Source organism: Rhinoderma darwinii, unplaced genomic scaffold (genome assembly GCF_050947455.1).
Source record: "Rhinoderma darwinii isolate aRhiDar2 unplaced genomic scaffold, aRhiDar2.hap1 Scaffold_4381, whole genome shotgun sequence".
Lineage (NCBI taxonomy): Eukaryota > Metazoa > Chordata > Amphibia > Anura > Rhinodermatidae > Rhinoderma > Rhinoderma darwinii.
In genome coordinates, this window is record NW_027463861.1 from 2513 (window position 1) to 74601 (window position 72089).

The window sequence follows — 72089 nt, forward strand, 5'->3', positions numbered from 1 at the left end:
GAGTGTTATGATGTTATTATGGGGTGTTTATGATGTTATTATGGAGTGTTTATGATGTTATTATGGAGTGTTTATGATGATTATTATGGGGTGTTTATAATGTTATTATGGAGTGTTTATGATGATTATTATGGAGTGTTTATGATGTTATTATGGGGTGTTTATGATGATTATTATGGAGTGTTATGATGATTATTATGGAGTGTTATGATGTTATTATGGAGTGTTATGATGTTATTATGGAGTGTTTATGATGTTATTATGGAGTGTTTATGATGATTATTATGGAGTGTTATGATGTAATTATGGAGTGTTTATGATGATTATTATGGAGTGTTATGATGTTATTATGGAGTGTTATGATGTTATTATGGAGTGTTATGATGTTATTATGGAGTGTTATGATGTTATTATGGAGTGTTATGATGTTATTATGGAGTGTTATGATGTTATTATGGAGTGTTTATGATGTTATTATGGGGTGTTTATGATGTTATTATGGGGTGTTTATGATGTTATTATGGAGTGTTATGATGTTATTATGGAGTATTTATGATGTTATTATGGAGTGTTATGATGTTATTATGGAGTGTTTATGATGTTATTATGGAGTGTTATGATGATTATTATGGAGTGTTTATGATGTTATTATGGAGTGTTTATGATGATTATTATGGAGTGTTATGATGTTATTATGGAGTGTTATGATGTTATTATGGAGTGTTTATGATGATTATTATGGAGTGTTATGATGTTATTATGGAGTGTTATGATGTTATTATGGAGTGTTATGATGTTATTATGGAGTGTTTATGATGTTATTATGGAGTGTTTATGATGTTATTATGGAGTGTTTATGATGTTATTATGGAGTGTTTATGATGTTATTATGGAGTGTTATGATGTTATTATGGAGTGTTATGATGTTATTATGGAGTGTTATGATGTTATTATGGAGTGTTTATGATGATTATTATGGAGTGTTATGATGTTATCATGGAGTGTTATGATGTTATTATGGAGTGTTATGATGTTATTATGGAGTGTTTATGATGATTATTATGGAGTGTTATGATGTTATCATGGAGTGTTATGATGTTATTATGGAGTGTTATGATGTTATTATGGAGTGTTTATGATGTTATTATGGAGTGTTATGATGTTATTATGGAGTGTTTATGATGATTATTATGGAGTGTTATGATGTTATTATGGAGTGTTATGATGTTATTATGGAGTGTTATGATGTTATCATGGAGTGTTATGATGTTATTATGGAGTGTTTATGATGTTATTATGGAGTGTTTATGATGATTATTATGGAGTGTTATGATGTTATCATGGAGTGTTATGATGTTATTATGGAGTGTTTATGATGTTATTATGGAGTGTTATGATGTTATTATGGAGTGTTTATGATGATTATTATGGAGTGTAAGGGCGGGTTCACACATGGCGGATTTTCACTTAAATTCCGCTGCGGACACTCCGCAGCGTTAATCCGCAGCGGAGCCGTTTCTCCATTGACTTTCACTTTAATTTCGCAGTGTTCGTTTACACGATGCGTACAATTCCGCTGCGGAGCATAGGCTGCGGAGCGGAATGTGGTGTCCGCAGCATGCTCTGTCTGTTGCGGAGCAGTGGCGGACTGGTTGCGGACTCATGGCGGAATTTCTCCATTGACTTCAATGGAGATTCTAAGTTCCGCAATGAAGTCCGCAGCTGTCATGCACATGTTATGTGTGGTGCGGAGCGTATTGGTTTTTTAACATGACATTTCTTCATTCTGGCTGGACCTATGTATTTCTAGGTCTACAGCCAGACTGAGGAAGTCAATGGGGCACCCGTAATGACGGGAGCGTTGCTAGGAGACGTCAGTAAATAGTCACTGTCCAGGGTGCTGAAAGAGTTAAGCGATCGGCAGTAACTGTTTCTGCACCCGGGACAGTGACTACCGATCCCAATATACATGTATCTGTAAAAAAACATATAAGTTCATACTTACCGAGAACTCCCTGTTTCTGTCTCCAGTCCGGCCTCCCAGGATGACGTTTCAGTGGAAGTGACGGCTGCAGCCAATCACAGGCCAAGCACAGGCTGCAGCGGTCACATGGACTGGCGCGTCATCCAGGGAGGTCGGGCTGGATGCCGAAGGAGGGACGCGTCATCAAGACAACGGGCGGTAAGTATGAATTTCTTTTACTTTCACTAGGGAAAGTGCTGTCCCTTCTCTCTATCCTGCACTGATAGGGAGAAGGGAAGCACTTTTCCTGCAGTCCGCAGCGGCCAGTCCGCATCAATTTTCTGCACATTTTGTGCAGATCCGCAGCCGTAATCCGCAACCCGGATTAGGTGCGGCATTGATGCGGACAGTTGCGGAGGAATTCCGCCATGTGTGGTCATGCCCTTATGATGTTATCATGGAGTGTTATGATGTTATTATGGAGTGTTATGATGATTATTATGGAGTGTTATGATGTTATTATGGAGTGTTATGATGATTATTATGGAGTGTTTATGATGTTATTATGGAGTGTTATGATGATTATTATGGAGTGTTATGATGTTATTATGGAGTGTTATGATGTTATCATGGAGTGTTATGATGTTATTATGGAGTGTTATGATGATTATTATGGAGTGTTATGATGTTATCATGGAGTGTTATGATGTTATTATGGAGTGTTATGATGATTATTATGGAGTGTTATGATGTTATTATGGAGTGTTATGATGTTATTATGGAGTGTTTATGATGTTATTATGGAGTGTTTATGATGTTATTATGGAGTGTTATGATGTTATTATGGAGTGTTTATGATGTTATTATGGAGTGTTATGATGATTATTATGGAGTGTTATGATGTTATTATGGAGTGTTATGATGTTATCATGGAGTGTTATGATGTTATTATGGAGTGTTATGATGATTATTATGGAGTGTTATGATGTTATTATGGAGTGTTATGATGTTATTATGGAGTGTTTATGATGTTATTATGGAGTGTTATGATGATTATTATGGAGTGTTATGATGTTATTATGGAGTGTTATGATGATTATTATGGAGTGTTTATGATGTTATTATGGAGTGTTATGATGTTATTATGGAGTGTTATGATGTTATTATGGAGTGTTTATGATGATTATTATGGAGTGTTATGATGTTATTATGGAGTGTTATGATGTTATTATGGAGTGTTATGATGTTATTATGGAGTGTTTATGATGTTATTATGGAGTGTTATGATGTTATTATGGGGTGTTTATGATGTTATTATGGAGTGTTATGATGTTATTATGGAGTGTTATGATGTTATTATGGAGTGTTATGATGTTATTATGGAGTGTTTATGATGTTATTATGGAGTGTTTATGATGTTATTATGGAGTGTTTATGATGTTATTATGGAGTGTTTATGATGTTATTATGGAGTGTTTATGATGTTATTATGGAGTGTTTATGATGATTATTATGGAGTGTTTATGATGTTATTATGGAGTGTTTATGATGTTATTATGGAGTGTTTATGATGTTTTATGGTTATGCTATTTTATCGCATAAAAAGGTGTGTGTTTAATAAATGGCTGCTGTGGCCTTTACACCAATTGCAAGTTGTGGTCTCTTATTGGTATTGGGAGGTGGGAGGTCATAGATAGCAAAAGGCATCAAACATACCTTAAGTCAAGAGGACGTCTCCTTAATGTCGTGTCCTTCACTCCGGAGGACGTCGCAGCCACTGATATTGTGAGGGATTTCCATGCTATGTAATAATGATGTCCTAGAAATGTGCAATTTATTATCATCTCTCTCCGCAGGGCACTAAAGATGGAAACGTCCAGTGCAGAAGAAAGGGAAACCCTGCACCCACCCCAGGTGAGGAAATGGGGTGTGAACCGGGATTAGTTGGGGAGGGCGTCCTTTGAACCCCAGTCGTCTACCCTCAGTCCTGTGTCCTTGTCTTATGGTTGTGGGTGGGGAGTGTTCATACCCTCGTCCATAGACATCATGTATAAGCAGTCAGTGCGCCCCCTGCAGGTCAACACTCAGGATTTTATTACAGACCGCCATATTGAGCTCATGTACAGGTAACGCAGAAAATATACATCACAAAAATTCCCTGCCCTGAATATTGACAGCCCCGACTATTTATATGTTTTATCTCAAAATCAAGATGTAAAGGATCTGCCAGGCACAGCATCTGTGTCAACGCCCATAGGTAATCAGTCTGCACCTACTTCTATGTCTGTGAGACTGACTCCGTCTTCCACCACTCAGGATGGCAGGCTTAGGAGTGGGAGAGCCTATCACAGCCTGGCCAGACGGAGCTAGCTCCCGCCCTCTGTCTATTTATACCTGCCTTTCCTGTTCCTCCTTTGCTTGTGATTCTTCTCGTTTGGTTTCCTGGCCCTGCTGCAGCTTCTTGTACTATTTGTCCCTGCTCCATACTGACCCTGGCTTACTGACTACTCTCCTGCTCTGCGTTTGGTACCTCGTACACTCCTGGTTTGACTCGGCTCGTTCACTTCTCTTGTTGCTCACGGTGTTTCCGTGGGCAACTGCCCCTTTTCCCTTAGCCTCTGTGTACCCTTGTCTGTTTGTCTGTCGTGCACTTATTGAGCGTAGGGACCGCCGCCCAGTTGTACCCCGTCGCCTAGGGCGGGTCGTTGCAAGTAGGCAGGGACTGAGTGGCGGGTAGATTAGGGCTCACCTGTCTGTTTCCCTACCTTCGTCATTACATAATCACAAGCCTTGAGATCCTGGCTCAGCAAATGCAGGGTCTCTCCCTACAGGTCCAGGCCCTGGCTCAGAGGGTCAACCAGCCTGATGCTACCATGGTAGTGCCCCTCACTTCACCTCTTGAACCCCACCTCAAGTTGCCTGACCGGTTCTCAGGGTACCGGAAGACTTTTCTCTCCTTTCGGGAGAGTTGTAGGCTCTATTTTCGCTTAAAGCCCCACTCCTCAGGTTCTGAGAGCCAGCGGGTGGGTATAATTATGTCCCGGCTCCAGGAAGGGCCCCAAGAATGGGCCTTCTCCTTGGCTCCTGACGCCCCTGAACTTTCCTCCGTTGATCTTTTCTTTTCTGCTCTCGGACTCATTTATGATGAGACTGACAGGACTGCCTTTGCCGAGAGTCAGCTGGTGACCTTACGTCAGGGTAAGAGACCTGTTGAGGAGTATTGTTCTGACTTTAGGAAGTGGTGCGTAGCTTTTCGGTGGAATGACCCTGCCTTAAAGTGCCAGTTTAGGTTGGGTCTGTCGAACGCCCTGAAAGACCTGCTAGTTAGCTATCCCTCTTCTGACTCCCTAGACCAGGTTATGGCTTTAGCGGTACGACTTGACCGACGTCTCAGGGAACGACGACTTGAACGTCTTGATGTTTTCTCCTCTGACTCCCCCATGATGCCTCCCGAGGTTCCGTTGCTTCGTTCTTCCACGGAAGACTCGGAGGTACCTATGCAACTCGGGGCCTCCGTGTCCCCCCAACAACGTAGAGAGTTCCGCAGGAAGAATGGTCTCTGCTTCTGTGGCGAAACCGGGTCAGTGGGGGTCGGTTTACGCCAAGAGAATGTGGGGGATAGATTACTTATCCCCATCTAGCACCGGGCGCCATCTAAGCTATGGCACCCGGATGGCGGGAGTGCGACAGTTTGCGGCAGGCTTAACCTTTATCTGGGTACAATGCCTGTAACCGTCACCCATTCCGCCACAGCTTCTACTGTGGGGATGACAAGCATCAAGTGAACAACTGTCCTAGGCATAAGAATAAGCAGCCGGAAAACTTCCGCGCCTAAGTGATCATCGGGGAGGTCACTTGGGCGCACAGGTATTTCCCGTAAATATGAAACTTAATAAAATCTTACTTCCCTTTCAAGTCTCTTTTGGTGGTAGGTCTGCCTCCGGTAGTGCCTTCGTGGACTTAGGGTCTTCTGGTAATATTATGTCTGTGAAATTTGCTGTCTCTAGCTATGCCTTTGATTGATTTGCCTAAACCTGGCCCGGTAGTGGGTATCGACTCCACTCCTCTTGCTAATGGTTATTTTACACAGCATACCCCTGTTTTTGAACTCCTTGTTGGCTCCATGCATTTGGAGCAATACTCTGTACTGTTGATGCAGGGATTATCGTCCGATTTGGTTTTAGGCCTTCCCTCGTTGCAGTTGCATAATCCCACGTTTGACTGGAATACTGGGGATCTTACCAAATGGGGTAATGAATGCTTGACGTCATGTTTTTCTGTTAATTCTATTTCTCCCCCTGAGGAGGTGAACACGCTACCTGAGTTTGTTCAGGACTTCGCTGATGTTTTCTCTAAGGAGGCCTCCGAAGTGTTACCTCCTCATAGAGAATACGATTGCGCAATCGATTTTGTACCAGGAGCTAAGCTCCCTAAGGGTAGGATTTTTAATCTCTCTTGTCCAGAATGTGAAGCCATGAGAGAGTATATCCAGGAATGCCTGGCCAAGGGTTACATTCGCCCCTCTACTTCTCCGGTAGGTGCTGGCTTCTTCTTCATAGGGAAGAAGGATGGTGGTCTTAGGCCATGCATTGACTACCGAAGCTTGAATAAGGTCACTGTAAGGAACCAGTATCCCCTTCCTTTGATTCCTGATCTCTTTAATCAGGTTCAGGGGGCCCAATGGTTCTCTAAGTTTGATTTACGGGGGGGCTTATAACCTTATCCGCATCAAAGAGGGGGATGAGTGGAAGACTGCGTTTAACACGCCCGAAGGTCATTTCGAATACCTCGTCATGCCCTTTGGGTTGTGTAATGCCCCTGCGGTCTTCCAGAATTTCATAAATGAGATTTTAAGAGATTACCTGGGTAATTTTCTTGTTGTGTACCTTGATGACATACTTGTGTTTTCCAAGGACTGGTCCTCCTACATTGAGCATGTCAGGAAGGTGCTCCAGGTCCTTCGGGAAAACAAACTGTTTGCGAAGACCGAAAAATGTGTGTTTGGGGTGCAGGAGATACGATTTTTGGGTCAAATCCTCACTCCTCATGAAGTATGCATGGACCCCGCCAAGGTCCAGGCTGTGGCGGAATGGGTCCAACCTGCCTCCCTGAAGGCGTTACAGTGCTTCCTGGGGTTCGCTAATTATTACAGGAGATTTATTGCTAACTTCTCGGTCATCGCTAAGCCTCTTACGGATCTCACTCGCAAAGGTGCTGATCTCCTCCACTGGCCTCCTGAGGCTGTCCAGGCTTTTGAGGTCCTTAAGAAGTGCTTTATCTCGTCCCCGGTGCTGGTTCAGCCGAACCAAATGGAGCCATTTATCGTGGAGGTTGACGCGTCCGAGGTGGGAGTGGGGGCTGTCTTGTCCCAGGGTACCAGGTCCCTCACCCATCTCCGTCCCTGTGCCTACTTCCCCAGGAAGTTTTCGCCCACTGAGAGTAACTATGATATTGGCAACCGCGAACTCTTAGCCATTAAATGGGCATTTGAAGAGTGGCACCACTTCCTGGAGGGGGCTAGGCACCAGGTAACGGTCCTTACCGACCACAAGAATCTGGTTTTCCTAGAATCTGCCCGGAGGCTAAACCCGAGACAAGTTCGATGGGCGTTATTTTTTACCAGATTCAACTTTTTGGTTACCTATAGGGCTGGGTCTAAAAATATTAAGGCCGATGCACTGTCGCGTAGCTTCATGGCCAGCCCTCCTTCGGAGGAAGATCCTGCTTGTATTTTGCCTCCAGGTATAATCATTTCCTCTATTGATTCTGATTTAGTCTCTGAAATTACGGCTGATCAAGGTTCAGCTCCCGGGAACCTTCCTGGGAACAAGCTGTTTGTTCCCCTGCAATTCCGGCTAAGGGTACTTAGGGAAAATCATGACTCCGCACTATCTGGTCATTCAGGCATCCTGGGTACCAAGCACCTCATTGCCGGAAACTATTGGTGGCCTGGGTTGCCTAAAGACGTTAAGGCCTACGTCGCCGCTTGTGAAGTTTGTGCTAGGTCCAAGACTCCCAGGTCCCGACCGGAGGGCTTACTACGTTCCTTGCCCATTCCCCAGAGACCTTGGACCCATATCTCCATGGATTTTATCACCGATTTGCCTCCATCTCAAGGCAAGTCGGTGGTGTGGGTTGTAGTAGACCGCTTCAGTAAGATGTGCCACTTTGTGCCCCTCAAGAAACTACCCAATGCTAAGACGTTAGCTAACTTGTTTGTCAAACACATCCTGCGTCTCCATGGTGTCCCTGTCAATATTGTTTCTGACAGAGGGGTACAATTTGTTTCATTGTTTTGGAGAGTTTTCTGTAAAAAGCTGGAGATTGATCTGTCCTTCTCCTCTGCCTTCCATCCTGAAACTAATGGCCAAACTGAGAGGACGAATCAGTCTCTAGAACAATATTTAAGGTGTTTTATCTCTGACTGTCAATATGATTGGGTCTCATTCATTCTCCTCGCCGAATTTTCCCTTAATAACCGGGTCAGTAACTCGTCAGGGGTCTCCCCCTTTTTCTGTAATTTTGGGTTTAATCCACGGTTCTCCTCCGTTTCACCTGGTAGTTCCAACAATCCCGAGGTAGAGGTCGGTCATCGGGAACTGTGCACAGTCTGGGCCCAGGTTCATAAGAAACTAGAGGCGTCCCAGAGCATACAAAAAACTCAGGCAGATAGAAGACGTTCTGCCAACCCCTTGTTTGTGATCGGGGATCTGGTGTGGCTATCATCAAAAAATTTGCGCCTTAAAGTCCCGTCCAAGAAGTTTGCTCCCCGGTTTATAGGGCCGTACAAGGTCATTGAAGTCCTCAATTGTGGCAAAACCGGGTCAGTGGGGGTCGGTTTACGCCAAGAGAATGTGGGCGATAGATTCAGGCGACACAGATTAACAGGGGACAAGCCACAGAGGCGCGTTTATTAACAGGGACAGACACACACAGAAACAATGCACCGCTGCTTCTCCCCTCTGGGCTGGATGTGACAGGCTACCTCACTATGGGGTCTCTCCACTGTACCTTTCATCCTTTGGGGTGTCTCCAGATCCTCCTTAGTTAGATGGGACTCCAGCACTTGCCCTCTATTACTGTCCCTAGGTCAGGTACCATCTCTGAGGTAGATAGCCCCTGCCTGCAGCTCACACTGCTATCTCATCTTCTCCTGGACAGGAACTAACTGGGAGCTCACACAGCACCACTATCTCCCTCACTCACCCCTCCCTCAGGAATCAGGCCATGTGCTTTCTGCTCTCGCCCCCTCCTTTTTCTTATTTACATTCAGACAAGTTCCCGCTTGCAGCCTGTGACTCACTCTCCTACAGTGTAAGATTAACCCTAGAGGGGAGGACAGTGAAGCAGCACTGAATACAATACAATACAAATCAACTGGTTATCAAACATAACGTAATGCAATATGAGGGGACATATCCCCATCTAGCACCGGGCGCAATCTAAGCTATGGCGCCCAGATGGCGGGAGTGCGACGGTTTGCGGCAGGCGTAACCTTTATTTGGGTACAATGCCTGTAACCGTCACCCGTTCCGCCACAGACCTCCCCCAGCTTAGATCCAGAATCAGTCCTGCTGACCCTCTGTCGGGTCAGTGATGAGATCTGGGCCCGGTACTGTCAGTCTTCGCCCATCAGTGTCCTGCTGCCGAGAGAGTCCATCAGCATTCCCGTGGTCCCGGCCCTTTTTATGAGAGATGGTAAAGTTATAGGATTGTAAGGCCAGGCTCCACCGTAGTAAACGCCCATTGTCCCCGGTGGTTCGGTTCAACCAACTGAGAGGACTGTGGTCTGTGACTATTGTGAACTCCCTCCCATAAACGTAGGGCTGGAGCTTCTTTAGAGCCCACACGACAGCCAGGCACTCCTTCTCAATGGTTGCGTATGCCCTCTCTCGGTCCAGCAGCTTCCGGGAGAGGTACGCGACTGGGTGTTCGTGGCCCGCCTGGTCCACTTGGCTCAGTACCGCTCCCAGCCCGACGTCTGAAGCTTCGGTTTGGACTATGAACCGCCGGTGGAAGTCAGGGGCTGCCAGGACAGGGGAGGTGGAGAGGGCAGTCTTAAGGCTCCCGAAGGCCGCCTCACAGTCAGGGGACCAGGGCATCAGTCGACTGAACCTTTTGGACGTCAAGTCGGTCAAGGGCTTGGCCAGGGTACTATACTGCGGGATGAATTTTCGGTAGTACCCTGTGACTCCCAGAAAGGCCCTAACCTGCTTCTGGTTGGCCGGCCGGGGCCATTAGAGAATGGCCTCCACCTTGGCCAGCTCGGGGCGGATCTGTCCGCTGCCCACTCGGTGAACCCAGGTAGGCGACTTCTGCCATCCCCATCTGGCACTTGTCGGGGCGGATGGTGAGGCCGGCATACAGGATGCGCTCCAGGATCTGCGCCACGTGCCCCAAGTGTTCCTCCCATGTCTCGCTAAAGATAGCGATATCGTCCAGGTAGGCCTGGGCAAACTCCTGACACCCCACGAGGATCCGGTCGACCACCCTCTGGAAGGATGCGGGGGCGTTCTTCATCCCGAACGGCATGCACGTAAATTCAAACAGGCCGAACGGGGTGATGAACGCCGAGCGCTCTTGGGCTTCCTTGGTTAGAGGAATCTGTCAGTAGCCCTTGCTGAGATCCAGAGTGGACACGAAGCGTGCCCCTCCCAGCCTATCGAGCAGCTCATCAATCCGGGGCATCGGATAGGCATCCGTAACGGTTACCTCGTTCAGCCGCCGGTAGTCTACACAGAACCTCGTGTTTTTGTCCTTCTTGGGGACCAACACAACGCCGGCGGCCCAAGGACTGTGAGATGGTACAATGACCCCCATCTCCAGCATTTCTTCTACTTCTTTTCTCATCGCGGTCAGCACTGACGGAGCTACTCGGAATGCGGGCTGCCTCAGGGTTCAGGCTCCTCCAGTGTCGACCTCGTGAGCGACTAGGGAGGTACGTCCAGGGGACGCGGTGAACAGGGCCTCCTGGGCTGCTAACACCTCCCCCATCTCCCTACTCTGCAAGCGCGATAGCTGGACTTCAAGCTGCACATCTGCCAGCCCTGTCTGGCGTCGGGCCTCTGTCAGTAGGTCAGGGATGCGGTCCACGTCAGGGTTGTCCATGGGCGGGCAGCATATCGCGACCGCTCCTACCTCCCTTACCACATAGGCCTTGAGCCGGTTTATGTGGTAGTTCCGTACCCGCTTTTCTGCCTTGTCGTGGGCTACTAGGTAGTTCATCGTCCCCTGTCGCACCACTACAGTGTACGGTCCAGCCCAATTGGCCTGCAACTTGTTGCCTCGTACTGGCGCGAGGACCAGTACCTTCTCCCCCACCCCCAGCTCTCGGGGTCGGGCGCTACGGTTGTACTCGTCCCGTTGACGGCTTCGAGCTACTTCCAATCGCTGATGTGCCAAATCCATCAGCCGTGCTAGGCGCTCCCGCATTTGGCTCACATAGTCTACTACCGGGATCTCCGGGCTTGCAAACTTCCCTTCCCAACCTTCCCGGACTAAGTCCAAGGGTCCCCGGACCCGGCTCGCGAACAGTAACTCGAATGGGGAGTGCCCGGTAGACTCCTTAGGCACCTCTCGATAGGCAAAGAGAAGCTGCTGCAAGGTGCGGTCCCAGTCTCTCCCCTCCGAGTGGACGTATCGGAGTAGCAACTGCTTGAGGGTACCGTTGAACCTTTCACACAGTCCGTTTGTTTGGGGGTGGTAGGCGGTGGTTCTTAGAGAAGTCACCCCGTGCCGATTCCAGAAGTCCTGCATGAGTTCTCCCTGGAATTGAGATCCCTGGTCTGTGAGTACCTCACGCGGGGACCCCTCCCGGCTGAAGATGTCCATGAGTCCCTGGGCGACGTGCTCGGCATCTATGGAGGACAGAGCCACTGCGTCCGGGTATCTGGTAGCGAAGTCTACCAGGATTAGCATGTAACGCTTTCCCCCTCGGCTGGGGGGATTAATGAGGCCAACCAGATCTATGGCCACCCGCTGGAAGGGCTCTCGGATGAGGGGCAGCTGCTTGAGCGGCACCTTTGCGCGGGGCCCCCGCCACCCGTTGGCAGACAGGGCACGAAGCTCGGTACCGCCGCACGTCCTCAGTCAGCCCTGGCCAAAAGAAAGCCTTCGAGAGCCGGGCCCTGGTGGACCTGGTCCCAGTGTGACCCGCCGCGGGTATATCGTGGGCCAGGGCTAACAGTCGTGCATGGTAGGCTTGGGGAACAAGCAGCTGTTTGGAGGCGGTCCAGGGAGACTCGGGCTTGGTCGGGGCTTCGACCCGGTACAACAGCCCGTTGTCCCACTCGAACCCTGCCTGGGCCCCTCCACTGGGTGGTCGATCGGCCAGGCTACGGGCAGAGGACAGGGAAGGATCCGTATGCTGGGCCTCCCTAAAAGTGACCCTATCCACCTCCCCCAGGTCTGTCAGGGGGTTCGTCGGGTCGGTCAGTTGTGAGGCGTCAGGGGCTTGGGTACTTACCACCGGCGGTTCGGGGAGCGGGGCTTCCGGGAGAGGAGCCTCGGTGGTTACACTGGTCGGTGGTGGAGGCCGGTAAAGTTTCTCCCGGGCTTGGCTGCGGGTCACGGCCCCAGCTAACCGTTCCCAAGGTCGTTCCCCAATAAGACATCGGCGGGGAGATCCGGCTTGAGCCCGACTTCGACCTCCCCTTTTCCGGGGCCCCAGTCCAGGTAGACTCTGGCGCGGGGAATGGACCGCTGCTGTCCGTCCACCAGGGCAATCCGGGCTAATCGCTGGGGAAGAACCTTAGACTGGGGAACCAGGTCCGCTCTTAACCAGGGTGAGGGATGCCCCCGAGTCACGGAGTCCCTGGACGGTGCGGCGTCCCAGCACCACGGGCTGTCGGTGGCCCTGCATGTTGGCAGGGACCTGGTTCATCACGAGGCTCGCAAGCTCTACGTGGTAGACCACCTCCTCCACCTCTGGTGCATCTAGGAGGTGGTCACACTCATCGGGGTCGCCCGCCTCTGGGCAAAAGGCGACCCGGGTTGGGGTTGGTCTGGGAAAGGGCACCGTTGATTGGGCCAGGGGGCAGTCCCGTCGGATGTGCCCCGGCTGGTGGCACCCATAACACTGGCGGGAGTCCGTAGGGCCGCGGACCCTTGGCGGGATCGGGGCGGCCGTAGGCTGGGGCTGGTGTCTCATCGAAGTTGGCCAGGGTGGTTCCGCTATTTTGGTAGGGGCTCGGAGCTCTCGGCGTTGGTCCTGGCGTGGTAGGCTTCTCCACTGGGGTCGGTGGGCCAAGAACTCGTCGGCCAGGGTGGCGGCATCTTCAGGGGTGCTGGGGTGGCGGTCCGCGACCCAGGCACGAACGGGGACCTCCATCCTGGAGAGGAGTTGCTCCAAAATTACGAGGTCCTCCAGGGCCTCCCGACTGAAAGCCTTCTTCCCCTCGGCCCACCTGGAGCAGCTTAAGCGGAGCTGGGCTGCCAGTTCCACATGGGTACCCTGGCCGGCGAGCGTCAAATTACGGAACCGCTCTCTGTAAGTCTCTGGGGTGATCGCATACCTCTTCAGCAGGGCGTCCCGGAGGCAACCGTAGTCCCGTCCGTCCTCTGGACCTAGGCTCCGGTAGACTTCAAGGGCCCTCCCTTGCAGGCTGGGCCCCACGTAGCGAGCCCATTCGGTGGTGGGGATGTCATGCACCTGTAGCTGTGTCTCCAGCATGGTTAGGTGCGCATCGATGTTCGTGGACGAAGGATCCAACTTGGGGAGGTCGTTGTATCGTAGTTGAGGTCTTCGGGGCCCGGCAGGGATTGGGGTTGTTGGTTCTGGGGGTCACTGCCCCAACGATGATCAGGCGCTCGGCCTCGGAGCTTTGAGGCCCCAGAGCGGTCAGCAGATCCCCCATCCGCAGGGCCTGGGCGTCCGAGATGGCTCTACGGCCGGTTCCCTGGCGACTGGCCGGTTCTTCGGGGCAGTAGTCAACGTCACCCTCGGCTATCTCTCCCATCTCGGCCGGGTTCGCCAGGTCCCAGGCCTGGAGCTTCTCAATCAGCCGATCCTTGATGTCGCGTGACGAGAAGGCAATGCGCCGGAACCGGCACAGCTCTTGGAGTGTAATTCGGAGGTAGCTGCCATAGGGGACAGCCTCTGCTCCGCCGGGAGGATCCATAGAGTCAGACTCCATGACTGGGGATTTAGGTGCCTGTGGTCCCCCTGTACTGCAGCACGTGTGGCAGTCCGCCCTTGAGGTCTGGCCGCGAAGCGCCGGATGGTACCAGGGTACCTATCCACTGCCGCTTCCCCTAGAACGGGCTGAATTTATCCCACCGCTGCCACCAAATGTGGCGAAACCGGGTCAGTGGGGGTCGGTTTACGCCAAGAGAATGTGGGCGATAGATTCAGGCGACATAGATTAACAGGGGACAAGCCACAGAGGCGCGTTTATTAACAGGGACAGACACACACAGAAACAATGCACCGCTGCTTCTCCCCTCTGGGCTGGATGTGACAGGCTACCTCACTATGGGGTCTCTCCACTGTACCTTTCATCCTTTGGGGTGTCTCCAGATCCTCCTTAGTTAGATGGGACTCCAGCACTTGCCCTCTATTACTGTCCCTAGGTCAGGTACCATCTCTGAGGTAGATAGCCCCTGCCTGCAGCTCACACTGCTATCTCATCTTCTCCTGGACAGGAACTAACTGGGAGCTCACACAGCACCACTATGTCCCTCACTCACCCCTCCCTCAGGAATCAGGCCATGTGCTTTCTGCTCTTGCCCCCTCCTTTTTCTTATTTACATTCAGACAAGTTCCCGCTTGCAGCCTGTGACTCACTCTCCTACAGTGTAAGATTAACCCTAGAGGGGAGGACAGTGAAGCAGCACTGAATACAATACAATACAAATCAACTGGTTATCAAACATAACGTAATGCAGTTTGAGGGGACATATCCCCATCTAGCACCGGGCGCCATCTAAGCTATGGCACCCGGATGGCGGGAGTGCGACGGTTTGCGGCAGGCTTAACCTTTATTTGGGTACAATGCCTGTAACCGTCACCCGTTCCGCCACATCAATCCTGTCTCCTTCCGACTGGAGTTGCCCCCATCTTTTCGAGTACACAACGTTTTTAATGCCTCCCTCCTTAAACGCTGCTCCCCGTCCTTGGCTCCCTCGATGAAACCTCCTGTCCCTGTTTTCACCCATGAAGGGGTAGAATTCGAGGTGGCCAAGATTGTGGACAGCAGGATGGTCCAAGGCTCCCTCCAGTACCTGGTCCATTGGAGAGGATACGGGCCTGAGGAGAGGACTTGGGTACCTGCCCGGGATGTTCACGCTGGGATATTGGTCAGGAGGTTCCACCTTCGTTTCCCCAATAAACCAGGTCCACTTAGAAAGGGTCCGGTGGCCCCTCATAAAAGGGGGGGTACTGTAAAGGATCTGCCAGGCACAGCTTCTGTGTCAACGCCCATAGGTAATCAGTCTGCACCTGCTTCTATGTCTGTGAGGCTTACTCCGTCTTCCACCACTCAGGATGACAGGCTTAGGAGTGGGAGAGCCTATCACGGCCTGGCCAGACAAAGCTAGCTCCCGCCCTCTGTCTATTTATACCTGCCTTTCCTGTTCCTCCTTGCTTGTGATTCTTCTCGTTTGGTTTTCTGGCCCTGCTTCAGCTACTTGAACTATTTGTCCCTGCTTCATATTGACCCTGGCTTACTGACTATTCTCCTGCTCTGTGTTTGGTACCTCGTACACTCCTGGTTTGACTCGGCTTGTTCACTACTCTCCTGCTCTGCGTTTGGTACCTCGTACACTCCTGGTTTGACTCGGCTCGTTCACTTCTCTTGTTGCTCACGGTGTTTCCGTGGGCAACTGCCCCTTTTCCCTTAGCCTCTGTGTACCCTTGTCTGTTTGTCTGTCGTGCACTTATTGAGCATAGGGACAGTCGCCCAGTTGTACCCCGTCGCCTAGGGCGGGTCGTTGCAAGTAGGCAGGGACTGAGTGGCGGGTAGATTAGGGCTCACTTGTCTGTTTACCTACCCCCGTCATTACACAAGAATGTGGTAAATGTCTACAGATAACGAGTCCAGCCTGACATGTCTGATAACAGAGAACAATAAATTGTATTCACCTGTCCTACTGTAATGACGGGGTAGGGAGACAGACAGGTGAGCCCTAATCTGCCCGCCACTCAGTCCCTGCCTACTTGCAACGACCCGTCCTAGGCGACGGCGTACAACTGGGCGACGGTCCCTACTCTCACTATGTGCACGACAGACAAACAGACAAGGGTACACAGAAGCTAAGGGAAATGGGGCAGTTGCCCACGGCAACACCGTGAACTACAAGAGTAGTGAACGAGCCGAGTCAAACCGGGAGTGTACGAGGTACCAAACGCAGAGCAGGTGCAGACTGGGTAACCACGGGCGTCTACACAGAAGCTGTGTCTGGCAGATCCTTTACACCTACAGTAACACCCCAGCCTGACATGTCTGATAACAGAGAACAATAGATTGTATTCACCTATCCTACAGTCACCCCCCCCCAGCCTGACATGTCTGATAACAGAGAACAATAGATTGTATTCCCCTGTCCTACAGTTATCCTCCCCCAGCCTGACATGTCTGATAACAGAGAACAATAGATTGTAGACACCTATCCTACAGTCATCCTCCCCAGCCTGACAAGTCTGATAACAGAGAACAATAGATTGTATTCCCCCGTCCTACAGTCATCCTCCCCCAGCCTGACATGCCTGATAGCAGAGAACAATAGATTGTATTCCCCATCCTACAGTCATCCTCTACCAGCCTGACATGTCTGATAACAGAGAACAATAGATTGTATTCACCTGTCCTACAGTCATCCTCCCCCAGCCTGACATGTCTGATAACAGAGAACAATAGATTGTATTCACCTGTCCTACAGTCATCCTCCCCCAGCCTGACATGTCTGATAACAGAGAACAATAGATTGTATTCACCTGTCCTACAGTCATCCTCTCCCAGCCTGACATGTCTGATAACAGAGAACAATAGATTGTATTCTCCTGTCCTACAGTTATCCTCCCCAGCCCGACATGTCTGATAACAGAGAACAATAGATTGTATTCACCTGTCCTACAGTCATCCTCCCCCAGCCTGACATGTCTGATAACACAGAACAATAGATTGTATTCACCTGTCCTACAGTCATCCTCCCCCAGCCTGACATGTCTGATAACAGAGAACAATAGATTGTATTCACCTGTCCTACAGTCATCCTCCCCCAGCCTGACATGTCTGATAACAGAGAACAATAGATTGTATTCACCTGTCCTACAGTCATCCTCTCCCAGCCTGACATGTCTGATAACAGAGAACAATAGATTGTATTCTCCTGTCCTACAGTTATCCTCCCCCAGCCTATGTCTGATAACCGAGAACAATAGATTGTATTCACCTGTCCTACAGTCATCCTCCCCCAGCCTGACATGTCTGATAACACAGAACAATAGATTGTATTCACCTGTCCTACAGTCATCCTCCCCCAGCCTGACATGTCTGATAACAGAGAACAATAGATTGTATTCACCTGTCCTACAGTCATCCTCACCCAGCCTGACATGTCTGATAACAGAGAACAATAGTTTGTATTCACCTGTCCTACAGTCATCCTACCCCAGCCTGACATGTCTGATAACAGAGAACAATAGATTGTATTCACCTGTCCTACAGTCATCCTCCCCCCAGCCTGACATGTCTGATAACAGAGAACAATAGATTGTATTCACCTGTCCTACAGTCATTCTCCCCCAGCCTGACTTGTCTGATAACAGAGAACAATAGATTGTATTCTCCTGTCCTACAGTCATCCTCCCCCAGCCTGACATGTCTGATAACAGAGAACAATAGATTGTATTCACCTGTCCTACAGTCATCCTCCCCCCAGCCTGACATGTCTGATAACAGAGAACAATAGATTGTATTCACCTGTCCTACAGTCATCCTCCCCCAGCCTGACATGTCTGATAACAGAGAACAATAGATTGTATTCACCTGTCCTACAGTCATCCTCCCCCAGCCTGACATGTCTGATAACAGAGAACAATAGATTGTATTCACCTGTCCTACAGTCATCCTCTCCCAGCCTGACATGTCTGATAACAGAGAACAATAGATTGTATTCTCCTGTCCTACAGTTATCCTCCCCAGCCCGACATGTCTGATAACAGAGAACAATAGATTGTAGTCACCTGTCCTACAGTCATCCTCCCCCAGCCTATGTCTGATAACCGAGAACAATAGATTGTATTCACCTGTCCTACAGTCATCCTCCCCCAGCCTGACATGTCTGATAACAGAGAACAATAGATTGTATTCACCTGTCCTACAGTCATCCTCCCCCCAGCCTGACATGTCTGATAACAGAGAACAATAGATTGTATTCACCTGTCCTACAGTCATCCTCCCCCAGCCTGACATGTCTGATAACAGAGAACAATAGATTATTCACCTGTCCTACAGTCATCCTCCCCCAGCCTGACATGTCTGATAACAGAGAACAATAGATTGTATTCACCTGTCCTACAGTCATCCTCTCCCAGCCTGACATGTCTGATAACAGAGAACAATAGATTGTATTCTCCTGTCCTACAGTTATCCTCCCCAGCCCGACATGTCTGATAACAGAGAACAATAGATTGTAGTCACCTGTCCTACAGTCATCCTCCCCCAGCCTATGTCTGATAACCGAGAACAATAGATTGTATTCACCTGTCCTACAGTCATCCTCCCCCAGCCTGACATGTCTGATAACAGAGAACAATAGATTGTATTCACCTGTCCTACAGTCATCCTCCCCCCAGCCTGACATGTCTGATAACAGAGAACAATAGATTGTATTCACCTGTCCTACAGTCATCCTCCCCCAGCCTGACATGTCTGATAACAGAGAACAATAGATTGTATTCACCTGTCCTACAGTCATCCTCCCCCAGCCTGACATGTCTGATAACAGAGAACAATAGATTGTATTCTCCTGTCCTACAGTTATCCTCCCCAGCCCGACATGTCTGATAACAGAGAACAATAGATTGTAGTCACCTGTCCTACAGTCATCCTCCCCCAGCCTATGTCTGATAACCGAGAACAATAGATTGTATTCACCTGTCCTACAGTCATCCTACCCCAGCCTGACATATCTGATAACAGAGAACAATAGATTGTATTCACCTGTCCTACAGTCATCCTCCCCCCAGCCTGACATGTCTGATAACAGAGAACAATAGATTGTATTCACCTGTCCTACAATCATTCTCCCCCAGCCTGACTTGTCTGATAACAGAGAACAATAGATTGTATTCTCCTGTCCTACAGTCATCCTCCCCCAGCCTGACATGTCTGATAACAGAGAGCAATAGATTGTATTCCCCCGTCCTACAGTCATCCTCCCCCAGCCTGACATGTCTGATAGCAGAGAACAATAGATTGTATTCCCCATCCTACAGTCATCCTCTACCAGCCTGACATGTCTGATAACAGAGAACAATAGATTGTATTCACCTGTCCTACAGTCATCCTCCCCCAGCCTGACATGTCTGATAACAGAGAACAATAGATTGTATTCACCTGTCCTACAGTCATCCTACCCCAGCCTGACATGTCTGATAACAGAGAACAATAGATTGTATTCACCTGTCCTACAGTCATCCTCTCCCAGCCTGACATGTCTGATAACAGAGAACAATAGATTGTATTCTCCTGTCCTACAGTTATCCTCCCCAGCCCGACATGTCTGATAACAGAGAACAATAGATTGTAGTCACCTGTCCTACAGTCATCCTCCCCCAGCCTATGTCTGATAACCGAGAACAATAGATTGTATTCACCTGTCCTACAGTCATCCTCCCCCAGCCTGACATGTCTGATAACAGAGAACAATAGATTGTATTCTCCTTTCCTACAGTTATCCTCCCCAGCCCGACATGTCTGATAACAGAGAACAATAGATTGTAGTCACCTGTCCTACAGTCATCCTCCCCCAGCCTATGTCTGATAACCGAGAACAATAGATTGTATTCACCTGTCCTACAGTCATCCTCCCCCAGCCTGACATGTCTGATAACACAGAACAATAGATTGTATTCACCTGTCCTACAGTCATCCTCTCCCAGCCTGACATGTCTGATAACAGAGAACAATAGATTGTATTCCCCATCCTACAGTCATCCTCTACCAGCCTGACATGTCTGATAACAGAGAACAATAGATTGTATTCACCTGTCCTACAGTCATCCTCCCCCAGCCTGACATGTCTGATAACAGAGAACAATAGATTGTATTCACCTGTCCTACAGTCATCCTCCCCCAGCCTGACATGTCTGATAACAGAGAACAATAGATTGTATTCACCTGTCCTACAGTCATCCTCTCCCAGCCTGACATGTCTGATAACAGAGAACAATAGATTGTATTCTCCTGTCCTACAGTCATCCTCACCCAGCCCGACATGTCTGATAACAGAGAACAATAGATTGTAGTCACCTGTCCTACAGTCATCCTACCCCAGCCTGACATGTCTGATAACAGAGAACAATAGATTGTATTCACCTGTCCTACAGTCATCCTCCCCCCAGCCTGACATGTCTGATAACAGAGAACAATAGATTGTATTCACCTGTCCTACAGTCATTCTCCCCCAGCCTGACTTGTCTGATAACAGAGAACAATAGATTGTATTCTCCTGTCCTACAGTCATCCTCCCCCAGCCTGACATGTCTGATAACAGAGAGCAATAGATTGTATTCACCTGTCCTACAGTCATTCTCCCCCAGTCTGACATGTCTGATAACAGAGAACAATAGATTATATTCACCTGTCCTACAGTCATCCTCTCCCAGCCTGACATGTCTGATAACAGAGAACAATAGATTATATTCACCTGTCCTACAGTCATCCTCTCCCAGCTTGACATGTCTGATAACAGAGAACAATAGATTGTATTCACCTGTCCTACAGTCATCCTCCCCCAGCCTGACATGTCTGATAACAGAGAACAATAGATTGTATTCACCTATCCTACAGTCACCCCCCCCCCCCAGCCTGACATGTCTGATAACAGAGAACAATAGATTGTATTCCCCTGTCCTACAGTTATCCTCCCCCAGCCTGACATGTCTGATAACAGAGAACAATAGATTGTAGACACCTATCCTACAGTCATCCTCCCCAGCCTGACATGTCTGATAACAGAGAACAATAGATTGTATTCCCCCGTCCTACAGTCATCCTCCCCCAGCCTGACATGTCTGATAGCAGAGAACAATAGATTGTATTCCCCATCCAACAGTCATCCTCTACCAGCCTGACATGTCTGATAACAGAGAACAATAGATTGTATTCACCTGTCCTACAGTCATCCTCCCCCAGCCTGACATGTCTGATAACAGAGAACAATAGATTGTATTCACCTGTCCTACAGTCATCCTCCCCCAGCCTGACATGTCTGATAACAGAGAACAATAGATTGTATTCACCTGTCCTACAGTCATCCTCTCCCAGCCTGACATGTCTGATAACAGAGAACAATAGATTGTATTCTCCTGTCCTACAGTTATCCTCCCCAGCCCGACATGTCTGATAACAAAGAACAATAGATTGTAGTCACCTGTCCTACAGTCATCCCCCCCAGCCTATGTCTGATAACCGAGAACAATAGATTCTATTCACCTGTCCTACAGTCATCCTCCCCCAGCCTGACATGTCTGATAACAGAGAACAATAGATTGTATTCACCTGTCCTACAGTCATCCTCCCCAGCCTGACATGTCTGATAACAGAGAACAATAGATTGTATTCACCTGTCCTACAGTCATCCTCCCCCAGCCTGACCTGTCTGATAACAGAGAACAATAGATTGTATTCACCTGTCCTACAGTCATCCTCCCCCAGCCTGACATGTCTGATAACAGAGAACAATAGATTGTATTCACCTGTCCTACAGTCATCCTCCCCAGCCTGACATGTCTGATAACAGAGAACAATAGATTGTATTCACCTGTCCTACAGTCATCCTCCCCCCAGCCTGACATGTCTGATAACAGAGAACAATAGATTGTATTCACCTGTCCTACAGTCATTCTCCCCCAGCCTGACATGTCTGATAACAGAGAACAATAGATTGTATTCTCCTGTCCTACAGTCATCCTCCCCCAGCCTGACATGTCTGATAACAGAGAGCAATAGATTGTATTCACCTGTCCTACAGTCATTCTCCCCCAGTCTGACATGTCTGATAACAGAGAACAATAGATTATATTCACCTGTCCTACAGTCATCCTCTCCCAGCCTGACATGTCTGATAACAGAGAACAATAGATTATATTCACCTGTCCTACAGTCATCCTCTCCCAGCTTGACATGTCTGATAACAGAGAACAATAGATTGTAGTCACCTGTCCTACAGTCATCCTACCCCAGCCTGACATGTCTGATAACAGAGAACAATAGATTGTATTCACCTGTCCTACAGTCATCCTCCCCCCAGCCTGACATGTCTGATAACAGAGAACAATAGATTGTATTCACCTGTCCTACAGTCATTCTCCCCCAGCCTGACTTGTCTGATAACAGAGAACAATAGATTGTATTCTCCTGTCCTACAGTCATCCTCCCCCAGCCTGACATGTCTGATAACAGAGAGCAATAGATTGTATTCACCTGTCCTACAGTCATTCTCCCCCAGTCTGACATGTCTGATAACAGAGAACAATAGATTATATTCACCTGTCCTACAGTCATCCTCTCCCAGCCTGACATGTCTGATAACAGAGAACAATAGATTATATTCACCTGTCCTACAGTCATCCTCTCCCAGCTTGACATGTCTGATAACAGAGAACAATAGATTGTATTCACCTGTCCTACAGTCATCCTCCCCCAGCCTGACATGTCTGATAACAGAGAACAATAGATTGTATTCACCTATCCTACAGTCACCCCCCCCCCCAGCCTGACATGTCTGATAACAGAGAACAATAGATTGTATTCCCCTGTCCTACAGTTATCCTCCCCCAGCCTGACATGTCTGATAACAGAGAACAATAGATTGTAGACACCTATCCTACAGTCATCCTCCCCAGCCTGACATGTCTGATAACAGAGAACAATAGATTGTATTCCCCCGTCCTACAGTCATCCTCCCCCAGCCTGACATGTCTGATAGCAGAGAACAATAGATTGTATTCCCCATCCAACAGTCATCCTCTACCAGCCTGACATGTCTGATAACAGAGAACAATAGATTGTATTCACCTGTCCTACAGTCATCCTCCCCCAGCCTGACATGTCTGATAACAGAGAACAATAGATTGTATTCACCTGTCCTACAGTCATCCTCCCCCAGCCTGACATGTCTGATAACAGAGAACAATAGATTGTATTCACCTGTCCTACAGTCATCCTCTCCCAGCCTGACATGTCTGATAACAGAGAACAATAGATTGTATTCTCCTGTCCTACAGTTATCCTCCCCAGCCCGACATGTCTGATAACAAAGAACAATAGATTGTAGTCACCTGTCCTACAGTCATCCCCCCCAGCCTATGTCTGATAACCGAGAACAATAGATTCTATTCACCTGTCCTACAGTCATCCTCCCCCAGCCTGACATGTCTGATAACAGAGAACAATAGATTGTATTCACCTGTCCTACAGTCATCCTCCCCAGCCTGACATGTCTGATAACAGAGAACAATAGATTGTATTCACCTGTCCTACAGTCATCCTCCCCCAGCCTGACCTGTCTGATAACAGAGAACAATAGATTGTATTCACCTGTCCTACAGTCATCCTCCCCCAGCCTGACATGTCTGATAACAGAGAACAATAGATTGTATTCACCTGTCCTACAGTCATCCTCCCCAGCCTGACATGTCTGATAACAGAGAACAATAGATTGTATTCACCTGTCCTACAGTCATCCTCCCCCCAGCCTGACATGTCTGATAACAGAGAACAATAGATTGTATTCACCTGTCCTACAGTCATTCTCCCCCAGCCTGACATGTCTGATAACAGAGAACAATAGATTGTATTCTCCTGTCCTACAGTCATCCTCCCCCAGCCTGACATGTCTGATAACAGAGAGCAATAGATTGTATTCACCTGTCCTACAGTCATTCTCCCCCAGTCTGACATGTCTGATAACAGAGAACAATAGATTATATTCACCTGTCCTACAGTCATCCTCTCCCAGCCTGACATGTCTGATAACAGAGAACAATAGATTATATTCACCTGTCCTACAGTCATCCTCTCCCAGCTTGACATGTCTGATAACAGAGAACAATAGATTGTATTCACCTGTCCTACAGTCATCCTCCCACAGCCTGACATGTCTGATAACAGAGAACAATATATTGTATTCACCTGTCCTACAGTCATCCTCCCCCCAGCCTGACATGTCTGATAACAGAGAACAATAGATTGTATTCACCTGTCCTACAGTCATCCTCCCCCCAGCCTGACATGTCTGATAACAGAGAACAATAGACTGTAGTCACCTGTCCTACAGTCATCCCCCCCAGCCTATGTCTGATAACCGAGAACAATAGATTCTATTCACCTGTCCTACAGTCATCCTCCCCCAGCCTGACATGTCTGATAACAGAGAACAATAGATTGTATTCACCTGTCCTACAGTCATCCTCCCCAGCCTGACATGTCTGATAACAGAGAACAATAGATTGTATTCACCTGTCCTACAGTCATCCTCCCCCAGCCTGACCTGTCTGATAACAGAGAACAATAGATTGTATTCACCTGTCCTACAGTCATCCTCCCCCAGCCTGACATGTCTGATAACAGAGAACAATAGATTGTATTCACCTGTCCTACAGTCATCCTCCCCAGCCTGACATGTCTGATAACAGAGAACAATAGATTATATTCACCTGTCCTACAGTCATCCTCTCCCAGCTTGACATGTCTGATAACAGAGAACAATAGATTGTATTCACCTGTCCTACAGTCACCCCCCCCAGCCTGACATGTCTGATAACAGAGAACAATAGATTGTATTCACCTGCTCTACAGTCATCCTCCCCCCAGCCTGACATGTCTGATAACAGAGAACAATAGATTGTATTCACCTGTCCTACAGTCATCCTCCCCCAGCCTGACATGTCTGATAACAGAGAACAATAGATTGTATTCACCTGTCCTACAGTCATCCTCTCCCAGCCTGACATGTCTGATAACAGAGAACAATAGATTGTATTCACCTGTCCTACAGTCATCCTCCCCCAGCCTGACATATCTGATAACAGAGAACAATAGATTGTATTCACCTGTCCTACAGTCATCCTCTCCCAGCCTGACATGTCTGATAACAGAGAACAATAGATTGTATTCACCTGTCCTACAGTCATCCTCCCCCAGCCTGACATATCTGATAACAGAGAACAATAGATTGTATTCACCTGTCCTACAGTCATCCTCTCCCAGCCTGACATGTCTGATAACAGAGAACAATAGATTGTATTCACCTGTCCTACAGTCATCCTCCCCCAGCCTGACATATCTGATAACACTTATGTAATTGGAGAGAAGACAGCCTGCCAGGTTTGTGTTGCATCTGCTCCTGTGGTCCTCGTGTTCTTATATTCTACATCTTCTGTTCTGTGTCTTATAGGGTCAGTATTGGGCCCCTGTGGTCCTCGTTTTTTTATATTCTACATCTTCTGTTCTGTGTCTTATAGGGTCAGTATTGGGCCCCTGTGGTCCTCGTGTTCTTATATTCTACATATTCTGTTCTGTGTCTTATAGGGTCAGTATTGGGCCGCTGTGGTCCTCGTGTTCTTATATTCTATATCTTCTGTTCTGTGTCTTATAGGGTCAGTATTGGGCCCCTGTGGTCCTCGTGTTCTTATATTCTACATCTTCTCTGTTCTGTGTCTTATAGGGTCAGTATTTGGCCACTGTGGTCCTCGTGTTCTTATATTCTACATCTTCTGTGTCTTATAGGGTCAGTATTGGGCCCCTGTGGTCCTCGTGTTCTTATATTCTACATCTTCTGTGTCTTATAGGGTCAGTATTGGGCCCCTATGGTCCTCGTTTTCTTATATTCTACATCTTCTGTGTCTTATAGGGTCAGTATTGGGGCCCTTTGGTCCTCGTTTTCTTATATTCTACATCTTCTGTTCTGTGTCTTATAGGGTCAGTATTGGGCCCCTGTGGTCCTCATGTTCTTCTATTCTACATCTTCTCTGTTCTGTGTCTTATAGGGTTAGTATTGGGCCCCTGTGGTCCTCGTGTTCTTATATTCTAAATCTTTTGTGTCTTATAGGGTCAGTATTGGGCCCCTGTGGCCCTCGTTTTCTTATATTCTACATCTTCTGTTCTGTGTCTTATAGGGTCAGTATTAGGGCCCTGTGGTCCTCGTGTTCTTATATTCTACATCTTCTGTGTCTTATAGGGTCAGTATTGGGCCCCTGTGGTCCTCGTTTTCTTATATTCTACATCTTCTGTTTTGTGTCTTATAGGGTCAGTATTGGGCCCCTGTGGTCCTCGTGTTCTTATATTCTACATCTTCTGTTCTGTGTCTTATAGGGTCAGTTTTGGGCCCCTGTGGTCCTCGTTTTCTTATATTCTACATCTTCTGTTTTGTGTCTTATAGGGTCAGTATTGGGCCCCTGTGGTCCTCGTGTTCTTATATTCTACATCTTCTGTTCTGTGTCTTATAGGGTCAGTATTGGGCCCCTGTGGTCCTCGTGTTCTTGTATTCTACATCTTCTCTGTTTTGTTTCTTATAGGGTCAATATTGGGCCCCTGTGGTCCTCGTGTTCTTGTATTCTACATCTTCTCTGTTCTGTGTCTTATAGGGTTAGTATTGGGCCCCTGTGCTCCTCGTGTTCTTACATTCTACATCTTCTATTCCGTGTCTTATAGGATTAGTATTGGGCCCATGTGGTCCTCGTGTTCTTATATTCTACATCTTCTGTTCACTATCTTATAGGGTCAGTTTTGGGCCCCTGTGGTCCTCGTTTTCTTATATTCTACATCTTCTGTTCTGTGTCTTATAGGGTCAGTATTTGGCCCCTGTGGTCCTCGTGTTCTTATATTCTACATCTTCTCTGTTGTGTGTCTTATAGGGTTAGTATTGGGCCCCTGTGGTCCTCGTGTTCTTATATTCTACATCTTCTGTGTCTTATAGGGTCAGTATTGGGCCCCTGTGGTCCTCGTGTTCTTATATTCTACATCTTCTCTGTTCTGTGTCTTATAGGGTTAGTATTGGGCCCCTGTGGTCCTCGTGTTCTTATATTCTACATCTTCTTTGTCTTATAGGGTCAGTATTGGACCCCGGTGGCCCTCGTGTTATTGTATTCTACATCTTCTCTGTTCTGTGTCTTATAGGGTTAGTATTGGGCCCCTGTGGTCCTCGTGTTCTTATATTCTACGTCTTCTGTGTCTTATAGGGTCAGTATTGGGCCCCTGTGGCCCTCGTGTTATTGTATTCTACATCTTCTGTTCTGTGTCTTATAGGGTCAGTATTGGGCCCCTGTGGTCCTCGTATTCTTATATTCTACATCTTCTCTGTTCTGTGTCTTATAGGGTTAGTATTGGGCCCCTGTGGTCCTCGTGTTCTTATATTCTACATCTTCTGTGTCTTATAGGGTCAGTATTGGGCCCCTGTGGTCCTCCTGTTCTTATATTCTACATCTTCTGTTCTGTGTCTTATAGGATCAGTATTGGGCCCCTGTGTTCCTCGTGTTCTTATATTCTACATCTTCTCTGTTCTGTGTCTTATAGGGTCAGTATTTGGCCCCTGTGGTCCTCGTGTTCTTATATTCTACATCTTCTGTGTCTTATAGGGTCTGTATTGGGCCCCTGTGGTCCTCGTATTCTTATATTCTACATCTTCTCTGTTCTGTGTCTTATAGGGTTAGTATTGGGCCCCTGTGGTCCTAGTGTTCTTATATTCTACATCTTCTGTTCTGTGTCTTATAGGGTCAGTATTGGGCCGCTGTGGTCCTCGTGTTCTTATATTCTACATCTTCTGTGTCTTATAGGGTCAGTATTGGGCCCCTGTGGTCCTCGTGTTCTTATATTCTACATCTTCTGTTCTGTGTCTTATAGGGTCAGTATTGGGCCCCTGTGGTCCTCGTATTCTTATATTCTACATCTTCTCTGTTCTGTGTCTTATAGGGTTAGTATTGGGCCCCTGTGGTCCTCGTGTTCTTATATTCTACATCTTCTGTGTCTTATAGGGTCAGTATTGGGCCCCTGTGGTCCTCGTGTTCTTATATTCTACATCTTCTGTGTCTTATAGGGTCAGTATTGGGCCCCTGTGGTCCTCGTGTTCTTATATTCTACATCTTCTGTGTCTTATAGGGTCAGTATTGGGCCCCTGTGGTCCTCGTGTTCTTATATTCTACATCTTCTGTGTCTTATAGGGTCAGTATTGGGCCCCTGTGGTCCTCGTGTTCTTATATTCTACATCTTCTGTTCTGTGTCTTATAGGGTCAGTATTGGGCCCCTGTGCTCCTCGTGTTCTTACATTCTACATATTCTGTTCTGTGTCTTATAGGGTCAGTTTTGGGCCCCTGTGGTCCTCGTTTTCTTATATTCTACATCTTCTGTTCTGTGTCTTATAGGGTCAGTATTGGGCCCCTGTGCTCCTCGTGTTCTTACATTCTACATCTTCTATTCCGTGTCTTATAGGGTCAGTATTGGGCCCCTGTGGTCCTCGTGTTCTTATATTCTACATCTTCTGTTCTGTGTCTTATAGGGTCAGTATTAGGCCCCTGTGGCCCTCGTTTTCTTATATTCTACATCTTCTGTTCTGTGTCTTATAGGGTCAGTATTGGGCCGCTGTGGTCCTCGTGTTCTTATATTCTACATCTTCTGTTCTGTGTCTTATAGGGTCAGTATTGGGCCCCTGTGGTCCTCGTGTTCTTATATTCTACATCTTCTGTTCTGTGTCTTATAGGGTCAGTATTGGGCCCCTGTGGTCCTCGTGTTCTTATATTCTACATCTTCTGTGTCTTATAGGGTCAGTATTGGGCCCCTGTGGTCCTCGTGTTCTTATATTCTACATCTTCTGTTCTGTGTCTTATAGGGTCAGTATTGGGCCCCTGTGGTCCTCGTGTTCTTATATTCTACATCTTCTGTTCTGTGTCTTATAGGGTCAGTATTGGGCCCCTGTGGTCCTCATGTTCTTATATTCTACATCTTCTGTTCTGTGTTTTGTAGGGTCAGTATTGGGCCCCTGTGGCCCTCGTGTTCTTATATTCTACATCTTCTGTTCTATGTTTTGTAGGGTCAGTATTGGGCCCCTGTGGCCCTCGTGTTCTTATATTCTACATCTTCTGTTCTGTGTCTTACAGGGTCAGACAAGTGTAAGGACCTGAAGACTCTGCTGACGTACCTGGGTGTCCCCTTTGTTCAGGTAATACCTTGTGCCATCAGCAGGAACGTACATCATGTATATTGTCGTCCTCCCCAATTCAGACGTCACATAGTCGTCACGTGATGACATCAGACACATGACGCTTCCACCACGCAGTTCTTATGGCTCCGCCCCTCCAGCGGTAACGCACTGACGCCATTAATACATGTGCTGCTCTTCTCTCATACTGTCCAGGCTCCCAGTGAAGCAGAAGCCACCTGTGCCCACCTGGTGGTGAAGGAGCTGGCGTGGGGGGCGGTGACCGAGGACATGGACGCTCTTCCATTCAACTGCCCCCGCCTCATCCGGAATCTGAAGGCGAAGAAGAAGACGTAGGTGACATGATCTGTGCATGTAGAGCATGGAGCGCTCACTCATTCTCCGCCATTACTACGGGCGGCAGTGATGTGGAGGAATTTGGGGGCTGCTGGGTAATGTCCTATTACATGCCCGCCATTCATGCTGCTCAGGCTCAGAGTGGGCAGTATACGGGAAGGGACAGGCGGGACAGCAGTGGACTATGAGTCCCAGGATTTTTTAAGGGGGCTTTCTAAGTGCGTTAATACTGCGTGGGGGTTCTTTGGGGGCATTATACTGTGGGGGCTGAGCTAGATGTGTATGGGCCGGGTTAGAGGCGTGGCTTAATAGGGAAACATTTGCCCTGGCGCGCTACGTGAGCCGCATCGGTTGTCCCTCTTGGCAATGCTTAAAAGTTGGGAGGTATGTGGTACATGGGGGATCAGTGCTGTGTGTGTGTGGGGTAGATAGGGAGTCGGTACTGTGTGTGGGGTACATGGGGGGTCGGTACTGTGTGTGGGGTACGTGGGGGGTCGGTACTGTGTGTGTGGGGTACATATTGGGGTCGGTACTGTGTGTGGCGTACATGGGGGGTCGGAACTATGTGTGGGGGCTACATGGGGGGTCGGTACTGTGTGTGGGGTACATGGGGTCGGTACTGTGTGTGGGGTACATGGGGTCGGTACTGTGTGTGGGGTACATGGGGTCGGTACTGTGTGTGGGGTACATGGGGTCGGTACTGTGTGTGGGGTACATGGAGTCGGTACTGTGTGTGGGGTACATGGAGTCGGTACTGTGTGTGGGGTACATGGGGTCGGTACTGTGTGTGGGGTACATGGGGTCGGTACTGTGTGTGGGGTACATGGGGTCGGTACTGTGTGTGTGTGTGGGGTACATTGAGTCGGTACTGTGTGTGGGGTACATGGAGTCGGTACTGTGTGTGGGGTACATGGGGTCGATACTGTGTGTGGGGTACATGGGGTCGGTACTGTGTGTGGGGTACATGGGGTCGGTACTGTGTGTGGGGTACATGGAGTCGGTACTGTGTGTGGGGTACATGGAGTCGGTACTGTGTGGGGTACATGGGGTCGGTACTGTGTGTGGGGTACATGGAGTCGGTACTGTGTGTGGGGTACATGGGGTCGGTACTGTGTGTGGGGTACATGGAGTCGGTACTGTGTGTGGGGTACATGGGGGGTCGGTACTGTGTGTGGGGTACGTGGGGGGTCGGTACTGTGTGTGTGGGGTACATATTGGGGTCGGTACTGTGTGTAGCGTACATGGGGGGTCGGAACTATGTGTGGGGGCTACATGGGGGGTCGGTACTGTGTGTGGGGTACATGGGGTCGGTACTGTGTGTGGGGTACATGGGGTCGGTACTGTGTGTGGGGTACATGGGGTCGGTACTGTGTGTGGGGTACATGGGGTCGGTACTGTGTGTGGGGTACATGGAGTCGGTACTGTGTGTGGGGTACATGGAGTCGGTACTGTGTGTGGGGTACATGGGGTCGGTACTGTGTGTGGGGTACATGGGGTCGGTACTGTGTGTGGGGTACATGGGGTCGGTACTGTGTGTGGGGTACATTGAGTCGGTACTGTGTGTGGGGTACATGGAGTCGGTACTGTGTGTGGGGTACATGGGGTCGGTACTGTGTGTGGGGTACATGGGGTCGGTACTGTGTGTGGGGTACATGGGGTCGGTACTGTGTGTGGGGTACATGGAGTCGGTACTGTGTGTGGGGTACATGGAGTCGGTACTGTGTGGGGTACATGGGGTCGGTACTGTGTGTGGGGTACATGGAGTCGGTACTGTGTGTGGGGTACATGGAGTCGGTACTGTGTGTGGGGTACATGGGGTCGGTACTGTGTGTGGGGTACATGGAGTCGGTACTGTGTGTGGGGTACATGGAGTCGGTACTGTGTGTGGGGTACATGGGGTCGGTACTGTGTGTGGGGTACATGGGGTCGGTACTGTGTGTGGGGTACATGGAGTCGGTACTGTGTGTGGGGTACATGGAGTCGGTACTGTGTGTGGGGTACATGGGGTCGGTACTGTGTGTGGGGTACATGGAGTCGGTACTGTGTGTGGGGTACATGGAGTCGGTACTGTGTGTGGGGTACATGGAGTCGGTACTGTGTGTGGGGTACATGGAGTCGGTACTGTGTGTGGGGTACATGGGGTCGGTACTGTGTGTGGGGTACATGGAGTCGGTACTGTGTGTGGGGTACATGGGGTCGGTACTGTGTGTGGGGTACATGGAGTCGGTACTGTGTGTGGGGTACATGGGGTCGGTACTGTGTGTGGGGTACATGGGGTCGGTACTGTGTGTGGGGTACATGGGGGGTCGGAACTATGTGTGGGGGCTACATGGGGGGTCGGTACTGTGTGTGGGGTACATGGGGTCGGTACTGTGTGTGGGGTACATGGGGTCGGTACTGTGTGTGGGGTACATGGAGTCGGTACTGTGTGTGGGGTACATGGGGTCGGTACTGTGTGTGGGGTACATGGGGTCGGTACTGTGTGTGGGGTACATGGGGTCGGTACTGTGTGTGGGGTACATGGAGTCGGTACTGTGTGTGGGGTACATGGAGTCGGTACTGTGTGTGGGGTACATGGGGTCGGTACTGTGTGTGGGGTTGTCTGTGTTCTGCTGGGACTGGGGTTTTACCTCAGTGATCATCTGTTGTATCGCGGCTTCATCTCCATCTCTGGTCTATATCCGGGACTCTGTCCCTGACCAGCTCGCTGATTAATGAATAGAATGTGATAACTGCAGTGAAGACTGACACAGGGGGGGGCAGTGGAAGAGCGGGGAGGAGGTAGCATACACACTGCAGATTTAGATGACTTTTCCGGTTTGTAGAAAGCTGGGTGATGTGTTCCGTGTGACGTTTAGTGGTTGTCACACTCGTCGTATCTTTCAGAAAAGCTCAAGAATATAATTTGCCGGAGATCCTGAAGCGTCTACATCTGAGCAGAGAGCAGGTGAGTGACAGCTTCCTACCGCCTGTGACCGCCACTACGGACGTGTGGACATGACCGCCGCTGGCCCCGGGTCTTGCCAATAACCTCGATGAGAATAAGACTCTGTTCACATCTGCGCCGGAGGCTTCATTAGCGGCTTTCGTCTCAGATTCTTTGTTTTTGTTGGTTAAACTTCAGCACGGTGCGCTATTATATCTGGCAAAATGACAGACACCATGACGGAGACCTGACGGCAGCCATTGAAGTTCATGAATTCCTTCAGGTGCCGTTTCTTTCCGCCATGCAATAGATCCCAAACTGCCAGTATCCTCCAATGACGGGTCAGAGGTACAGAACCAGGAACGCACGTGCGAGTGAACACTGAGGCGTGTCCAACCTCGGCAGCTCAGTCACCATCATGTAATGCCCTGGTCATGTCCGCTCCACTGGGGGGCGCTATCACATCGTCACTGCCTGATGGAGCTGACCCCGCCAACATACATCAGCATCTCCAAAAGTACTGACCTCCCTCAGCTCCACCGTACTGACCTCCCTCGTACTGACCTCCCTCAGCTCCAGCATACTGACCTCCCTCGTACTGACCTCCCTCGTACTGACCTCCCTCAGCTCCGCCGTACTGACCTCCCTCAGCTCCACCGTACTGACCTCCCTCGTACTGACCTCCCTCAGCTCCACCGTACTGACCTCCCTCGTACTGACCTCCCTCAGCTCCAGCATACTGACCTCCCTCGTACTGACCTCCCTCGTACTGACCTCCCTCAGCTCCGCCGTACTGACCTCCCTCAGCTCCACCGTACTGACCTCCCTCGTACTGACCTCCCTCAGCTCCAACGTACTGACCTCCCTCATCTCCGCCGTGCTGACCTCCCTCATCTCCGCCGTGCTGACCTCCCTCAGCTCCGCCGTGCTGACCTCCCTTGTACTGACCTCCCTCGCACTGACCTCCCTCAGCTCCACCGTACTGACCTCCCTCGTACTGACCTCCCTCGTACTGACCTCCCTCGTACTGACCTCCCTCGTACTGACCTCCCTCGTACTGACCTCCCTCGTACTGACCTCCCTCGTACTGACCTCCCTCAGCTCCGCCGTACTGACCTCCCTCAGCTCCGCCGTACTGACCTCCCTCATCTCCGCCGTACTGACCTCCCTCAGCTCAGCCATACTGACCTCCCTCGTACTGACCTCCCTCGTACTGACCTCCCTCAGCTCCACCGTACTGACCTCCCTCAGCTCCACCGTACTGACCTCCCTCAGCTCCGCCATACTGACCTCCCTCGTACTGACCTCCCTCGTACTGACCTCCCTCGTACTGACCTCCCTCGTACTGACCTCCCTCGTACTGACCTCCCTCGTACTGACCTCCCTCGTACTGACCTCCCTCAGCTACACCGTACTGACCTCCCTTGTACTGACCTCCCTTGTACTGACCTCCCTCATACTGACCTCCCTCAGCTCCGCCGTACTGACCTCCCTCAGCTCCGCCATACTGACCTCCCTCAGCTCTGCCGTACTTACCTTCCTCAGCTCAGCCATACTGACCTCCCTCGTACTGACCTCCCTCAGCTCCACCGTACTGACCTCCCTCAGCTCCGCCGTACTGACCTCCCTCTGCTCCGCCGTACTGACCTCCCTCAGCTCCGCCGTACTGACCTCCCTCAGCTCTGCCGTGCTGACCTCCCTTGTACTGACCTCCCTCGTACTGACCTCCCTCGTACTGACCTCCCTCACCCCCCCCCCCCATGCTGACCTTACTCAATAATAATTCCTCCCAACATACGTGTTCAGATCAGGGGCGCCTGCATGTTTATTATAGGGGAATAAGTGGCTACAAGAAACTCTCTCCTCCAGACACTTCTGGCGACGCTTATCTCCAAGGGGAGCAAATTATATGACCGGTTAAGATTCAACAGGACTTATCCTTGGTTCCCCTGACAGCAGATATTGGGGGACCTGGACCTGAGATTATCATTGGACCCCCAGCCTTACTAGAGAGATAGATAGACGGGGTAACGTCTCCAGACTCCTATGTGATGATATTATTCAGACAAGATGGCCGCCCATAGCCAAAATAAGTGTCAGGTGCTGTAGAAGACGTGGTGGGCACATATCCTGCATTCTGCTGCTTTCTCCCCCGTACAGTTCGTGGACCTGTGTATCCTCCTGGGATGTGATTACACCGGCAAAATCAGACATGTGGGGAAGAAGAAAGCCCTGACCCTGATCCAACAGAACCAGAACATGGAAGGAATTCTACAGGTTATCAAACCAAAGGTACTGACCGAGCCACCCCCACCCCCGTACTGACCTGAGCCACCCCATCCCCGTACTGACCGAGCTACCCCACCCCCGTACTGACCTGAACCACCCCATCCTCGTACTGACCGAGCCACCCCACCCCCGTACTGACCGAGCCACCCCACCCCGTACTGACCGAGCCACCCCACCCCAGTACTGACCGAGCCACCCCACTCCCGTACGGACCGAGCCACCCCACCCCCGTACTGACGGAGCCACCCCACCCCAGTACTGACCGAGCTACCCCACCCCGTACTGATCGAGCAACCCCACCCCCGTACTGACCGAGCCACGCCACCCCGTACTGACCGAGCCACCCCACCCCCGTACTGACCTGAGCCACCCCATCCCCGTACTGACCGAGCCACCCCACCCCCGTACTGACCGAGCCACCCCACCCTGTACTGACCGAGCCACGCCACACCGTACTGACCGAGCCACCCCACCCCGTACTGACCGAGCCACCCCACCCCGTACTGACCGAGCCACCCCACCCCTGTACTGACCGAGCCACCCCACCCCCGTACTGACCGAGCCACCCCACCCCCGTACTGACCGAGCCACCCCACCCCCGTACTGACCGAGCCACCCCACCCCCGTACTGACCTGAGCCACCCCACCCCCGTACTGACCGAGCCACCCCACCCCCGTACGGACCTTCCTCACCCCCCGTACTGACCTCCCTCACCGCCCCACCCCTGAACTGACCTCCCTCAACCACCTCCTCACATGTCTGTACCGATCCCCCTCCTCAGATGTCTGTACTGATCTCCTCCTCAGATGTCTGTACTGATCTCCTCCTCACATGTCTGTACTGATCTCCTCCTCACATGTCTGTACCGATCCCCCTCCTCACATGTCTGTACCGATCCCCCTCCTCACATGTCTGTACCGATCCCCCTCCTCACATGTCTGTACTGATCCCCCTCTTCACATGTCTGTACTGATCTCCCTCACATGTCTGTACCGTTCTCCTCCTCACATGTCTGTACCATTCTCCTCACATGTCTGTACCGTTCTCCTCCTCACATGTCTGTACCGTTCTCCTCACATGTCTGTACTGATCCCCCTCCTCACATGTCTGTACTGATCTCCCTCCTAACATGTCTGTACTGATCTCCCTCCTAACATGTCTGTACTGATCTCCTCCCTCACATGTCTGTACTGATCTCCCTCCTCACATGTCTGTATTGATCTCCCTCCTAACATGTCTGTACTGATCTCCCTCCTCACATGTCTGTACTGATCTCCATCCTAACGTCTGTACTGTTCTCCTGATATGTCTGTACTGATCTCCTCCCTCGCATGTCTGTACTGATCCCCTCCTCACATGTCTGTACTGATCCCCCTCCTCACATGTCTGTACTGATCTCCTCCTCACATGTCTGTACTGATCTCCTCCTCACATGTCTGTACTGATCTCCTCCTCACATGTCTGTACTGATCCCCTCCTCACATGTCTGTACTGATCTCCCTCCTAACATGTCTGTACTGATCTCCTCCTCACATGTCTGTGCTGATCTCCTCCTCACATGTCTGTACTAATCTCCCTCCTCACATGTCTGTACTGATCCCCCTCCTCACATGTCTGTACTGATCCCCTCCTCACATGTCTGTACTGATCTCCCTCCTAACATGTCTGTACTGATCTCCTCCTCACATGTCTGTGCTGATCTCCTCCTCACATGTCTGTACTAATCTCCCTCCTCACATGTCTGTACTGATCCCCCTCCTCACATGTCTGTACTGATCTCCTCCTCACATGTCTGTACTGATCCCCCTCCTCACATGTCTGTACTGATCTCCCTCCTCACATGTCTGTACTGATCCCCCTCCTCACATGTCTGTACTGATCCCCCTCCTCACATGTCAGTACCGATCCCCCTCCTCACATGTCTGTACCGATCCCCCTCCTCACATGTCTGTACCGATCTCCCTCCTAACATGTCTGTACTGATCTCCCTCCTAACATGTCTGTACTGATCTCCCTCCTAACATGTCTGTACTGATCTCCTCCCTCACATGTCTGTACTGATCTCCTTCCTCACATGTCTGTACTGATCTCCCTCCTCACATGTCTGTACTGATCCCCCTCCTCACATGTCTGTACTGATCCCCCTCCTCACATGTCTGTACCGATCCCCCTCCTCACATGTCTGTACCGATCCCCCTCCTCACATGTCTGTACCGATCTCCCTCCTAACATGTCTGTACTGATCTCCCTCCTAACATGTCTGTACTGATCTCCCTCCTAACATGTCTGTACTGATCTCCTCCCTCACATGTCTGTACTGATCTCCTTCCTCACATGTCTGTACTGATCTCCCTCCTCACATGTCTGTACTGATCCCCCTCCTCACATGTCTGTACTGATCCCCCTCCTCACATGTCTGTACCGATCCCCCTCCTCACATGTCTGTACCGATCCCCCTCCTCACATGTCTGTACCGATCTCCCTCCTAACATGTCTGTACCGATCTCCCTCCTAACATGTCTGTACTGATCTCCCTCCTAACATGTCTGTACTGATCTCCTCCCTCACATGTCTGTACTGATCTCCTTCCTCACATGTCTGTACTGATCTCCCTCCTCACATGTCTGTATTGATCTCCCTCCTAACATGTCTGTACTGATCTCCCTCCTCACATGTCTGTACTGATCTCCCTCCTAACGTCTGTACTGTTCTCCTGATATGTCTGTACTGATCTCCTCCCTCACATGTCTGTACTGATCCCCTCCTCACATGTCTGTACTGATCCCCCTCCTCACATGTCTGTACTGATCTCCTCCTCACATGTCTGTACTGATCTCCTCCTCACATGTCTGTACTGATCTCCTCCTCACATGTCTGTACTGATCCCCTCCTCACATGTCTGTACTGATCCCCCTCCTCACATGTCTGTACTGATCTCCTCACATGTCTGTACTGATCTCCTCCTCACATGTCTGTACTGATCCCCTCCTCACATGTCTGTACTGATCCCCCTCCTCACATGTCTGTACTGATCTCCTCCTCACATGTCTGTACTGATCTCCCTCCTCACATGTCTGTACTGATCCCCCTCCTCACATGTCTGTACTGATCCCCTCCTCACATGTCTGTACTGATCCCCTCCTCACATGTCTGTACTGATCCCCCTCCTCACATGTCTGTACTGATCTCCCTCCTAACATGTCTGTACTGATCTCCTATTATGTCTGTACTGATCTCCTCCCTCACATGTCTGTACTGATCCCCTCCTCACATGTCTGTACTGATCCCCCTCCTCACATGTCTGTACTGATCTCCTCCTCACATGTCTGTACTGATCTCCTCCTCACATGTCTGTACTGACCGAGCCACGCCACACCGTACTGACCGAGCCACCCCACCCCGTACTGACCGAGCCACCCCACCCCGTACTGACCGAGCCACCCCACCCCGTACTGACCGAGCCACCCCACCCCCGTACTGACCGAGCCACCCCACCCCCGTACTGACCGAGCCACCCCACCCCCGTACTGACCGAGCCACCCCACCCCCGTACTGACCGAGCCACCCCACCCCCGTACTGACCTGAGCCACCCCACCCCCGTACTGACCTCCCTCACCGCCCCACCCCTGAACTGACCTCCCTCAACCACCTCCTCACATGTCTGTACCGATCCCCCTCCTCAGATGTCTGTACTGATCTCCTCCTCAGATGTCTGTACTGATCTCCTCCTCACATGTCTGTACTGATCTCCTCCTCACATGTCTGTACCGATCCCCCTCCTCACATGTCTGTACCGATCCCCCTCCTCACATGTCTGTACCGATCCCCCTCCTCACATGTCTGTACTGATCCCCCTCTTCACATGTCTGTACTGATCTCCCTCACATGTCTGTACCGTTCTCCTCCTCACATGTCTGTACCGTTCTCCTCCTCACATGTCTGTACCATTCTCCTCACATGTCTGTACCGTTCTCCTCCTCACATGTCTGTACCGTTCTCCTCACATGTCTGTACTGATCCCCCTCCTCACATGTCTGTACTGATCCCCCTCCTCACATGTCTGTACTGATCTCCTACTCACATATCTGTACTGATCCCCTTCCTCACATGTCTGTACTGATCTCCTCCTCACATGTCTGTGCTGATCTCCTCCTCACATGTCTGTACTAATCTCCCTCCTCACATGTCTGTACTGATCCCCCTCCTCACATGTCTGTACTGATCTCCTCCTCACATGTCTGTACTGATCCCCCTCGTCACATGTCTGTACTGATCTCCCTCCTCACATGTCTGTACTGATCCCCCTCCTCACATGTCTGTACTGATCCCCCTCCTCACATGTCTGTACTGATCCCCCTCCTCACATGTCTGTACCGATCCCCCTCCTCACATGTCTGTACCGATCCCCCTCCTCACATGTCTGTACTGATCTCCCTCCTAACATGTCTGTACTGATCTCCCTCCTAACATGTCTGTACTGATCTCCTCCCTCACATGTCTGTACTGATCTCCCTCCTCACATGTCTGTATTGATCTCCCTCCTAACATGTCTGTACTGATCTCCCTCCTCACATGTCTGTACTGATCTCCATCCTAACGTCTGTACTGTTCTCCTGATATGTCTGTACTGATCTCCTCCCTCGCATGTCTGTACTGATCCCCTCCTCACATGTCTGTACTGATCCCCCTCCTCACATGTCTGTACTGATCTCCTCCTCACATGTCTGTACTGATCTCCTCCTCACATGTCTGTACTGATCTCCTCCTCACATGTCTGTACTGATCTCCTCCTCACATGTCTGTACTGATCCCCTCCTCACATGTCTGTACTGATCTCCCTCCTAACATGTCTGTACTGATCTCCTCCTCACATGTCTGTGCTGATCTCCTCCTCACATGTCTGTACTAATCTCCCTCCTCACATGTCTGTACTGATCCCCCTCCTCACATGTCTGTACTGATCTCCTCCTCACATGTCTGTACTGATCCCCCTCCTCACATGTCTGTACTGATCTCCCTCCTCACATGTCTGTACTGATCTCCTCCTCACATGTCTTTACTGATCTCCTCCTCACATGTCTGTACTGATCTCCTCCTCACATGTCTGTACTGATCCCCTCCTCACATGTCTGTACTGATCTCCCTCCTAACATGTCTGTACTGATCTCCTCCTCACATGTCTGTGCTGATCTCCTCCTCACATGTCTGTACTAATCTCCCTCCTCACATGTCTGTACTGATCCCCCTCCTCACATGTCTGTACTGATCTCCTCCTCACATGTCTGTACTGATCCCCCTCCTCACATGTCTGTACTGATCTCCCTCCTCACATGTCTGTACTGATCCCCCTCCTCACATGTCTGTACTGATTCCCCTCCTCACATGTCTGTACCGATCCCCCTCCTCACATGTCTGTACCGATCTCCCTCCTAACATGTCTGTACTGATCTCCCTCCTAACATGTCTGTACTGATCTCCCTCCTAACATGTCTGTACTGATCTCCTCCCTCACATGTCTGTACTGATCTCCTTCCTCACATGTCTGTACTGATCTCCCTCCTCACATGTCTGTATTGATCTCCCTCCTAACATGTCTGTACTGATCTCCCTCCTCACATGTCTGTACTGATCTCCCTCCTAACGTCTGTACTGTTCTCCTGATATGTCTGTACTGATCTCCTCCCTCACATGTCTGTACTGATCCCCTCCTCACATGTCTGTACTGATCCCCCTCCTCACATGTCTGTACTGATCTCCTCCTCACATGTCTGTACTGATCTCCTCCTCACATGTCTGTACTGATCTCCTCCTCACATGTCTGTACTGATCCCCTCCTCACATGTCTGTACTGATCCCCCTCCTCACATGTCTGTACTGATCTCCTCACATGTCTGTACTGATCTCCTCCTCACATGTCTGTACTGATCCCCTCCTCACATGTCTGTACTGATCCCCCTCCTCACATGTCTGTACTGATCTCCTCCTCACATGTCTGTACTGATCTCCCTCCTCACATGTCTGTACTGATCCCCTCCTCACATGTCTGTACTGATCCCCTCCTCACATGTCTGTACTGATCCCCTCCTCACATGTCTGTACTGATCCCCCTCCTCACATGTCTGTACTGATCTCCCTCCTAACATGTCTGTACTGATCTCCTATTATGTCTGTACTGATCTCCTCCCTCACATGTCTGTACTGATCCCCTCCTCACATGTCTGTACTGATCCCCCTCCTCACATGTCTGTACTGATCTCCTCCTCACATGTCTGTACTGATCTCCTCCTCACATGTCTGTACTGATCTCCTCCTCACATGTCTGTACTGATACCCTCCTCACATGTCTGTACTGATCCCCCTCCTCACATGTCTGTACTGATCTCTCTCCTCACATGTCTGTACTGATCCCCTCCTCACATGTCTGTACTGATCCCCCTCCTCACATGTCTGTACTGATCTCTTCCTCACATGTCTGTACTGATCTCCAACTCACATGTCTGTACTGATCCCCTCCTCACATGTCTGTACTAATCCCCCTCCTCACATGTCTGTACTGATCCCCTCCTCACATGTCTGTACTGATTTCCCTCCTCACATGTCTGTACTGATCTCCCTCCTCACATGTCTGTACTGATCTCCCTCCTCACATGTCTGTACTGATCCCCCTCCTCACATGTCTGTACTGATCCCCTCCTCACATGTCTGTACTGATCCCCTCCTCACATGTCTGTACTGATCTCTCGGATTCCCCCATAGGATCGGATTCCTTCAGACTTTGATTATATAACAGCGCGCAGGTTGTTCTTAAGTCCAGACGTCGCTGACGTTCATCATGAAGATCTAAAGTGGGCGAAGCCAGATGATGAGAAAATCCTTCAGTTTCTGTCACGGGAAAAACACATAAAGTGAGTGCACTCCTGCCACGTGGGTCCTGGGGTCAACCATAAAGGGGTCGGCTACTTTATCTGAACTTATTTCTAATGTGTGAGAGGCAGGAAAATATTACACCTACTAATTAGCAGTTCTTCTGTCCTTCCATTTTATTGTACGCCACGTTCCCCGGTGAAGAGACATGTTTCTCCCCTCTGTCTTGCTGCTCCCGTGTATCCCTGCGCATGACATGGAGGAGCATGTGACCAGTCTCCACCATTCCTCAATGTGCCTGAACTTCCTGGTTTCCTGTAACCATCTCCCTCTGTATCACCCCCCGCTTTACATACCCCCCTGTATCACCCTCTCTTTACATCACCCTCCCCCCAGTATCACCCCTCTTCACATCACCCCCCCCCCCCCAGTATCACCCCTCTTCAGTGTTATGGAATCACTGGTTGCGCCATTCCCATAAGGCTGCTGGTGACTGTCGGGAGTAAGTGTGTAAATAAAACCGCAACCCCAAATCTGTCACAACTCTGATCGACAGAATCTAAAGCTACTCTGAGATATTCGCCAGAGCCGACCGCAAGGCGGGATGGTTTTTGCTGCACAGAACCCAGGTTGTTCTTACAGAGATCAGTGTTCGATAAGGAGGGGGGCAATGCAGGCAATACCAGAACAGAAAACCAGACAGCCCGAGGGTAACAAACTCCAATACAGAGCGAGTAGAAATCGGGTACAGCAGAGGTCAGAACCAGCCGGGAGCAGATCATCACAAGGGGTTAACGGGAGACAAGATGACGTCAGTTTCCCAGGAGTCCAGGGCACCAGGTCAGTGAGAGCTCCATCACCGCACCCAAGAAAGGAGAAAATTCACAAGCAAAGAAAGAGGGGGAGGCCAATACCCCCCCAAACACCTGAGAGGAGGAAGACCGAGGAGGGGGAAGGGCTCAGGAAGTAAAGCGGACCGCCCAGAAGCTAGATCAGGAGTCATGGTGATCTTAAGGACACAGACGCTTCCTAACATTCAATAACCTCTGCCCCCAGTATCATCCCTCTTCAGTATCCCCCCCCAGTCTTATCTCCCTGCCCCCAGGGATACGACACCAGGGGGAGGCTGGGAGATGATACTAGGGGGGGGGGGGTGATACTAGATTATACAATGCTGATTAGTAAAAAATATATATATCTCTATCAATTATTGAAATCTCCCTCTATATTTATACTTTATAACTCTATGTGTGTGTGCGTGTATATATATATATTTGTGTGTGTGTGTGTGTGTGTGTGTGTGTGTGTGCGTGTGTGTATATATATATCTGTGTGTGTGTGTGTGTGTGTATATATATATATATCTGTGTGTGTGTATATATATATCTGTGTGTGTGTGTGTATATATATATCTGTGTGCGTGTGTGTGTGTATATATATATCTGTGTGTGTGTGTGTATATATATATCTGTGTGTGTGTGTGTATATATATATCTGTGTGTGTGTGTGTGTGTGTTTGTGTATATATATCTGTGTGTGTGTGTGTGTGTGTGTGTGTGTGTATATATACGTGTGTGTGTGTGTGTGTGTGTATATATAAAAACACCGAAAAAGGCCATACTTACAAATGGACACAGCCAGGTCAGAAACGCTGATGAAGGAGTGAGCAGGTGCTTTAAATAATAATAGCCACTCCCACTGGTCTTGAGGGGAGGGGCATGTGTGGTGCATGGGATGTGTAGTAAGAAATAATAAATGAATAGTGTGTGTGCAAGTGTAATAATGTAAGTGAAATATAGGGGGCAGTAATGAGTAAAGTGCCTAAAAAATAAATGAATAATTGGATGCAAGTGTGTGAAACATGGAGGGATAGTGTGTAAGTCATGAGGCACAACGTGTGTAGCCAGGTAGAAGCCTATTTGTGACGCCTTGATAATTCATAGAGCGGCTACCCTGCTTGCTATGCCAAACAACAACACACCGTGCTCTCCCAGCATCAAAGACCCGGCTGTGTCCAAAAGAAGCGAATATAAGTAATAATGAAAAATACCTGGGGTATTAGTGATCATTTTGGCCAAAAGGACACAAGCTCGCAATCCACGACAAGGATCCCCAGACTTGCGAGTCCCCAGGTATTTTTCATTATTACTTATATTCGCTTCTTTTGGACACAGCCGGGTCTTTGATGCTGGGAGAGCATGGTGTGTTGTTGTTTGGCCTAGCAAGCAGGGTAGCCCGCTCTATGAATTATCAAGGCGTCACAAATAGGCTTCTACCTGGCTACACACGTTGTGCCTCATGACTTACACACTATCCCTCCATGTTTCACACACTTGCATCCCATTATTCATTTATTTTTTAGGCACTTTACTCATTACTGCCCCCTATATTTCACTTACATTATTACACTTGCACATACACTATTCATTTATTATTTCTTACTACACATCCCATGCACCACACATGCCCCTCCCCTCAAGACCAGTGGGAGTGGCTATTATTATTTAAAGCACCTGCTCACTCCTTCATCAGCGTTTCTGACCTGGCTGTGTCCATTTGTAAGTATGGCCTTTTTCGGTGTTTTTGTATAAATGTCCTTGTATCTGTTTTGTGTGTGTATATATATATACACTACCTTTCAAAAGTTTGGGGTCACCCAGACAATTTTGTGTTTTCCATGAAATCTCACACTTATATTTATCAAATGAGTTGCAAAATGACTAGAAAATATAGTCCAGACATTGACAAGGTTAGAAATAATAATTTTCTCCTTCAGACTTTGCTTTGGTCGCTCCATTTGCAGCAATTCCAGCATTGCAGACCTTTGGCATTCGAGCTGTTGATTTGCTGAGGTAATCGGGAGAAATTTCCCCCATGCTTCCAGAAGCCCCTCCCACAAGTTGGATCGGCTTGATGGGCACTTCTTGCGTACCATACGGTCAAGCTCCTCCCACAACAGCTCTATGGGGTTGAGATCTGGTGACTGCGCTGGCCACTCCATTACAGATAGAATACCGGCTGCCGGCTTCTTCCCTAAATACTTCTTGCATCATTTGGAGGTGCTTTGTGTCATTGTCCTGTTGTAGGATGAAATTGGCTCCAATCAAGCGCTGTCCACAGAGTATGGCATGGCGTTGCGGAGTGATAGCCTTCCTTATTCACAATCCCTTTTACCTTGTACAAATCTCCCACTTTACCCCAGACCATCACATGACCTCCACCATGCTTGACAGATGGCGTCAGGCTCTTCCAGCATCTTCTCAGTTGTTCTGCGTCTCACAAATGTTCTTCTGTGTGATCCAAACACCTCAAACTTCCATTCGTCTGTCCATAACACTTTCTTCCAATCTTCCTCTGTCCAATGTCTGAGCTTTTGCCCATATTAATCTTTTCCTTTTATTAGCCAGTCTCAGATATGGCTTTTTCTTTGCCACTCTGCCCTGAAGGCCAGCATCCCGGAGTCGCCTCTTCACTGTAGACGTTGACACTGGCGTTTTGCGGGTACTATTTAATGAAGCTGCCAGTTGAGGACCCGTGAGGCGTCTATTTCTCAAACTAGAGACTCTAATGTACTTGTCTTGTTGCTCAGTTGTGCAGCGGGGCCTCCCACTTCTCTTTCTACTCTGGTTAGAGCCTGTTTGTGCTGTCCTCTGAAGGGAGTAGTACACACCGTTGTAGGAAATCTTCCATTTCTTGGCAATTTCTTGCATGGAATAGCCTTCATTTCTAAGAACAAGAATAGACTGTCGAGTTTCACATGAAAGCTCTCTTTTTCTAGCCATTTTGAGAGTTTAATCGAACCCACAAATGTAATGCTCCAGATTCTCAACTAGCTCAAAGGAAGGTCAGTTTTATAGCTCCTCTAAACAGCAAAACTGTTTACAGTGGTGTATACATTGTGTGTGTGTGTATGCAGTGTGTGTGTGTGTGTGTGTGTATGCAGTGTGTGTGTGTGTGTGTGTGTATACAGTGGGTATGTATATACAGTGTGTGTGTGTGTATACAGTGTGTGTGTATACAGTGTGTGTAGACAGTGTGTGTGTGTGTAGACAGTGTGTGTGTAGACAGTGTGTGTGTGTATGCAGTGTGTGTGTGTACAGTGTGTGTGTGTGTGTGTGTGTACAGTGTGTGTGTGTGTGTAGACAGTGTGTGTGTGTAGACAGTGTGTGTGTGTAGACAGTGTGTGTGTAGACCAGGGGTCTCAAGCACGTGGCCCGCGGGCTGCATGCGGCCCCTGGGGCTGTCATCTGCGGCCCGCGGGACACAGAGCCGCTAGTATCGGCTCTGCTCCGAGACTCTGGAATTCCCTGACATCGCTGTCCACATATGAACAGCGATGTCTGGGGCTTCCCCAGAGCCGGAGTCCCCGGCAGAGCGCTAGTACAGGCTCTGCTCCGGGACTCTGTGGAATTCCCTGACATCGCTGCCCATATATGGACAGTGTGTCAGGGTCTTGCCCAGAGCGGAGCAGAGCGCTGGTGTCGGCTCTGTTCCTGGACTCTGTGGAATTCCCTGACATCGCTGTCCACATATGAACAGCGATGTCTGGGGCTTCCCCAGAGCCGGAGTCCCGGGCAGAGCGCTAGTACAGGCTCTGCTCCGGGACTCTGTGGAATTCCCTGACATCGCTGCCCATATGTGGACAGTGTGTCAGGGTCTTCCCCATAGCGGAGTCCTGGGCAGAGCGCTAGAATAGGCTCTGCTCCGGGACGCTGCGGAATTCCCTGACATATCTGCCCATATATGGACAGTGTGTCAGGGTCTTCCCCAGAGCGGAGTCCCGGGCAGAGCGCTAGTATCGGCTCTGCTCCGGGACTCTGTGGAATTCCCTGACATCGCTGCCCATATATGAACAGTGTGTGAGGGTCTTCCCCAGAGCGGAGTCCCGGGCAGAGCGCTATTATCGGCTCTGCTCCGGGACTCTGAGGAAGCCTCTGACATCGCTGTCCATACATCGACAATGATGTCAGGGGCTTCCCCAGAGCAGGAGTGCCAGTGATGTCAGGAGCACAGCTGGAGTCCCAGGAAGAGCCTACTAGCGCTCTGCCTGGGACTCCAGCTCTGGGGTTGCCCCTGACATCTCTGTCCATATATGGACAGTGATGTCAGGAGCAGAGCTGGAATCCCAGGCAGAGTGCCAGAAGTGGGTCTGCTCCGGGACTCCAGCTTTGGGCAAGCCCCTGACATCACTGGGGCAGCCTCTACAGAGGGCACTGGGGCAGCCTCTACAGAGGGCACTGAGGCAGCCTCTACAGAGGGCACTGTGGCAGCCTCTACAGAGGGCACTGTGGCATTATCTACAAGTGGGTGTTTGGCAGTATCTGAAGAGGACACTGGCATTATCTAGGGGTGTGTTGCATTATCTACAGAGGGCACTGTGGCCTTATCTATAGAGGGCACTGTGGCCTTATCTACAGAGGGCACTGTGGCCTTATCTACAGAGGGCACTGTAGCCTTATCTAGGGGTGTGTTGCATTATCTACAGAGGGCAGTGTGGCCTTATCTACAGAGGGCACTGTGGCCTTATCTAGGGGTGTGTTGCATTATCTACAGAGGGCAGTGTGGCCTTATCTACAGAGGGCACTGTGGCCTTATCTACAGAGGGCACTGTGGCCTTATCTACAGAGGGCACTGTGGCCTTATCTAGGGGTGTGTTGCATTATCCACAGAGGGCACTGCGGCTGCATCCACAGAGGGCACTGCGGCAGCATCCACAGAGAGCACTGCGGCAGCATGTACACAGGGCACTGCGGCACTATCTAAAAAGGGGCTGCCCAATCTTGACGTGTGCTAACTGAGCCACCGGACTACATTTAGCGACACTTAAACTGGAAAGCTGGATTGTTGAAATAAGCACGTGGAGAAATATCTCAAATTTTAAACCTAGCGCTATTATTATAGTAATGTAGTGTTGTTATTATTATAGTATTATTATTATTATTGTAGTTCAAATAACTAATTGATTAACAATAATTTTGTATTGTATCAAATTTGAAAGTAATGCGGCCGTCAACTTCCCATTTTTTCTATATGCGGCCCACTTACCCGGCCGAGTTTGAGACCCCTGGTGTAGACAGTGAGTGTGTGTGTATATATACAGTGCGCGTGTGTGGAGGTGTGTGTTTATTTATAAATCGTTTTTGTGTGGGAGGGGGGATTTGACTGTAAATATGATGTGTGGGGTGAGGGGATTCTGTATAAATTGTTTTAGTGGGGAGGAAGGATTTGACTGTATGGCCTCGTGCACACTTCCGTCAGCCGTTGTACGGCCACTAATGACGGTTCTGTGAATCACGGACCTCACACGGATGGCTTCCGTGTGCAGTCCGTTGTTTCACGGACCAAATCAATGCAAAGGCCGAGACTGTTCCGTCAAAAATGGGCAGGAGTAGGACCTGCCCTATTTTTGAGGGAACGGCGGCACGGTTCCGTTAAAACAACAGAAATATGCATGGCCCCATTGAAATGAATGTGTCAGGGTGCGATCAGTTCAAGCAACGGAGAACACCCTGATGAAAAAAACGTGGGCATGAGGCATCGAGCGCACATCCGTTGCCATTTATACGGCCGCACATCACGGATCCGCGAAACAAGGGCCGCACATAGAACTGCTTGTAACATGTACAAATGGCTTCAGTTACATTCAAATAAAAGTGAAAAAAAAGTTACACCTCATTGATTGGTTGACAAAGAAAACATGGTGAGTGGGAAGGAGGTTTCTGGAAAAAGTTTGGGGGGGGGGGGCGCCAAGATGGATCTTTGCCCCGGGTGCAGGAGAACCTCGCTACGCCTCTGATCAATGTGTCATGTGCCCCGTCCCGGCCGATATCCGGCTGCATACAGTAGACCCGGAGAGCCAGCGTTGCACCAAGTGCTGCTCTAAATGTACCAATTCTGAATACCGACAAACCGTTCTGTTTTCAAGAGGTTTGTTTACTAAATGGACCTGAAGGAGACGGGACTTACGCAAATTTACGCAAAAGTGGGCGTTTCTGGGAGATTTTTAGGCATTCGTAGGTGAACCGCAAATGGAGATTCAAATGTTGGGGGGTCTGCGGCAACAGGTTGTAAAACCATCATCCAATCACGGCTTCACCCTACAATACCCCCATTCACGCTATTCCTAGGCCCCATTCACATCGCGTTCGTTCTATCCGCCGAGCATATACGTTTTCTTAAATAAAAACGTGGACCATTGAAACCGTATACAAACGTGGACCATTTTCTGTTTACGCCGGTGTTTTTTATAGCGTGTACTCATACGTCGGTACACGTTTTTGTCCGTTTTTTATCTAAAAAATCTTATACGTTTTTTATTTTTAAAGCGAACACCGATGGAAAAAAAAACCTGATAGATTTACGGTACGTAAACGGATACAAACGCAGAGCATTACATTTGCATAGGTCGTCCATTGAGATCAATGCTACAAAAAAAGTTACGTCGCGTATACGTTTTTTTTTGAAGTACAGAATAGCCCAGCAGACTCCGCTTTCAAAAAACAGCATCCCAACGTCAACCCTGACAAACAAGACCAGACGGACGCTATTTAGGTCCACGCTTGACCCGTTACAGTCTATGTACACGCCCAGCTGTGCGTTTCAATACTTTTTAGTGTTTAAAAACGCAATGTGAACGGGGCCTTAGATATAAGTTCCTGCATGATGTGTATGGATTGTGCTGAGGCGTCTCTACACCAGGGATCGTCAGCGGTAGGTTCTGTGATACCTGGCAGAGTTACATCCCAGTCCCCCTGCTCATATCCGTCACAATGTTAGCACATTTTTTGGGACAATAATTTGGTTCCAGAAGAGACTAGTTCTCCGAGCTCCCCCGGTCTCCTTCACTTCATGTACACAGGTAGCGTCAGATGGAAGCCAACAAGCCACTACATAATAGAGCACCGTGTTCTGGTTTCTTCTGGATGTTTCTCTTCCGGGAGAACTACTACCCCAAACGTGTGCGACTTTGAGAAGAGACGGCACATCAGACGTGTTGACCCCCATGGAAGCATGTCCAGTTCTTGTAGTGTCCGGTTCTTGTAGTGTCCGGTTCTTCTGCTGTCCAGTTCATGTAGTGTCCGGTTCTTGTAGTGTCCGGTTCTTGTAGTGTCCGGTTCTTGTAGTGTCCGGTTCTTCTACTGTCCGGTTCTTGTAGTGTCCGGTTCTTGTAGTGTCCGGTTCTTCTACTGTCCGGTTCATGTAGTGTCCGGTTCTTGTAGTGTCCAGTTCTTGTAGTGTTTGGTTTATAGGATATGGTTTTCCGTGTAGCCCTCCCCCTTTATTTCCTGCGTGACGTCCTGAATGGCGTTGTTGGTTGTCTGGCGAGGCGGTCCGGACGCAGCGCTCTGCTCAGTATAGTAACAAGGAACCTTCTCTCCTACAGGGAGCACCGAGTCAGAAATACGTTACAGAAGCTCCACGCAACACGGACCCCAAATCTGAAAAAAAGAAAGTCCAAGACGACTGAAGCTCCGGCACATAAACTAACGAAAATCACCGAATTCTTCCCAGTGAGGAAGTCAGCGCGTCCGGACAAGGTGAGAGCGCAGGCTGCGGCGGACGCTCCCACCTCCCCCACTCATTCTAATGCTTGGTTTATTTAGGGTGGTCTTACCCCGGCAGAACGTCGCTCGCTTATATCCAGTTACATGGAGCAATGATCAGAATGTACGGCGATGGGTTAATACGATCGCTCGTCCGTATACATTTACATTTTGTCTACAGGAGATCCACCGTTTACAGGCGGGAGACGTGCTGCCGACAAGCGACATGGCCACATAAAAGATCTGCCCAGTTGATAAACGAGTATTTGCTCGTCGGCGGATCGCTGCCATATTTACACGGGGTAATGATTGGGAAGGAGCTCTCATACGAGCAGTTATCCGGCCGATCATTGGTTTGTGTAAAAGGGCCTTTTGTGGACTGTCCCTTTAATTATTACCCCCTTGTTTAGTGCTGGTGACGTGCGCTGCACTGTGGAGTCCGTCCTGTCTGGTATATAAAGGGGTTACTGGTTTACAATTACCTCTTCGGCCCCTCTGATTTGTTAGAGTGGGTGTCTCATTCATGACCTCCATCAAGTACCCGGAGCACAGCTACACAGAGCACCCCCTCTCCTCAGGACCAGGCACATCCGTGCATTACATAGACAGATCATTGATTCAGCAGGCGCCATGTAATTCTTCACTTCCCCTGTGGTGGCGCTGCAGAGAACTGAACACTTCCTGCCAGGTTCCCCACACTTTACAGCTGATCACTGGGGGTCCCTGTGATCAGCTTATTTTTGGGAGGCCCTTCTGAGGAAAAGGCATTGTATAAAGCAGACAAGCCCATTAATGCTTCTCCTGCAGCTCGGCAATAGTCTGCTGCGCCTCTTCCGCACCCCCCTGAGCGGCGAGAACTCCGGCGGGTCATAGAATATGTAATAACCTGCAATGGAAGCTGAAACGGAGTGATCATTTATAATCAAAGAATCGTTAACAATGATTGAAATGATTGAAATGTGATCCATCACTGATAACAGACCTGAAGCTTAGCGAAATATAATACATTGCACCGGGGGGGAACCATTCACCACATGGACAACCACTCTCAACATCACACAGACCTTCTGTAAGGAGTCACTCGTAGTAGTGGATGGCAGTGGGGGGACGGGACGCTCCATACTCCATTCTGGGCTTTACCTACCTGAGCCCCCAGGTGGGGTGGGACCCTGCTGGGGTCTGAGAAAGACAAGCCTCTGAACGGAGCCACAAATGTGTGAAGTGTAAAGTCTCTTAAGTGAGAAAAACTAATTCTGAGTTGTAGTTATAAGCCTGACATTAAAGGGAAACTCCGGGCACATTTATAAAATTAGTAAAATGGAGCTACGATGGTCATGTGACACACCAAGGTGCTGTGTACATCACACGCAACAAGAAAATGGCCGTAAAGGAGAAGACGCCCCCTTCTGACATCACTTCCTGCTCTGCAGCTATTGGCTGAAGCTCTGCGTGATATGTGCAGAGCGCCTGCAGGGGGCGGGGACTGCAGGAAGTCTAGGGTTGCTGCTTCAGCCAATAGCAGGAAGTGATGTCAGGGAAAGGGGGTGTTGTTTTAGAACCTTCTTTTGTACCGCCAGTAACAGGCAGCCATGTAGTTATTTCCTGTGGTTTTAGGACCTGTAAGATACACAGAACCTTGAAAACATCCGAGGGACCAGAGTGAAAGCATTGACAGCCCTGTTCACACCAGTGAGAAATATCTGAACTCCGGTGGGCACATTGTACCATGTATGGCCGCATTAAAGGGGCTCTAAATCTGTTCACAAGTAGAGTTCTCTGTATGCAGCCAGCAGTGTAAAGAATGGCGGTGGTGTGTGGATCTCATTGGAAACCACTGTATGTGTATATGAGTAGATCCAGTATAGATTAGGGGTGTTTGCTCACATGTATACATGAGGACAGGATCTTGAATGTAGCCATGACAACCAGAATGAAAACCTCCATTCTTTAAACTGCAGGCTGCATCCCGAAAACTGGAAAATAATACAAAATCTTGTCCTCTTACAGAATAGATGGATTTACAAAGGTCCAGAGTCCCTTTAAGACGTAGGTTTTGCATTATCCACTAAGTCCTATCATACAGCCCGGGGCGCTCGGTCCCCACACTGTAGATGTTTACCGCCATGACCCCCAGTTCTCTGGTCTCACTGCATTCTGGGCATGCTGGGAGTTGTAGTTTCTCAGCCGCTTGATGGAGGGGCAGCCGTTCATACCGGACACTTGTATGTGTGTGTGGTGGAATGATACAGAATGTTGCATGGACACATACCATGTCCCCTCCTGTTCCCTCAGTCTACCCCGGGGACACATCAGACATCATGAATGGAGCGACGTCCAGACGGGGGGATCTGAGGATGATGAGGGTGACTCCGTCACACAGGAGGGACCTGTAACTATTTACAGCTCATGGGTTATTCTGGATCTGCTGCTGCCTGAAGACGGGAAAGCTGCAGCCGCCCTCTGATGTCCAATATTTGTGAATGCACAAGATATAATGTCCGTGCCTTCTTAAAGGAGAACTCCGCCATCTCTGACTCCTCCCCATAGCGTGTAGTAGCCCCTCCCCTGTGTTGTCCCCCCCACCATAGTCTGTTACAATGGGAGGGTTTGTGCTCTGCAGCAGATTTTGTCTCTGAATTAAACACAGATTCTCCCACACCAGCAAATCATGGGATGTAACTAAAAAATAAAGGATTTATATGTTTTTATTCAACAATTGTCAAAGTCAATAATTACTGATCTCCTGTAGAGAGCAGTGGGGGGGTGGGAGCAAGAGGTGGCGCGCACCTCCAGAGCAAGACGTGGCCGGCACCTCCAGAGCAAGACGTGGTGTGCACCTCCAGAGCAAGACGTGGCGCGCACCTCCAGAGCAAGACGTGGCGCGCACCTCCAGAGCAAGACGTGGCGCCCACCTCCAGAGCAAGACGTGGTGTGCACCTCCAGAGCAAGACGTGGCGCGCACCTCCAGAGAAAGGCGTGGCGCGCACCTCCAGAGCAAGGCATGGCGCGCACCTCCAGAGAAAGGCGTGGCGCGCACCTCCAGAGCAAGGCGTGGCGCTCACCTCCAGAGCAAGGCGTGGCGCTCACCTCCAGAGCAAGGCGTGGCTCTCACCTCCAGAGCAAGACGTGGCGCGCACCTCCAGAGCAAGGCGTGGCGCGCACCTCCAGAGAAAGGCGTGGCACGCACCTCCAGAGCAAGGCATGGCGTGCACCTCCAGAGCAAGACGTGGCGCGCACCTCCAGAGCAAGACGTGGCGCGCACCTCCAGAGCAAGGCGTGGCGCGCACCTCCAGAGAAAGGCGTGGCGCGCACCTCCAGAGCAAGGCGTGGCGCTCACCTCCAGAGCAAGGCGTGGCGCTCACCTCCAGAGCAAGGCGTGGCTCTCACCTCCAGAGCAAGGCGTGGCGCGCACCTCCAGAGCAAGACGTGGCGCGCACCTCCAGAGCAAGGCATGGCGCGCACCTCCATAGCAAGGCGTGGCGCGCACCTCCATAGCAAGGCGTGGCGCGCACCTCCAGAGCAAGGCGTAGCGCACCTCCAGAGCAAGGCGTGGCCGGCACCTCCAGAGCAAGGCGTGGTCGGCACCTCCAGAGCAAGGCGTGGTCGGCACCTCCAGAGCAAGATGTGGCGCGCACCTCCAGAGCAAGGCGTGGCGCCCACCTCCAGAGCGAGGCGTGGCGCGCACCTCCAGAGCAAGACGTGGCGCGCACCTCCAGAGCAAGACATGATCTATCTAAGCAAAAATATAAAGAATAAGCAGGAGATTATCAGTAAAAAAATTTAAGCACTTGCAAATACACGGTGACCTCTTTTAAGTGGGTCCCTACTCTGAGGCGCAGCACTGCATGACGGCCGCCGCTACACAGCAGCTTCAGGGGCAACAACCCAGAAGCCCAACAACACCACTGCTGCCAGACAGGTGCAGCACCACAACACCAGGGGCCACCACACAGCAACAGCGGCCACCACGGAGCAACAGGGGCCACCACGGAGCAACAGGGGCCACCACGGAGCAACAGGGGCCACCACGGAGCAACAGGGGCCACCACGGAGCAAAAGGGGACACCACGGAGCAACAGGGGACACTACTACTTAGCAACAGAGACCATCACCAAACACCATGACAACAGACACCACTACTACTTAGCAACAGCGACTATCACACAGCACCATGACATTAGAGACCATCACACAACACCACAGCAACAGAGACCACTACTACTTGGGCCCCATTCACACAACTGTATTTTTTATCTGTAATTACGCCATTCATTTCTATGGGCTACGGACACCTTTTTCCGTGTTATTACGGATGGGTGTCCGTTCCGTAGAAATGATTCGTAAAATATAGAACATGTCCTATTCTTGTCCGTAATTACAGCACAGACTCCCCATAGGTGTCTAAGGGCGCTTTCGTATCTACGGACGGCTACAGATGTGCACCCGTAGCCGTCCGTAATTACGGAAGCATTGCTAGGCGACACCAGGTTTGCAGATATTGCACGTCATTTGTGGTTTTCTTTTTGCGGATACCGTCCTGTATAAGCGAATAAGTTGCGGATGACTACGAATCCGTATTTACGGATGGATGACAATACAGTTGTGTGCATGGGGCCTTAGCAACAGAGACCACCACACAGCACTACAGCAACAGAGACCACCACACAGCACTACAGCAACAGAGACCACCACACAGCACTACAGCAACAGAGACGACTACTAATTATCACCAGAGACCACCACAGCAACCGATACCACTACTAATCATCAACAGAGACCACTACTAATTATCAACAGAGACGACTGCTAATTATCAACCGAGACCACCACAGCAACCGATACCACTACTAATTATCAACAGAGACCACTGCTAATCAACAGAGACCACCACAGCAACAGAGACCACTACTAATCATCAACCGAGACCACTACTAATCATCAACCGAGACCACTACTAATCATCAACAGAGACCACTACTAATTATCAACAGAGACCACTGCTAATTATCAACAGAGACCACTGCTAATTATCAACAGAGACCACTAGTAATTATCAGAGACCACTACTAATGATCAACAGAGACCACTACTAATTATCAACCGAGACCACTACTAATCATCAACAGAGACCACTGCTAATTATCAACAGAGACCACTACTAATCATCAACAGAGACCACTGCTAATTATCAACAGAGACCACTACTAATCATCAACAGAGACCACTACTAATCATCAACAGAGACCACTACTAATCATCAACAGAGACCACCACAGCAACAGAGACCACTACTAATTATCAACAGAGACCACCACAGCAATAGAGACCACTACTAATTATCAACAGAGACCACTACTAATGATCAACAGAGACCACTACTAATTATCAACCGAGACCACTACTAATCATCAACAGAGACCACTGCTAATTATCAACAGAGACCACTACTAATCATCAACAGAGACCACTGCTAATTATCAACAGAGACCACTACTAATTATCAGAGACCACCACAGCAATAGAGACCACTACTAATCAACAGAGACCACTACTAATTATCAACAGAGACCACCACAGCAATAGAGACCACTACTAATCAACAGAGACCACTACTAATCATCAACAGAGACCACTACTAATTATCAACAGAGACCACTGCTAATTATCAACCGAGACCACTACTAATTATCAACCGAGACCACTACTAATTATCAACCGAGACCACGAATAATTATCAACAGAGACCACTACTAATTATCAACAGAGACCACTACTAATTATCAACAGAGACCACTGCTAATTATCAACCGAGACCACTACAAATCATCAACAGAGACCACTACTAATTATCAACAGAGACCACTACTTATCAACAGAGACCACTACTAATTATCAACAGAGACCACTACTAATTATCAACAGAGACCACTGCTAATTATCAACCGAGACCACTACTAATCATCAACAGAGACCACTACTAATTATCAACAGAGACCACTACTAATTATCAACAGAGACCACCACAGCAATAGAGACCACTACTAATCATCAACCGAGACCACTACTAATTATCAACAGAGACCACTACTAATTATCAACAGAGACCACTACTAATCATCAACAGAGACCACTACTAATCATCAACAGAGACCACTACTAATTATCAACAGAGACCACTACTAATCAACAGAGACCATTACAAATTATCAACAGAGACCACTACTAATTATCAACAGAGACCACCACAGCAACAGAGACCACTACTAATTATTAACAGAGACCACTGCTAATTATCAACCGAGACCACTACTAATCATCAACAGAGACCACTACTAATCAACAGAGACGACTACTAATTATCAACAGAGACCACCACAGCAATGGAGACCACTACTAATCATCAACCGAGACCACTACTAATTGTCAACCGAGACCACTACTAATTATCAACAGAGACCACTACTAGTTATCAACAGAGACCACTACTAATTATCAACAGAGACCACTACTAGTTATCAACAGAGACCACTACTAATCATCAACAGAGACCACTACTAGTTATCAACAGAGACCACTACTAATCATCAACAGAGACCACTACTAATTATCAACAGAGACCACTACTTTTTATCAAACGAGACCACTACTAATTATCAACAGAGACCACCACAGCAATAGAGACCACTACTAATCATCAACAAAGACCACTACTAATTATCAACAGAGACCACTACTAATTATCAACAGAGATCACTACTAATCATCAACAGAGACCACTACTAATTATCAACAGAGACCATTACTAATTATCAACAGAGACCACTGCTAATTATCAACAGAGACCACTGCTAATTATCAACAGAGACCACTACAAATCATCAACAGAGACCACTACTAATTATCAACAGAGACCACCACAGCAACAGAGACCACTACTAATTATTAACAGAGACCACTGCTAATTATCAACCGAGACCACTACTAATCATCAACAGAGACCACTACTAATCAACAGAGACGACTACTAATTATCAACAGAGACCACCACAGCAATGGAGACCACTACTAATCATCAACCGAGACCACTACTAATTGTCAACCGAGACCACTACTAATTATCAACAGAGACCACTACTAGTTATCAACAGAGACCACTACTAATTATCAACAGAGACCACTACTAGTTATCAACAGAGACCACTACTAATCATCAACAGAGACCACTACTAGTTATCAACAGAGACCACTACTAATCATCAACAGAGACCACTACTAATTATCAACAGAGACCACTACTTTTTATCAAACGAGACCACTACTAATTATCAACAGAGACCACCACAGCAATAGAGACCACTACTAATCATCAACAAAGACCACTACTAATTATCAACAGAGACCACTACTAATTATCAACAGAGATCACTACTAATCATCAACAGAGACCACTACTAATTATCAACAGAGACCATTACTAATTATCAACAGAGACCACTGCTAATTATCAACAGAGACCACTACTAATTAATCAGAGACCACTACTAATTATCAACCGAGACCACTACTAATTATCAACAGAAACCACTACTAATCATCAACAGAGACCACTACTAATTATCAACAGAGACCACTACTAATTATCAACAGAGACCATTACTAATTATCCACCGAGACCACTACTAATCATCAACAGAGACCACTACTAATTATCAACAGAGACCACTACTAATTATCAACCGAGACTGTAAAGGGTCTGCCAGGCACAGCTTCTGTGTCGACGCCCATGGTTAATCAGTCTGCACCTGCTCCTAAGTCTGATAGAGTGACTCGATCTGCTACCACTCAGGCTGGGAGGCTCAGGAGTGGGAGAACCTATCACAGCCTGGCCAGACGGTTCTAGCTCCCGCCCTCTGTCTATTTATACCTTCATTTCCTGCTCCTCCTTTGCCTGTGATTCTGCCTGTTTCCTGGCTCTGCTGCTGCTGCTAGTACTATTGTCCTCTGCTTCATATTGAACCTGGCATTACTGACTACTCTCCTGCGCTGCGTTTGGTACCTCGTACACTCCTGGTTTGACTCGGCTCGTTCATTACTCTTGTTGCTCACGGTGTTGCCGTGGGCAACTGCCCCATTTCCCTTAGCTTCTGTGTACCCTTGTCTGTTTGTCTGTCGTGCACTTATTGAGTGTAGGGACCGTCGCCCAGTTGTATGCCGTCGCCTAGGACGGGCCGTGCAAGTAGGCAGGGACTGAGTGGCAAGTAGATTAGGGCTCACCTGTCTGTCTCCCTACCACGTCATTACATAATCACAGGCCCATATACCTTTTCTACCCTGGTCCCTGACACAACTATGGACCCCCTTGAGACCCTGGCTCAGCAAATGCAGGGCCTCTCCCTACAGGTCCAAGCCCTGGCTCAGAGGGACAACCAGCATGTTGCTTCCCTGGTAGTGCCCCCACCTCACCTCTTGAACCCCACCTCAAGTTGCCTGACCGATTCTCAGGGGACCGGAAGACATTTTTCTCCTTTCGGGAGAGTTGTAGGCTCTATTTCCGTCTAAGGCCCCACTCCTCAGGTTCTGAGAGCCAGCGAGTGGGTATAATTATGTCCCGGCTCCAGAACGGGCCCCAAGAATGGGCCTTCTCCTTGTGTCCTGACACCCCTGAACTTTCCTCTGTTGATCTTTTTTTTCTGCTCTCGGGCTCATATATGACGAGACTGACAAGACTGCCTTTGCCGAGAGTCAGCTGGTGACCTTACGTCAGGGTAAGAGACCCGTTGAGGAGTATTGCTCTGACTTTAGAAAGTGGTGTGTAGCTTTTCGGTGGAATGACCCTGCCTTGAGGTGCCAGTTTAGATTGGGTCTGTCGAACGCACTGAAAGACCTATCCCTCTTCTGACTCTCTAGATCAGGTTATGGCTTTAGCGGTACGTCTTGACCGACGTCTCAGGGAACGACGACTTAAACGTTTTTGTGCTTTCTCCTCTGACTCCCCCATGATGGCTCCCGAGGTTCCGTTGCTTCGTTCTTCCACGGAAAACTCGGATGAACCAATGCAACTCGGTGCCTCCGTGTCTCCCCAACAACGTAGAGAGATCCGCAGGAAGAATGGTCTCTGCTTCTATTGTGGGGATGACAAGCATCAAGTGAACAACTGTCCTAGGTGTAAGAATAAGCAGCCAGAAGAACTTCTGCGCCTAAGTGATCATCGGGGAGGTCACTTGGGCGCACAGGTATTTCCCGTAAATATGAAACGTAATAAAATCTTGCTTCCCTTTCAGGTCTCTTTTGGTGGTAGGTCTGCTACCGGCAGTGCCTTCGTGGATTCAGGGTCTTCTGCTAATATTATGACTGTGGAATTTGCTGTCTCTAGCTATGCCATTGATTGATTTGCCTAAACCTGTCCCGGTAGTGGGCATCGACTCCACTTGCTAATGGTTATTTTACACAGCATACCCCTGTTTTTGAACTCCTTGTTGGCTCCATGCATTTGGAGCAGTGCTCTGTACTGGTGATGCAGGGATTATCGTCCGATTTGGTTTTAGGCCTTCCCTGGTTGCAGTTGCATAATCCCACGTTTGACTGGAATTCTGGGGATCTCACCAAATGGGGTAATGAATGCTTGACGTCATGTTTTTCTATTCATTTTATTTCTCTCCCTGAGGAGGTGAACACGCTACCTGAGTTTATTCAGGACTTCGCTGATGTTTTTTCTAAAAAGGCCTCCGAAGTATTACCTCCTCATAGAGAATACGATTGCGCAATCGATTTGGTACCACGAGCTAAGCTCCCTAAGGGTAGGATTTTTAATCTCTCTTGTCCCGAACGTGAAGCCATGAGAGAATATATCCAGGAATGCCTGGCCAAGGGTTACATTCGCCCCTCTACTTCTCCGGTAGGTGCTGGCTTCTTCTTCGTTGGGAAGAAGGATGGTGGTCTTAGGTCGTGCATCGATTACCGGAACTTGAATAAGGTCACTGTAAGGAACCAGTATCCCCTTCCTTTGATTCCTGATCTCTTTAATCAGGTTCAGGGGGCCCAATGGTTCTCTAAGTTTGATCTTCGGGGGGCTTATAACCTTATCCGCATCAGAGAGGGGGACGAGTGGAAGACTGCGTTTAACACGCCCAAAGGTCATTTCGAATACCTCGTCATGCCCTTTGGGTTGTGTAATGCCAGCGTGGCTATGGATAGGTCTGCATACAATGAGATATCTTGAAAGCTTTCAGCAGCGCGTCTTTATAATGAAAAAAGTGTATCCGAGCCAGAACGTCTCGAGGAATTGTGGGAGCCAGGCGTCTGGGCTTAGGAACCCTGTGGGCCTATAAATTAGCAGATCCCGTTCCAATGCGTTAGGAATCAATGCTGTGAATAAATCCACCAAGTATTCTCTTCATTTGTTATCGGTAACACTTTCAGGTATATTTCTGAAGTGGATATTATTCCGCCTAGAACACTCCTCTAGGTCAGCCAATTTCAGTTTAATAAGTGCTAAGTCGTCTTCTGTAGCGTTGTGAGCGTCCACCAAGCTATCCTCCATCTTATCCTCCATCTTATCCTCCATCTTATCATCCAAGTGTGCCGTCCTTTCTCCAATAGCTACCAGTTCAGTGTGGAGAGATGAAGGTCTCCTTTCATTTGTTTAGCAGGAATTCCATGTCAGACATAGTAACAGGTAGTTCTGCAGATGATATGGTGGTTAAGGGAGCGTCACTGCCTGGGGAAGATGTGGCAACAGATTCCCCCATAGACAGACGAGGCTGGACGGCAGCGCGGAGGGCTTAAGGGGAAGCCTCCATGACTGCCCTAGGAGGGAGAGGGAGCCAATAGGAGAGGAGATAGTTGGTGAGGGAAAGGATGAGACGTATAGGGGAGGGGACAGGGGGGAGGTATCTGTTCCTCCCGCTGTTTTCAGCATTGAGCCGGAAGCAGCAGGAGGAACAACAGGTAGAAACTTAGCTGAGAGAGAACTTGCTGAGAGAGCTTGCCGTTCACTTACCTCCCACTGCAGTAGTAGTATGTCTTCCCCGGCCGCATTGCTCGAGCAGCTGCAGGCTGCAGCTGTGTTCCATGATCCGGGCTGGCTGGAGGAAACAGTTGCAGCGCTAGCCCGGATCCCTCAGGCAGGCCCGTCGCGCTCTGTGTCGGCAGCCGGCACAGAGGCGCCCCCTTCCCCCGCCTTCCTCACAGGCATTAGCAATATAGCAGCAGGGGGAGAGATGATCCCTGCGGCCCCATCTCCAATAAAGCAGAGGGCGTCGTCGGGAGCGGTGGCTCAGGCCCGGTCACCCCGCCGCTCCCGGCGGTCCCGTCCACCAGAGCGTTTGAGCCCAGATATGGCCCCGCGGGCCCGGCGTCGCAGGGGGTGCCCTTCTAAGGACGCTGCAGGCCAGGTTGCTGGGACGGGCACCTCCTCCCAGGGCCTGCATCCTGGCAGGAATCCCCAGCTGCGACGGGGCTCGGCGGTTAACAGGGATTCGCAGGCCGGGCTCCCTATCACACCCCCGCCTTCAGCCGCTGTATGCCGGGTGCAGTCCACGGCCGCCCCGCATGTTGATGTGCTGGCCGGGGGGCAGGCTTCCTCGAGATCATCGGGGAGGACGACAAGAGCAACGACGACGTCGAGGCGACAGGTCCGGTCGGAGGTTTGGAACCCTACGGTCGGGCGGCAGGTGGCCGGCCCCTCGGTCAGCATATCGGGTTCCCCATGTCGGAGATGTCGGTGTGATTACCAGTCGGCAGCGAGAGAGGAGCTAGAAGATGGAGAGCTGGATGAGGCGCAGCGCGGTCAGGATTTTCCGGCTGGCGGGAATAGAGCGCCTGGGCAGCCTGGTGAGTGTGTAACTCCTACGTTACCGTATCCAGCAATTTTCATGTCAGGTTTTGAGGGTGGAGCAGCGAGCACGGAAGCTGCGGCTGTCGATAGTGGCGTTGTCGGGCGCGACGGCTTGTCGCATTTGATAGGGCAGCGGCTCCTGTAGTTCCGGCGGTGTCCCCGGCGGTGGTATGGGAAGGTCCTCGTGTACTGCCGCGGTCCGTGGGTGGTAATGTTTCGGGGGTGTCAAAAGAAGCGGTAGCAGTGTCGGTTCAAACGGAGGTGCAGAAGGATGGGGATAGAATTAGACTGGATGATCGTGCTCGGGGCGAGGTTTACGTCTGTTTTGAGGGTCCGTTAGGGGCTCACCTGAAACAGGAGGTGAGGGATCGGATTTGGAAAGACGAGTACGTGGAAATTTTTTCTCTTCTGCCGCTTGCGTTGTTCAACTTGGATAAAGGCAAGCGGGACGAGAGTAAAAAAGAGGAAGAAGAACGCCGGCGGTATAGGCTTATCCCGCAGACGTTCGTTAATTGGTCACAAGCTTTTGCTATTTTGGCGAGCGTGATCGGGGAAAAGGCACCGGAAAATTGCTCGGCGTTGTTCTGTTATTTCGATGCCATCGGGGAGGCCTATAGGGCGTACGGGGGACAGGCGTGGTTGCGGTATGATGAGCAATTTCGCCAGCGAAAAGCGGTACGGCCGGCGATTCGGTGGGATCAAAAAGATATTGCGCTGTGGTTGCAGGTTACGGCTCCGGTTAAGCAGTCCTTTCCCGGGAACGTTGGCCAAGGAGGTCAGTCGGGTCAGTCCGGACAGGGTTCCGGTTCAAAACTTGGTTTCTGCTGGCAGTTCAATGATGGCCAGTGTAAGTTCGGGGCCTCATGCAAATTTAAACATGTCTGTTCGGAGTGTAACGGCTCCTCTCATGGGGCTGCAAAATGTATGCGGAAAGGGAAGCGGTCAGGTCCTCAGTCCTCCTCCGTTGGTCAAGGGGCGGTCGCCGGTGAGGGTGGAAAGAATGGCGCCGTATCTAATTGAATATCCGGATAGGGATGCAGCCAAGTTAATTTTTGAGGGGTTTTCGTTTGGTTTTGTTATTCCCCCTCCTCCGTATGAGGTCCCGGTTACACGGCGTAACCTTAAGTCTGCTTATTTGCACTCGGAGGTTGTTTCGGAAAAACTTTTGAAAGAAGTTTTGCTGGGGCGCATGGCCGGTCCTTTTGTCGAGCCGCCTATTATAGATTTAGTTGTATCCCCCTTGGGAATTGTGCCGAAGCGGGAGCCCCATAAATTCCGTTTGATTCACCATTTGTCCTTTCCCAGGGGAGCGTCGGTAAATGATGGGATAGATCACGATTTATGCTCGGTGGTTTACACGTCATTTGATAAAGCGGTGGCGTTGGTGCGAGGGGCGGAACCCGGGGCATTGTTGGCAAAGACAGACATTGAGGTGGCTTTTCGTTTGCTGCCGGTACATCCGGAGAGCCAACGGCTGTTGGGTTGCTTCTGGAACGGGGTGTTCTATGTCGATAGGTGTCTTCCAATGGGGTGTTCTCTTTCGTGCGCATACTTTGAGGCTTTTAGTAGCTTCGTGGAATGGGTGACAAAGGGTGTAGCGGGGGTGGACTCATTGATACATTATCTGGATGACTTTTTGTGTGTCGGCCCTAGCGGTTTGTGGTAACCTATTGTATTGCTTGCAGAAGGTTGCGTCGGATTTTGGAATTCCGTTGGCGCCGGGTAAAACTGAGGGCCCAGTCTCCACCATTTGTTTTTTAGGGATCGCAATTGATTCAGTCGCTATGGAGTGCAGACTGCCTGAGGATAAATTACTACCCTTGCGGCATGAAGTGAGGCGGGCCTGCCGACTGAAGAAGATCACTTTGCGCGAACTCCAGTCGCTGCTGGGGAAGTTGAATTTTGCCTGTAGGATTATGCCAATGGGTAGAATTTTTAGTAGGCGATTGGCGGCAGCGACGGCGGGTATCAGGGCTTCCCATCATTTTGTGAGGCTCGGGTTGGAACACAAGGCAGATCTGCAGGTATGGGATGAGTTCCTCGGGCAGTATAATGGTAAATCGTTGTGGATGTCCTCGGTGCAAGAAATGAGCGATGTGGAGTTGTTTACTGACGCGGCGGGGTCCGGTGGTTTTGGCGCATATGCGGGGGGTCAATGGTGTGCGGGGAACTGGCCGGACAGCTGGGTGGTCAGTGGGCTTACGCGAAATCTGGCCCTGCTCGAGCTGTTTCCCCTCGTGGTTGCAGCGACCATTTGGGGGGACAGGCTCAGGAATAAAAAGGTTAGTTTCCACTGCGATAACATGGGGGTGGTGTTAGCAATTAACAACTTATCAGCATCGTCTCTACCTGTGGTTCAGTTGTTGAATCACCTAGTGTTATTGTGCTTGTCGCTAAACGCATGGGTAGTGGCGGTGCATGTGCCAGGGGTGTCCAACTGTATTGCTGATGCTCTTTCTCGCTCGCAGTGGGATTGTTTTCATCAATTGGCACCGGGAGCGGATGCGTCCGGCTTGGATTGCCCGGAGCATCTCTGGGAGCTGGTTTCGGTCCCGTTGAAGGGTTGATTGAACGGTCGCTGGCTAGGGCGACTTGGAACGCTTGTTCGGCTTGTTGGCAGCAATGGGAGGATTGGGTAAGAGTATTGGGCAACGTCTGCACGGAACAAGACAGGTTGGTAGCATTGTTGTACTGGTTGGGTGATGCGTGGGAGGCGGGGTTTTCTCTTGCTAAGGTGAATCGTTTCGTTGCTGGTTTGGCGTTCGGTTTCAAATTACGGGGTTTCCAGGATGTATCCAAGCATTTTCTAGTAAGGCAAGCTTTGAAAGGTTTGCGTAGAGGCAGGGCCGAAGCAGATCAGAGGCGACCCGTGTCTTTTGCCCTCCTTGGTTCACTGGGCGCATCGCTGGGGGCTGTTTATAATTCACCTTATGAGGTAGATTTGTTTCGGTTGGCTTTTTCCCTCGCGTTTTTTGGAGCCCTCCGAATTGGGGAGTTGGTCTCCCCTAGTAAGGCTAAGGCTGGGGGTTGCGACAGGCGGATGTGGGTCTTTACGGGGATAGACTCGAGTTGTTGGTGCGGCGGTCCAAGACTGATCAGTTGGGCCGTGGTAAGCGGATAGTGTTGTTTGCTCTCACGGGGTCGACGATGTGTCCGGTCGCTTGCATGGTTGCGTTGAAGCCACTTGGCGAGGTGCCGGAGGCACCCTTGCTCCGCCATGAGAATGGTGCGTTTCTGTCTAAGTATCAATTTGATGCAATATTCAGAAAATGCTTGGTGGTGGTTGGTGTGGGGGACGGGGGTTACTCGTCTCACTCGTTCAGAATTGGCGCGGCTACAGAAGCTGGGCGTTGGGGGTTGGATGACGAGGGTGTGCGTCGCATTGGCCGCTGGGAGTCCAATAGGTTTAGGACTTACGTTCGCCCTTATTTGTTATGAGTTGTACGTTGTTTCTTATGGCTTTTCTTTGAGTTGCTTGTCCTTTCATTTCAGATCATCGCCCATGTTTAGTCTGGCTGTTAGGACATTCTTTTGTGCACTGGGGGGCACTGCGGGCGGACGTGCGCCCGGATGGCCGCCAGCTTCGCATTCCACGGCGTGATGCGGTGTTACATTGGTTGGGATTTCGAGGTATGTTATGGAGCCGGAGGTTTTGGTGTTGCATGTTGGGGGGAACGATCTAGGGGTACGCCCCTTTCGTGAGCTAGTGCGGGATATAAAGCACGATTTGTTGTGTCTGTGGGCGTCTCATCCATCCTTGGTGATTGTTTGGTCGGACATAGTTCCGAGGAAGTTTTGGCGCCTGGCAAAGTCGGTGGAGAGGGTCAATAAGGCCCGCATTAAGGTGAATCGGGCGGTGTCACGATTCGTTGCCAAGAATGGGGGCATTTGTGTTCGACACAAGGATCTGGAGTCCAGGGTTGGAAATTATTGGCGCAGTGATGGGGTGCATTTGACCGATGTTGAAATTGATCTGTGGAGCTTGGCCTTAGCAGAAGGAATTGAGAGGGCGGTTGTGGTATGGAGGAACTCACAGGCTTAAGGTAGTCAAGGCCTGTTTCGCTGTGGCGGGGGGAGTCCTTGAGGTTGGTCAGTACAAAATGGTGGGGGGGTCGCATCGGGGGTATGCGTCCCCCAAAAAGGTATATCATTTGAAGACTTCATAGGGTGTTATCCCTTTGAAGTGGTCTTCTGGTGGTTGGAGCCATCTGCAGAGGTGAGCGGTGCCTCCGAGCTGGTTTACGGCTGGAGGTAAAGAGTTGGTGGTGGTTTGCAGATGGCTAACTTAAAGGAAATCCGGTTTTAAAATGGCTTCAAGGACTTCCCCTGCTCTGTTAAAGTATTAAAAATGTTGATTGTTAATTCTGATTCTGACCCATGTTGGGTCATGTGAATTAGAGGAGGAATTCTCCGGTTGAATTCCTAAAGGAGTTATCCGAATGTTTCGGATTAAATTGCATTTAAAATAATGTAAATAAATAAACGGCTGCAGTGGCCATTTCATATCCAACCTCGATTGTCATGTGTCGTTATTGGGTGGTGGGCCAGAAAAGGGGTGAATAAGAGTAAAAGGTTTTAAATAACACATGACTCTACTTAGGCCAGTCATGGCTGCAGCGATTCTGGAGGGACTTAGGAGATTATCTGGGGATCTCACCTTGGCCCGATTTCTGAAGAGGCGGGAGCAGGACCCTCGAACTCCCAATTGCAGAGACACGATGAGACGAACGGGAACTTCCATGTTGCAGTGAGGAGGCTGGAGCAACGTGCGGTCCGGCTCTATCTTGGATCTGACCCGTGCTGGAGAAGGAGGAGGTGAGTTTGGTCGGACTGCCCAGCGTGCGTCTCGTTCTGGTCATGTCGACTGATGCACCGGGTGATCGCCGACAAGTAAGTGTGAGTGAGGTGATGATTTTGGCAGTATCGTGCCTGCTTTGAGCCGTTTTGTCCCACTGATGCACAGAGCTGCTACTCCTCGCTGCCTCTCCTCGCTGCCTCTCCTCGCTGCCTCTCCTCGCTGCCTCTCCTCGCTGCTACTCCACTCTACATCCGGCCACGCTCCCTTATTTTGTTTGTAATGCCAGTGGCAGAGTGCGACCACGTTTCGGTCTAAGCGACCTTCATCAGGCACTGGAATGGTTAACCCCTTAACGACCGGCGTATAGTGTTTTTACGTCGGTCGTTTAGAGTAGTTCCTCTGAAGTGTCGGTTTTTCACGTCGGCACTTCAGAAGAACTTTCCCTGCCTCGTGCGGGGTGCTGCTGAAAACCGGGCTGTTAGTTACAGCCTCGAGCTTCAGGGCAACTATTGGAGACCACTAGCAGTGGTATCCGATCGTATTTAACCCCTCAGATGCGGCGCTCAATAGCAAGTGCCGGCCGCATCTGAGTGGTTTGCGAGGGAGGGGGCCGCATGGGAGCGGTTTTCGCGGGGATCGCATAATCTGCCTCTGTTAGCAACAGCCTTGGCTTCAGAGTGATGATCGGAGACCAATAACAGTGATCACAAAATGTAAACAACGTGTTTGTCCTCCCTGTCTCTCCTCAGACTTGTTACTCTGTATGAGAAGAGACGGAGAGAGAATTTTACACTGACACCGAAGACACTAAATTACTAAAAATCTAATATATATACTTTTGTGATCGCAATGAGGTCACTTTACGCCTTGATCTCCATGCAGGTTCAAATCAGGTGGGGGGGGGGCGAGCTCGGAGAAGCAACAGATACACTGAGACGTTTCTCAAAGTAAAAATCCTTCTGACTTTATTTAACTGTAGTGGTCGCTTTTATAGCGTCAGAACAAAAAACATTCCATAACATATGAGTCATCTGTATATTCAATCCTTACATCCTTCTTTCCCATTGGTGGAACACAAGGTATTCCCTTAGGTTTCCTTTTATGCTTAGGGGGGTTGGTCAAGTGATTGACCGCCATCTGTTCGCAATTTCAATGGACAGCAGAGCAGCTGCAAACTATTTCCTCTCTTAACCTTTCTAAAATACCCATTCTATTGTAACACATGTTCTCCTCTATAACATTTCACTCCTTGGGGCCCCAGATACATTATACATATATTTATTCCATAACAATCCCTCCTTTTGTGATTTTACCAACACCTAAATTCCAATGCTACTTCTATCTCCTGATAGCAAGGCTTCGATCCATTTCTTCACTTGATTCACACAGGTATGTAGGTGGGGTAATCTCACAACACTCTTTCATCATAATGTATAGGCCTCTGTTTGAATGCTTCCCTTATTTTGCGAAATGTATAACAATTGAAACATGTAAGCAATATAAACAATATTATGAAACATATCAAGGGTTGGAATAACACATGCAGTATCTTAGTGGCAGTGGGGGAAAATCCTGTAAATATGTCATACCAATGATGGGCACTGGCATCTTTTATTGCTGACGATAAATTTATTACTTCCCTAGCTGCTATTGTAGCCAATACTTTCACTTTACTTAGAGTTACATTATGGGCTGCTATCAATTTCTTTACGTCTTTAGACTTTTGTAACACTTGTTTTAACTCTTCCAGTGGCAAACTAAAATTTCCATAGGGCAAAGGTTCAGGTACCCATACAGTGGACATTATTTCTTCTAAAGTAGGCAGGAACACTATAGTTTGGTTCCCCCAAGTCAAATGCGTCACATTGTATAGACATCCTGAAAATGGTCCTGTGAGATTAAACTGGCTAAGGGTCTGCTTGTCGTTAGTTATTAAACATACATGCTGTGGACCTACTTCAATATAAACCTGTAGGTTAGCTTCTGGGATTATAGTGAGTGCGCACACATTATCCTGGTGCTGCATTAGACAGGGTTCATATATCCCTGACTGTTGATTACATACATATCCTTGCTCTGTTAACTGGCACAAATCTATATTCCTGGTCTTATTTTGAGAATCTATGTGTGTTCCTTTCATTTCCAGGATACAATATTGTCCTAATAATGTCACCGGATCAATCATTACCATTGGCATAACAATAAATTTGCATAATAGAGTAGGATTTTTCACATGAAATGCTATTAGTCTTCCTGCACACCATTTAGGTGTACACTCAGTATACTCAGGCTGTAACAATAACCACGTATCATTTCTCTCTCCTATGGGCAGAATGTCTGTCCATTGCCTAACATGACTACTAAACAATTTATTCTTAAAATTATTCATCTGTTCTTGTTGCCACATCGTTTTAAGCGTACATACTGTCCAATTTACAAAAGTTGATACATTCTGTAATGTTCTATATTCGGTTAGCATACTTTCATTAAAAACATTTAGGAACAGTTCATCTATAGCTAACCCTTTCTGTTGTATGGCAAAGGTAGTAGGTAACCATGAGGCACCTATCCTTAATGCAGTAGATGTGTCGTCTCCCACTGAGTTTAATTTGTTCATAACTGTTTCTAACTGTATACCATTCAATACTCCTAATCCCGTTCCTACCCCTCCTAATAGCGTGTCATACCATTCTCTTTTTTGTCTATGACAGCTGGGGGATTCAGGGAAGGAAATATTGAAGTGTACATTCTTTCTCTGCTGTTGGGTTACAGCGCTCTTACAAGTGTGTGCGATTCTTTCCAGACTTTGTACTGTTATATGTGGCTTAAAACTATCTCTTAAAATTGTTATCAAGAATACAAAATATATTCTATTTCTTATTTGGCTATTATTCATACATAATATCATCCCATCAGTTTCTTTTATTACAATCGTAGAGTTGAGCCTCTCCTTGTTGCATCTTTCATAAATCTTATTTATCATTTTGTTTCTATTTTTACTGGTTGTATATTTCTATAGATACTGTAAATCTGGTTCATAACAACAAAACAACAGCCGTCTCTTCTTGTATGCTAATGTTGGCTGTTTTGTCTATGTGAAGGTACACAGTCCCTCCATGTGGTCCTTTTCTCCAAGTCCCTTCGGTTGTAGTCACATTTGTAGTATAACACGGGGCATTGGCCTTACAGGTGTAGTTACCCTGCTTTCTATCCACTGTGGCATTCGCCCACCCTGTCCTGAACTGTTCCAGTGATTCTGTACTGATTACGTGTACAGGAGTAGCAGTTCTGCCTTTTTGTATAAGAGCACACGCAACAACCGCCGCAACAACCGCAAAGATCTTCATTCTTCTGGCTGAAGAACCTTTTTACAATGACTGGCGTGAATCCAGCTTGCCTTTCCTTGTAGCTTCACTGAGGTGCTTGTAACGAGTAGGACTTGAAAAGGACCATCAAACCTTGGCTCAAGGCTCTTCCTCACGTGTCTTTTGACAACGACCCAATCTCCTGGTTCTAGCTTATACGTCAACTGAATCAGGACCTGGAATGGAAGCAAAGACTTGTGCATGCACCTTAGTCACTTGTTTGTTCAGCGTTTATACATAATCTGTTAGTCTACCATACTGCATTTGGAGCACCTGTGGAAAATAACATCCTAATCTGGGAGCCGACCCAAATAAGATCTCATATGGGCTGAGACCTGTTCTTTTTGTGGGCGTGTATCTTACTGAGAACAAGGCTAATGGTAGACACTCGGTCCATGGTTTCCCGGTTTCTACCATTGCTTTTTGGATTTTCAATTTGAGAGTCCCATTTAGTCTCTCAACCTTCCCACTACTTTGTGGATGGTATGGTGTATGTAGGGCTTGACTTATGCCTAGAGCTGACAACACATAGTTCATGATTTCACCCGTAAAATGAGTTCCTCTGTCGCTCTCGATCACCTCTGGAACTCCATATCTGCACACCACCTCGTTGATCAGTTTCTTTGCTGTGGCTACGGCTGTAGCTTTGGTTACTGGAAAAGCTTCTGGCCATCCTGAAAAGAGATCAATACAAACAAGCACATACTCATAGGTACCGACTTTGGGTAGTTGAATATAGTCTATCTGCAGTCTCTGGAACGGATATATAGGTCTGGGTGTGTGCTTCTGTGGTACTTTTACAGTTCTTCCAATATTATGTGTTGCACAGATCATGCATCCTTGTGTAAAACTGCTGGCCATCACACTAAACCCTGGGGCATACCACACCTTGTTTACCAAGTCCATCATTGCCGTTTTTGACTGGTGTGTCTGTCCATGTGTTATTTGGGCCATCATTGGGAACATTGTCTTAGGCAGGCACAGTTTATTCTGGCACTGCCAGAGGCCATCTTTTCGTAGCGTTGCTCCTTGGGCCGTCCACTTGTCTTTTTCTTCTTCTGTTGCTTGTCCTTGAAGTTTTTGCAGTAGTTCCGGGCTTACAGCTGGTCTTGTTTCCTCTGGATCTTTTATCTGATATACGGCTGCTAACACGGGTAGCTTCTGTGCTGCTTGCCTTGCTGCTTCGTCTGCCAGGGCATTTCCCCTTTTGTCTCTGGTGAACTCACCTTAGTGTGAGCTTTAATTTTTACTACTGCTACTTCTGTGGGTAACATCAGGGTCTCCATCAAGTATTTTACAAAGTCTGCATTCTTTACAGGTGTACCTGCAGAGGTCAAAAACTGTCTAGCCTTCCATATGGGGCCATAATCGTGTGCAATCCCAAAAGCATATCGAGAGTCAGTGTATATATTTGCTGTCTTTCCTTCTGCATGTTGGCATGCTGCTGCCAGGGCCTTAAACTCCGCTTCTTGTGCTGAGCGGGACGCTGGTAAGGAGGCTGCTTCTAGGACTACATCTTCGGTGGTTACTGCATATCCTGTAAGAAAAGATCCTTCTACACAATACCTTGAACCATCCACAAAGAGTATTAGGTCTGGGTTTTGGAGTGGGGTATCTTTTACATGTGCGAACTCCACTGTTTCCTGGGCCATAAGGGCCATACAATCATGTTCATCAGTTTCAGACAAAAATTGTGACCATACTTTACCTACGTCTTCTCCCCCTTGCTCCAAAGGCAGTAAGGTAGCTGCGTTCAATGTAGTACAGCGGTGTAAAGTAACCTGCTCAG

At 49.2% G+C, this 72089-nt stretch overlaps 1 protein-coding gene across 1 annotated transcript; it reads left to right on the forward strand.

Moving 5' to 3' along the window:
• Window positions 1-3786: 3786 nt before the first annotated feature.
• Window positions 3787-53017, forward strand: LOC142714051 (flap endonuclease 1-like; the record flags this gene model as incomplete). Its single annotated transcript, XM_075848628.1, has 8 exons — window positions 3787-3877; window positions 29280-29341; window positions 29537-29673; window positions 32564-32624; window positions 34764-34895; window positions 41651-41799; window positions 50142-50295; window positions 52594-53017. Coding segments are annotated over 8 exons (816 nt in total), but the record flags the coding sequence as incomplete, so codon positions are not given.
• Window positions 53018-72089: the final 19072 nt, after the last annotated feature.